The 72,089-nt window shown below is 39.2% G+C and overlaps 3 protein-coding genes and 1 pseudogene across 5 annotated transcripts in view; all 4 read right to left on the bottom strand.

Moving 5' to 3' along the window:
• The window catches only part of LOC110944657 (leucine-rich repeat extensin-like protein 2), a 2,144-nt gene extending 1,754 nt beyond the window's left edge, over positions 1-390 (bottom strand). The window contains exon 1 of the mRNA XM_022186309.1: positions 291-390. Within this exon, the coding sequence (XP_022042001.1) occupies positions 291-390 (100 nt within the window). The remainder of the gene's footprint in view (positions 1-290) is intronic.
• An 18,860-nt stretch (positions 391-19,250) lies between these two features.
• LOC110944656 lies at positions 19,251-29,364 on the bottom strand (annotated as a pseudogene).
• A 6,759-nt stretch (positions 29,365-36,123) lies between these two features.
• Positions 36,124-37,194, bottom strand: LOC110944655. The gene has a single exon (XM_022186308.1). The coding sequence runs from the start codon at positions 37,192-37,194 to the stop codon at positions 36,124-36,126; it is 1,071 nt and encodes a 356-aa protein (XP_022042000.1).
• A 17,324-nt stretch (positions 37,195-54,518) lies between these two features.
• Positions 54,519-60,189, bottom strand: LOC110865304 (phosphoribosylamine--glycine ligase). Of its 3 annotated transcripts, none has more exons than XM_022114551.2 (6): positions 59,857-60,189; positions 58,610-58,843; positions 58,151-58,524; positions 55,368-55,898; positions 54,879-55,291; positions 54,519-54,715 (listed from the first exon to the last, which is right to left on the bottom strand). In XM_022114551.2, the coding sequence occupies exons 2-6, from the start codon at positions 58,818-58,820 to the stop codon at positions 54,697-54,699; spliced, it is 1,548 nt and encodes a 515-aa protein (XP_021970243.1). In that variant the 5' UTR covers positions 58,821-58,843; positions 59,857-60,189; the 3' UTR covers positions 54,519-54,696. The 3 variants fall into 3 exon arrangements, with proteins under 3 accessions (XP_021970243.1, XP_021970242.1, XP_021970244.1); XM_022114550.2 differs by having other exon boundaries at positions 59,977-60,189; XM_022114552.2 differs by having other exon boundaries at positions 58,151-58,521; positions 59,977-60,189.
• Between the last annotated feature and the right edge of the window lie 11,900 nt (positions 60,190-72,089).

Raw genomic sequence — 72,089 nt, 5'->3', positions numbered from 1 at the left:
ACTTTTCTGAGCTAGTTAGGGTCCCCGAACACCCTAACACCCTTTATATTACATTACACACTTAACATACTAACTAAAACCATTTGATTTCAACTAGATCCTAACTTAACCATTACACCCCAACCCTTACCCCCCCCCCTCATTGTCAACGGTCACAAGGGTGGGGCACACCCTTGTGTTTTCCTTGATTATTTTATTGTTTTTGTTGGATATCTAGATAGCATAATACATGATGGTTAAAACAATGAACTTGTATTATAAATAAGTCTTAAGGACTTTCACCTTCTCACTTCCAACATCAACAACTAGCTCCTTCTCTCCCTCCATAACCACCTCACGACTGCCACCCCTCCACCACACTACCACCTCCTTCAAGCTTTGATCAACCATTTCTCATACATCCATAGAAGCAAGGAGTCCTACAAACAAGCCGGGTGCTTTCGAAAGTTCAAGAACCGCTCTAGATTTCTTTTATCCACCACATTTACACCTTGTTTCTTCCCTAGCCTTGTGCTAGTAGTAAGTGCTTCTAATCATCATCTTGATCTTGTTTATGGTGGTTAATAGTTGATTTAATGGTTAAAAATTAAGAAACACTAATGAGCATAACTTAAAGTCTTGAACATAAGATGAATAAGGTGGATAAAGAGAAGATATGTGTGTAAATCATGTAAATCTTGTATAGTTGTGATTATTTGATGTTGTTTGTTACTAAAAGTAGGATGGATCATCATCTAGACATACTAGATCATGTTCAAGAACATGAACTAGTAGGATGATAGTGTTAGAAATAAGAAAGATGATGAAACCATCCACCATGAACTTGAAACTTGAATCAACATAATTTTTCTTGTAAAATGAAGTTATAAACTTGTGGATCTAAAGATCTACAAGTGGTTTTTCGGAAGAACCAAGCGGAAGATACTAGTTTTGTTAAAACCCGGATATTTTATGAACTAGGAGCATTTTTGATAAATAAACAAGTGTGTAAACACTTGTGTAACAAGAAATTTAACAAAGAAGTATTTTTTTTTTTTGTAAAACTTGACTAGAAGTTGTGAAACTTCAAGTTCTTTAAAAATAAAGTTTACAAGAAACTAATCATGTTTTTAAAGTTAACAAGACCCACTAAATATGACGGTAATTTACTACATATTTTTACAAAATTCTCAAGTTAATGAGTTATGGTTTAGTCTTATCTTTGTCAAGTTTGATGAAGAAATATTGTATGTCGTTGATTGGTAAATTGTTTGGTTGATTTTACAAAAAGAAAATGATATGCTAAAAGCATGGACACCTCCATTTACAGAGTAAACTCTGGCGAAATTTTTCCAGAAATATAACACTTAGAAATATTTTTCTAACAAATATTTACAAATATAATTCTTAACTTGTTTTCAAAAATAAACTTCGCCATGATTTTTATTACAAAATACCAAGTACCGGAGATGGATTTTCGTAAATAAAACTTGTTAAATATATATTTAGAATATATATTTTATAGTAAAACGCTTATGTGACTATGTGATTATTTTGTGAAATAGATATATTATTTTTAGGGTAAAAATAATATAACTTGAAATATCATGAAATTACGACTTCCAAAATAATACCAACGCGCTCACAAAATAAGTATTTAAGTTATATAAGTATCGTAATACAACGCGAACTTTAAAAATGTAACTTATGTATTTTTCAGAAAAATACTCCTATTTGTACATTTTTGTGAAAATATTATTTTGGAAAAACTTATGAAATAAAATATAATATTTTTGGGAAAATATATATATTTTGGAGATTAAAAGATTTTAGACAAAGTAATTAAAAATATATTTTTCAAGTGAGACTTAAAAATATATTTTTGGAGTTATAAAACACACATGTATTAATACCCCCATCCTTGGGAAGGAATATACTTATTAAATAATTAAGAAGTGTAAATACGAAATAGTTGTCTAACTATTTCCCAAAAACATTAAACCTTAAGCCAAGGCACGACCATCCGTCTAATAGGAATTAGTACGTGTAGGTCGTCACGCAGCAGGTTGATTTGGGACCGACTATTTCGAGACGTACTTCTGTGAGTTCATGTCCCCCTTTTCTCTTAACGGTTTTCAGTTTCATAACTTCGGGGGTGAAATACATGTTACAATTATTTAGAACATTTTTATACATGGTATGGTTAGCTTAAGGAGGGTTAGGACGTACAGATCATGTGACTGGTGGGTACAACACTTAAAGCCATTAATCCTCGTTGTTAGGACCGAGAGACACAAGAGTGATAGATCTATTTGGGTGTAGCGAGCCCACACCCGTGAGGCCAGGGAGGCCCATAGAGGTGACTCTGTCTTACAGCCGAGGCCCGGTACAAATTTGCTAGGTTTGAGTTTTCCTGCATCACTTCACACATACCAGTGGCTTTGAAACCCAGTGGTAATCTCTTTTCCTTAATTGCTACATACCAGGAACATTTATACTTTGGGACGTACTTTAGCGATTTATAAACATACTCACTTTTACATGAACTCACTCAACTTTTGTTGATTTTTCAAATTACATGTATTTCAGGAAATTAGGGATCTGGCAAGGTATGCTATGTCGTCAAGCTGCGTAGGAGAAATGATGTCATCCGAGTTTAGAGATTGTGACTTTTGCCTGGACGAGTCACAAGTCTTAAACTGTGTTTTTAATTCATGTCTTATGGTTGTGTCGTATGAACAAGATTTTTATTATGTCGTGTTGTAATTTCGTTGCATGTGTCGACTTTTGAAAACAATGTTGTCGTATTTTATTTTTAAAACTTGAATTAATGGATGATCATCTTGGTTTTACTTTCATATAGCTTTGTTGTGATTAAGCTATGGTATTAAGAAGTCACACCAAATAAACCCACGCTTCCGCAAAGCCAGGGTGTGACAGCTTGGTATCAGAGCATTGATCATAGTGAACTAGGATTCTTTCTCGAGTCTAGACTATGATCACTAGGGCTCTCACGAAAACATTTTTACATTGCATAAATTACGTCCAGATCCAGGACACCAAACATTTTTACAAACAAAATGTATGAGCACTTTTTTTCAAAATTTATGGTTCAGTCCCGGAGACTGAGGGATTTCAGCCCTAAAGGCTGGGGAGGTTCAGTCATGTAGACTGAGGGGCCAATCTTTGAGATTGGGGAGGTTTTGGTCTGTGAGGCCAGGGAGTTAGTCTGAGAGACTAGGAGGTTCACTCTGAGAGGCTGGGAGTGTAGTCTAGTGAGACTAGGAAAATTACTTGTTTGCTTATTGGTGACTAACATGTTTATTTGATTATATGTTGATTGTTTATGCATATGTGTGGTTGTGTTACAGACATCATGCCTTCTTCATCAGACACTGGAGTTTCAGACACTTTAGACCCTATGGCGATCGTATCAGATGACAGAGTTTCGTCAGAGCGAGAGGTCTACACTTCTGACACCACCAGTACCGATGATGACGATTTCCAGCCCTTTGCGCTGCCTGACGTCGGAGCTGAGCCTGCTGATGGCCTTCCTGTCGGGGACTTACCGCTTGCGGTGATCCCCGCTCCTATACCGCTTGTTGCTTATCCAGTTGTTGATATGCCCCTCGATGTCGTTTCTGACGACGATGTCGATCTGTTTGAGGAGGACCCACCTGAGGCTGACTTTGAGGGCGGGGCCCCTATCGCTGCTGATGTCATCTTACCCATTACAGATGCTCCTACAGAGGAGGCTCCTGTTGATTCACCTGTCCCAGACTCATTTGAGTCTGTGGCGTCTGCATCTTTGCACACCCAGGGAGTGCAGCATCACTCTCACGACGCCGACCCTGACATGGCGTCATCAGCTGCACCTTCTCCCGCACACGACTTTGAGTTTGATCACGAGGTTGACGATGATTTTGATCCTGTCTTTCCCCCTGGTTCTGATCCTGACCAGGATATCGAGTTCATTCACTTAGACCAGCCCCTAGAGGAGCCTGTAGCCCCTATCGATCCTTTGTTTGATGATCCAGCTGATTTTGAAATGGATTTTGTTGACCCGGAGCCTGCTGTGGCCCCAGAGCCTGTAGCTACTCCTGACCCTGCATTAAAGCATGACTCTGTTCATGATGATGCACCAGCCATGGCACCCTTCGTTGTTGATCATCCCATTGTTGCTCCACCGTTAGTGGATGATCATATTGTTGACGCTTCTGTTGACGCTCCACTCTTGATAGAGGATCCTGTTGTTGCACCATTTCCTGATCCTGTGCCGGTGCTGTTCGACCGTGCACCTTTTGCTACCCATATAGATCCACGTTATGCCAGCACCCGTAACGGGTGGATCGATGACGATGACGATTACCCACCTTTTGTGTGACCTGTTATACCACCAGTAGCCCCCGTTTCAGTACCCGTTTCAGCACCCATTTCTGCACCCACTGATATCCCACTGATTCCCCCACACATCACAGATGCTCGTCGCATAGATCTTCCTATTACATTCCTTCAGGACATTCCGCCGCCGTGTCCTGGAGAGGGGTCATCTAGGCAGCCGCCTGTCCCTATTCCACCCATGCTGTCATTACCTTTTCCATTCACATCACAGTTTCCCCATGTTGCACCACCCACTGCACCGTCCTTCACTCCGTCGAACGAGCCATTTCTATGGACTACGCCCCCTATCATGCCACTGTCTGATCCGTATCACCCATACCATGTTGGGTACTTTACGGAGGACATCCTTACTTCTTTGATGATACAGCAGGAGGCGTTGGCACGTTGTATTCAGGAGCTGGAGAGAGCTCAGCGACCACCTTGCCATTGTCAGACCCCGTGTGCAGCATCACACCCTCCGCGTCCACTTTCACCCGACTCAGACGCCCGTTTCTTGACCTCTGAGCAGTAGATAGCATGTTTGCTGCGTGTCTGTCGCGCTTTAGAGCAGGATTGGTTACATATGCGTCGCCTGTATTACTCTCATTTTCCTCCTCCTCCTCCACCATTGGCATAGGTATTTTGATTCGACGCAGGTAGACTTTTGGTGAGAGGACCGCGATTGTGCAGACTATACAGCTTTTTGAAGACCGCATTTTGATGACATTACTTTTGATATTTAGTTCTAGATTGTTGTTGTAGTTGACTAGACAAATCAGACAAGGGCGATGTGGCCCTTAGTCACTTTTGGTGTATGATACAGTCACAAAACTTGTAAACATTATTGTGGTCTTGATTTATGATAGCGGAATCGCAGTATTCTCATTATATGTGATGTTGGGTTGATTTGTTATATTCTATAACATGTGATGTTATGTGCTTGATTAATTTGTAACATGAGATGTTATGTGCTTGATATTATTGTTGCGTACGTATACCATTTGCTTACTATGACCTGACCAACGTGAAACATCTTTTAGAAGATGCCACCAAGACGTGATCCGCGCATGCCCACTAATGAGGCAGAACTTCAAGGAATCATTGATGCCGCTATCGCGCAGTATGCTGCTTCACATGCAGAAATAAGTGGAAATATCTCTCAAAACCATGGCAATAACAATCCACCTAATGGTAATGTTAAGTCGTTTGAGATATACCATGATACATTTGGATATTCTTAGCATGTTCGCTAATACCATTTGTAAATTCTAACGTATGTGCAGGATGCACTTACAAGCAATTTCTCGATTGCAAGCCCGTGAATTTCGACGGCACAGGAGGTGCTGTTGCATTTGTAAGGTGGGCTGAGAAGACTGAGTCTGTTCTTAGAATGAGCAAGTGTGCTCCCGAGCAACAAGTGACCTACATCTCAGGGCTATTTCTGGATGGAGCCCTATCTTGGTGGAATTTTCAAGTGCAAACTCTTGGTGAAGCTGCTGCTTATGCGATGTCATGGAATGAGCATAAGGAGCTCATGAGAAGGAAGTACTGCTCACATGCTGAAATTCAGAAGCTGGAGACTGAGTTTTGGCATCTAAAAATGGAAGGTCCCAAGATTGCGGAGTATGTTCAGAGATTCCACGATTTGTCCCATGTAGTGCCATACATGGTCACACCGGAGTTCAAACGAATTGGGCGCTTTATCTGGGGATTGGCACCTCAGATCATGAGTAAGGTTACTACTTCGAAGCCTGCGACAATCACAGAAGCCATTGATCTCAGTGTGGCTCTTACTGAGGAAGCTATTTGGTTGAACAAGTTTTCCGTTACTGAGCAGAAGAAGAAGGAGACTCACGTGGAGTCGTCTGGGATAACAAAAGGAAATTCTCGAACTTCAAGCAGGGTACAAGCAACGTGAACAAGAAAGGCGAATCAAGCACACCGGCAAAGGCTGCAACCGGTGTTGAGAATAAAGTAAAGGGTTACATGGGCACCCTGCCCAAGTGTGGGTTATGCCAGTATCATCATGCTGGTCAGTGCAGAAATAGAAAATGTGAAACTTGTGGGAGAATTAGCCACTTGAAGGATACCTGCTGGGTTGGTTCAGGCCAGGGTGGCCGAAGAGGTTTTGGTAACAACAACCGCGGTGGAAATGGAAACCGGCCGCAAGGGAATAATGGAAGAAATGGAAACCGAGGAAACAATGTGAATCAAGCTGGGAATGTGAATCGCAACCAAAACAACGCTCAAGCTGGGAACGGAGGTGGTAGTGGTCATGGACCAGGCTGTTTTACTTGTGGAGAAGTCGGGCACTTTAAGAAGGAATGCCCAAAGCTGAACCAAGCTCGTGGAAGAGTGTTTAACATCGGAGCGAGGGAAGCGCGCCAGGATCCCAACGTTGTCACTGGTACGTTCCCTATAAATCAACGCTTTGCATCTGTTCTGTTTGATACTGGTGCCGACTATAGCTTTGTGTCGTTAGAATTTAAAAGTATGCTTGGGTTAGCTGCTAGTAAATTAGATATTCCGTACTCAATTGAACTGGCTAATGGAAAGCTAGTTGAAGCGAATGAAGTCGTCAGAGGTTGTGTAATCGTGTTGGGAGAGCGTGAGTTCACCTTAGATCTACTACCAGTCGAGTTGGGAAGCTTCGACGTGGTTGTAGGGATGGATTGGTTGTCAAGTAATAAGGCTGAGATTATTTGTCACGAAAAGATCATTCGCATCCCAACAGAAGATGGAGAGACGATCATGGTTCACGGAGAGAAGCGCGATACGCCTCTGAGAATCATCAGCTGTCTGAAAGCTCGAAAGTGTTTACAGAAGGGATGTGTTGCCTTTTTGGCACACATCATGGACAAAGAAGCTTCTGAGCCGAAAATCGAAGACATCCCTGTGGTAAAGGAATATCCTGAAGTCTTTCCAGAAGACTTGCTAGGATTGCCACCTCAAAGGGCAAGTTGAGTTCCATATTGACTTAGTTCTAGGCGCCGCGCCTGTGGCTAAAGCACCTTATCGACTTGTCCCGTCAGAGATGCAGGAATTGTCAACACAACTTCAAGAGTTGCTAGACAAAGGATTTATCAGACCAAGCTTCTCGCCTTGGGGAGCTCCAGTTTTGTTTGTCAAGAAAAAGGATGGTAGTTTTCGTATGTTTATCGACTACCGAGAGTTGAACAAATTGACAATCAAGAATAGATATCCTCTGCCAAGGATTGATGGCCTATTCGATCAGCTACAAGGTTCAAGTTACTACTCGAAGATCGATTGCGATCAGGTTATCATCAGCTGAGAATTCAAGAGGAAAGTATTCCCAAAACTGCTTTTAGAACTCGATATGGATATTACGAGTTCCTGGTTATGCCGTTTGGGTTGACAAACGCGCCAGCTGTCTTTATGGATTTGATGAACAGAGTTTGTAAGTCGTACCTTGACAAGTTTGTAATTGTGTTCATAGACGATATCATGATCTATTCAAAGACGAAGGATGAGCACGAACAGCATTTGAGAGCTATCTTGGAGCTACTGAAAAAGGAAAAGTTGTATGCCAAATTCTCGAAGTGCGAGTTTTGGTTACGCGAAGTCCAATTCCTTGGACATGTGGTGAATGGAGATGGAATCCATGTGGATCCCACAAAGATCAAAGCGATAAAGAATTGGGAGACTCCAAAGACGCCAACCGAGATTCGACAATTCTTAGGTTTGGCTGGTTATTATCGAAGATTCATTGAGGATTTCTCGAAAATCGCTCAACCTTTGACTTTCCTCACGCAGAAGGATAAGAAGTTTGATTGGGGAATCAAACAAGAATAAGCATTTCAGTTATTGAAGGAAAACCTTTGTAATGCACCGATCTTATCACTACCAGAAGGAACAGATGATTTTGTGGTATATTGTGACGCCTCGCGTCAAGGTTTGGGTTGCGTGTTGATGCAACGACAGAAAGTTATAGCTTACGCGTCACGCCAGTTGAAGGTCCATGAGAAGAATTATACCACGCACGATTTGGAGCTAGGCGCAGTGGTATTCGCGTTGAAAATTTGGAGACATTATTTATATGGTACGAAGTGTACAATCTTCACGGATCATAAGAGTCTGCAACACATATTCGACCAGAAGGAGTTAAACATGAGACAACGACGCTGGGTCGAATTGTTGAACGACTACGACTGCGAGATCAAGTATCATCCAGGGAAGGCGAATGTGGTCGCCGATGCCCTAAGTCGTAAGGAAAGTATCAAGCCCATAAGGGTTAGGGCTTTGGAGATGATTATCCAGACAGACCTATCATTGCGCATCCGTGCCGCATAGAAAGAAGCTCTTAAAGAGAGGAACATTGAAGAGGAATATCTCTGTGGGATGGAGAAGCAATTGGTACCAAACGAGGAAGGAACGTTATGTTTCATGAAGCGAGTTTGGGTTCTTCTGTTTGGTGGTTTGAGAAAGGTTATTTTCAATGAAGCTCACAAATCATGGTACTCTATCCACCCAGGAGCGGATAAGATGTACCAAGATCTTAAGGATTATTATTGGTGGCCTAAAATGAAAGGCGATGTAGTAGTTTATGTTAGCAAGTGTTTAACGTGCGCCAAGGTAAAAGCCGAATACCAGAAGCCTTCAGGACTTCTGCAACAACCCGAGATACCCAAATGGAAATGGGAAAAAATTTCAATGGATTTCATAACAAAGTTGCCAAGAACGCCAAAAGGTCACGATACTATTTGGGTAATAGTAGACCGGTTAATGAAATCTGCACATTTCTTGCCAATCAGAGAGAAAGACAACACGAGCAAATTAGCTGAGATATATATGAGAGGGATCGTTGCACGTCATGGAGTACCTCTCTCGATCATCTCTGATAGAGACGAAAGGTTTGTGTCAAGGATCTGGCAGTCCTTTCAGGAAGCATTCGGATCTCAGTTGAACCTGAGTACAGCTTTTCACCCGCAAACAGATGGACAGAGCGAACGAACGATTCAGACTCTGGAAGATATGCTGCGAGCTTGTGTTATGGATTTAGGTGGAAGTTGGGATAATCACCTACCATTGGTCGAATTTTCATACAATAATAGTTATCACGCAAGTATTCAAGCTGCACCGTTCGAAGCTCTTTACGGACGCAAATGTCGATCACCGATTTGTTGGTCTGACGCAGGTGATAGACAGTTAGTTGGTCCAGAAGTGGTCCAGGAAACTACGGACAAGATTGCACAGATCCGAGAGCGCATCAAGGCGGCTCACGATCGTCAAAAGTGTTATGCGGACAGAAGAAGGAAGCCTCTGGAGTTTGAGGTAGGAGAAATGGTATTGTTGAAGGTATCACCCTGGAAGGGTGTGGCACGCTTTGGAAAGCGCGGAAAGTTAAATCCGCGATATATTGGTCCATTCAAGATTCTGGAGAGGATTGGATTAGTAGCATACAAATTGGACTTACCTGCCGAACTTAATGGTGTTCATGATACATTTCATGTGTCGAACTTGAAAAAGAGTCCAACCCAAGAAACCGTTGTCATTCCAGCTGACGAAATTCATATCGACAACACGCTCCACTTTGTTGAAGAACCCGTTGAGGTTACGGATTGGAAGATAAACAAAACACGCAGGAGCAGTGTCAAGCTCGTCAAAGTTCGTTGGAATGCAAGACATGGTCCAGAATACACCTGGGAACGAGAGGATCGAATGAAAGAGAAGTACCCCCATTTATTTCCTAAGACCCCTGCAACTAGAAGCAGAGCCTAAAATTTCGGGACGAAATTTTCTTAACGGGGGGAGAATGTGACAACCTCACAAATCCAGGTATTCGTACAAATTAATTAATATTTAATTAGTGCTTAATTACTGTGCTTGATTATAATTATGAATAAACTGCTTTCTGTTTTCTGATACATACATATTCATGCATCATACTTTATTACTGTCACTCCATTTATTACACACAAACAATAGTGACAAACTTGATGCACAAAGCACAGTTAGCACAGTGAGCGGATAACCCAGTAAACATGCTGACATTGCCAGCGCTAGACAGACATTGTATCCGAGGCCAGTATGAGCCGGGAGTAGATTACTACACTAGTAGGGAGTGTAGGGAGGTGAGGATCATAAAACTGTGTCACTAGGTGATAGTTATAGTGACCAGAAATGCCTAAAATACACTTTAATTACAAAATTCTGCACTACATACAAAAATTCAGCTTTTAACATAACTAGTAAAGTGCAAAAACTTGGTAAAATAGTCCTAGACACTTTCCAAAGTGTCGGGAATTTAATGTGTCACTAAAAATAACATAAAAGACACTTTATAGCTTTACTTAGGTGCTGTTTGTTTTTTCTGTGGGAAAAGGTCTGCAGTCTGCGGACCACATCTGCAGGTATCTGCAGGAGAAGAGGTGGACCAAATGTCTGCAGTCTGCAAGGAGGAGAAGGTTTATTTTTTTTTATACATAAACCTCTTCACACACACAACACACACCAGACTATTCTCTCTGCTTTCACTTCACCGCCGCCACCACTTCACCACCGCCACCACCGCCACCACTTCACCACCGCCACCACTTCACCACCGTCACCACTGCACCACAGCCACCACCGTCACCACTACACCACAGATCGATGATGATGATGATGATGCAGATTGACCACCGCCATCAAAACCCACCACCACCGCCGCCCCCTCTCTCTCTACGATCTCTCTCTCTCTCTCTTCGTTCCAGATGTCGATGATGATGATGATGATGAGGGTTTTCGATTTAGGGTTTTGTTTGCGATCGATGTTGATGATAATGATGAGGGTTTTCGATTTGGGGGTTTTGTTTGTGATGTTGATGATGATGTCGGAGGTGGTGGCGGAGTGGAGGTGGAGCAGAGGTGGTGGCGGAGTGGAGGTGGAGGTGGAGGTGGAGGTGGAGCAGATTTGGGGGTTTTGTTTGTGATGTCGATTTGGGGCTGGACAGCAGAGGTGGTGGCGGAGTGGAGGTGGAGCAGATGGTGTCGGAGGTGGAGATGGTGTCGGAGTGGAGATGGTGGTGGCAGAGGAGGTTGGAGGTGGAGATTGTGGCGGAGGTGGAGGTGGTTGCAGGTGGGGTGTGATGGCAGGTGGGTGTTGGTGACGGTGGTTGTGGCAGGGATGTGGTGGTGGCAGTGGTGGCAGGGATGTGGTGGTGGAGGTGGTAGCGGTGGTGGCAGGGATGTGGTGGTGGAGAGGTTGGCAGGGAAGAAGAGGTCTGCGTGGTAAAGAGGTTCCAAGAAGACATGGGTCATTGTCTGCGTGGTGAAGAGGTCTCGCAGACCTTTTTTAATGAAAGGTCTGCGAGAAAACAAACAATCTGCAGCGTCCAAACGTCTGCCCGCTTCTGCGCGGCGCAGACATAAGTGGCCAGAAGTACTTCTGGCCAAAAAACAAACAGCACCTTAGCACTTTAACGGATCAATATCCAACCGAACAACCGGACTTTACCTGGAACATAAAAATATTGCCAAAAACATAGTTTTCACTTTTCTGAGCTAGTTAGGATCCCCGAACACCCTAACACCCTTTATATTACACTACACACTTAACATGCTAACTAAAACCATTTGATTTCAACTAGATCCTAACTTAACCATTACACCCCAACCCTTACCCCCCCCCCCATTGTCGACGGTCACAAGGGTGGGGCACACCCTTGTGTTTTCCTTGATTATTTTATTGTTTTTGTTGGATATTTAGATAGCATAATACATGATGGTTAAAACAATGAACTTGGATTATAAATAAGTCTTAAGGACTTTCACCTTCTCATTTCCAACATCAACAACTAGCTCCTTCTCTCCCTCCATAACCACCTCATGGCCGCCACCCCTCCACCACACTACCACCACCTTCAAGCTTTGATTAATCATTTCTCATACATCCAAAGAAGCAAGGAGTCCTACAAACAAGCCAGGTGCTTTCGAAAGTTCAAGAGTTTTATCCACCACATTTACACCTTGTTTCTTCCCTAGCCTTATGCTAATAGTAAGTGCTTCTAATCATCATCTTGATCTTGTTTATGGTGGTTAATAATTGATTTAATGGTTAAAAATTAAGAAACACTAATGAGCATAACTTAAAGTCTTGAACATAAGATGAATAAGGTGGATAAAGAGAAGATATGTGTGTAAATCTTGTATAGTTGTGATTATTTGATGTTGTTTGTTACTAAAAGTAGGATGGATCATCATCTAGACATACTAGATCATGTTCAAGAACATGAACTAGTAGGATGATAGTGTTAGAAATAAGAAAGATGATGAAACCATCCACCATGATCTTGAAACTTGAATCAACATAATTTTTCTTGTAAAATGAAGTTGTAAACTTGTGGATCTAATGATCCACAAGTGGTTTTTCGGAAGAACCAAGCGGAAGATACTAGTTTTGTTAAAACCCGGATATTTTATGAACTGGGAGCATTTTTGATAAATAAACAAGTGTGTAAACACTGGGTAGGGTTCCAGCGTGAACAACCTCCCAAGAGTGAACTGTGTGAACAGATATGGACCCTTGATTTCCTTTTTAGTTGTTAAGGGTATGAGTGTAAATATATAAAAAGTTAGATTTAAACCATTATTTTAATAATTGAATTAAGTTACATCTTTCCTAATTTAAATTCATTATCCACATTATGTTTATTTATTAATAAGATAATTATCAAAACAAACAACAAATCACCAGATTTCAATTTTAATTTTTATTTCAGATTTCATCATAAGAATTCAAATTTTGATTTTTATGATCCACGTAACCTTCATATTTCAATGGTATACACATGTGTACTTGGATATAAATAGAACAGTACACATGTGTACTCAACATCGTACATATGTGTACAGTAATTCACAGGTCTACATCAACATTCAATACAAAAAAATTCTGAGATATCACAAAAACAGACGATATACACATGTGTACATCGCATTAAAAAGAGGGCAAAATCAAAATACACATGTGTACATCGTATTTAAACAAATAATTATTTTAATAATTGAATTAAGTTACATATTTCCTAATCCTTGATTTGATTTGTGAGAGATTTATGCAATCAATTTAAGAGGATAATTGATTACTTGATTTGTGAGAGATTTATGCAATTAATTTAAGATTGAAATTACACATATACCCTTTTTGTATTTAATTAAATGATTACCATCATGCCACTCACTTTAATCTCAAGATCATAAAAATCAAGGGCCCAGATCAGTTCACGCAGTTCCCTCTTGGGATTTTGTTCACGTTTGAACCTAATCCTGTAAACACTTGTGTAACAAGAAATTTAACAAAGAAGTATTTTTTTTTTTTTTTGTAAAACTTGACTAGAAGTTGTGAAACTTCAAGTTCTTTAAAAATAAAGTTTACAAGAAACTAATCATCTTTTTAAAGTTAACAAGACCCACTAAATATGATGGTAATTTACTACATATTTTTACAAAACTCTCAAGTTCATGAGTTATGGTTTAGTCTTATCTTTCTCAAGTTTGATGAAGAAATATTGTATGTCGTTGATTGGTAAATTGTTTGGTTGATTTTACAAAAAGAAAATGATATGCTAAAAGCATGGACACCTCCATTTACAGAGGAAACTCTGGCGAAATTTTTCCAGAAATATAACACTTAGAAATATTTTTCTAACAAATATTTACAAATATAATTCTTAACTTGTTTTCAAAAATAAACTTCACCATGATTTTTATTACAAAATACCAAGTACCGGAGGTGGATTTTCGTAAATAAAACTTGTTAAATATATATTTAGAATATATATTTTATAGTAAAACGCTTATGTGACTATGTGATTATTTTGTGAAATAGATATATTATTTTTAGGGTAAAAATAATATAACTTGAAATATCATGAAATTACGACTTCCAAAATAATACCAACGCGCTCACAAAATAAGTATTTAAGTTATATAAGTATCGTAATACAACGCGAACTTTAAAAATGTAACTTATGTATTTTTCAGAAAAATACTCCTATTTATACATTTTTGTGAAAACATTATTTTGGAAAAACTTATGAAATAAAATATAATATTTTTGGGAAAAATATATATATTTTGGAGATTAAAACATTTTAGACAAAGTAATTAAAATATATTTTTCAAGTGAGACTTAAAAATATATTTTCGGAATTATAAAACACACATGTATTAATACCCCCATCCTTGGGAAGGAATATACTTATTAAATAATTAAGAAGTGTAAATACGAAATAGTTGTCTAACTATTTCCCAAAAACGTTAAATCTTAAGCCAAGGCACGGCCATCCGACTAATAGGAATTAGTACGTGTAGGTCGTCACGCAGCAGGTTGATTTGGGACTGACTATTTCGAGACGCACTTCTGTGAATTCATGTCCCCCTTTTCTCTTAATTGTTTTCAGTTTTATAACTTCGGGGGTGAAATACATGTTACAATTATTTAGAACATTTTTATACATGGTATGGTTAGCTTAAGGAGGGTTAGGACATACAGATCATGTGAGTGGTGGGTACAACACTTAAAGCCATTAATCCTCGTTGTTAGGAGCAAGGGACACAAGAGTGATAGATCTATTTGGTTGTAGCGAGCCCACACCCGTGAGGCCGGGGAGGCCCATAGAGGTGACTCTGTCTTACAGCCGAGGCCCGGTACAAATTTGCTAGGTTTGAGTTTTCCTACATCACTTCACACATACCAGTGGCTTTGCAACCCAGTGGTGATCTCTTTTCCTTAATTGCTACATACTAGGAACATTTATACTTTGGGACGTACTTTAACGATTTATAAACATACTCACTTTTACATGAACTCGCTCAACTTTTGTTGATTTTTCAAATTACATGTATTTCAGGAAATTAGGGATCGGGCAAGGTATGCTATGTCGTCAAGTTGCGTAGGAGAAATGATGTCATCCGAGTTTAGGTATTGTGACTTTTGCCTGGACGAGTCACAAGTCTTGAACTGTGTTTTTAATTCATGTCTTATGGTTGTGTCGTATGAACAAGATTTTTATTATGTCGTGTTGTAATTTCGTTGCATGTGTCGACTTTTGAAAACAATGTTGTCGTATTTTATTTTTAAAACTTGAATTAATGGATGATCATCATGGTTTTACTTTCATATAGCTTTGTTGTGATTAAGCTATGGTATTAAGAAGTCACACCAAATAAACCCACGCTTCCGCAAAGCCAGGGTGTGACAATTAGTCCTAACTCCTTTGCCTAAACTCGAAAGTCAAGGAATGTGCAAACTGTGTCATTGAGATTAAACACAAAAGGCTAGTGTTTAATTCACTCAATGTTGGCTCTGATACCAACCTGTCACACCCCGATATTTCCACGTATTACCGGTGGGCCCGGTGGGGAGTATCGTGACGTAGTTGATATCATCATAGTCAATTTATCACAGTTCAATGCACAGCGGAAGTCTAAAAGTAATAATGTTACAAACCGATTCGAAAGTAACATAAAGTATTACACAACATATTTTAAAAGGATCCACAGGCGGATCAAAAATAAAAGAAATATTGTTCAACAGATTTAAGCATCAAAAGCTTGCAAGACTCTTTATTTGATATTAGGAGTAGCCAGCCCATTTCGCTTAGTACCTGCACTTAACCTTTTTGGAAAATACGTCAGTTTACACTGGAAAATACAATTAACTGACTCTTTTTTAAAAGTGTTTATAAAATTGATTTAAATGCACAAGCACAATTCTTTTATAACTTGGGATAATTATTTAAAATAATCTTGTAAAAGAATTATATGTTTGCCATACATTCAGTAGCCCGGGTTAGAAGTACCGGGTTAAAGATTAATAGACACACCACATAATATAAACCCACGGCGAGTTATTCTCAACAAGCGGGTATATCTTTTTACATACGCACCGGCAAGTGTATGCCTACACCCCGTGCTTAAGTCGTGGCCATTTCAATGAATGAGCCGAGGATATCCAGGACATGGTCATTAACCCCCCAAAGGCTTAAAACAAACAAACAGATTGAACGGGTTATCTCAATGATTTAACCATTACTCGATTAAAGATTCAATACCCAACCAAGCGGTATTATTAAATACCGTACCCCAAGCCCGTATAACGGAAAATAAGTTAAAAGTATTTACCTGAGCAAATTATAATTTAATCTCAGTCGTATTACAATCAGCAAGTGTGAATAGCTTTTACTGGGCTCCTAAATCTGGAACGAAGGTTTTAATATAACCTATTAGATTCCTAACGGGTCTTACTTAAGTTTAAACTTAGACCAGTTAGTTTTAATGAAAGGTTTACGGTTCAAAACGCAAGATTAAGTGAAGAACGGATTAGAATGTGATTTAGACCTTACAAGTACGAAGACTTGTATAAAATGGGTAAACTAAATACATTCTGGATTTTGAAGTAAAAATGATAAGGTTTGACCCGTTTCGGTTAATTCATGCAAACTAGTTACGTAAACCGTACCGAAGGCGAAAATGTATAACGGGTATCCAAATAAGTCATGTACAGGTTCCACAACTAAATATGCTTAAAATATGTTATGATATCTGTAGGATACCTTCCATTATGCCCAAAACGGATTTAAAATTAATTTAAGCCCCGAAAGGGTATTTTGGTCATTTTAAAGTTTATAGAAGAGGTTACATAGTAATCTGAGGTTCTGGTCTAAAATAATCAGTAAAAGTATTTATTTTAATAAGTTATATCAGTAAGATATCACATATATGTGAAATTTATCATTTATGGCCAAACTATGCACCGTAGGGACATTTTGGTCATTTCACATTTGTTTTGGAATTATGAGTTCAAAACTTTTACTTACTGTTAAAGTATAAAATTTATTCATAGCATTAGTAGGTAACAAGTCTTAGGTGCTAAATATGATTTTAAACCATACTATGCGCCTAAATCACATAAAAGTCGGTATTTGACGATATTCAGGTTAAATAAAGAAATCTGAGATTTTGATCAGCCTTTACTGTTTTAAATAATTTATTTGATGTATAAAATCAGTAGAAAAAGGTTTGACATGTAAAGGATGTGTAAAACTCATTTTATTAGCAAAAAGGGCATAACCATCAATTACCGAGTTAATGCAAGAACCCTATGTTATGATCAGTTTAAAATTTAACAAAAATTTCTAAAAATCCCTAAATATTATATAATAATAGTGGGTAGAAAGTTTGGTGTCAAAATTTGGATTTAAATGGGTTTTATGCCAAAAATGTCGTTTAATTAATAAAAAGCTTGCATTTTACGATATCGCACATAACTTCTATTTTAGACCATAATCTGATGCCAAACTTTTAGGGCATACTTAAATATCAGTAATAACGGTTTTTGTCCTCTCACATTTTAAAACAAAATCTCGTTTTAATATCAAAAGGGCATAATGGTCAACTTTTGAGCATTTAAGGAAACATGCAATGAACTAGGATTTATATGGAACCAAGTTGTTTAACCTCAGAGGGTTATAATAACCTATAATATGGTCCTAAAGGAACCCTAAGGCATATCTAAACGAAGCTAAATCGGTCAGAATTGAAAGTCAAAGCAAAAGTCTACTTTTGCGACTTTCGGTTCCGAACCGAGCCTAAGCTTAGAATTGTCGGGTTGAACAAGCTTAGACATGTTCTTATATTATTTACTAAGTTATTTAGATGTTAAAACATGTTCCATAACCTCTGCATTGTTAGTTATGAATTTATTTGTAAAAATTGATTATGTTGACTTTTTATAAATAAGTTTGACCCGACAATTGACCAAGTAAAAGTGATAATCAGTAGGTGCCCTTTTAAGGGTTTATTACCTACATAATTACCAACTCATAGCGAATTTTAAAACGGAGAATGGCTGGACCATTAGTGATTAACCACTAAGTCAAAGCTTAATTATGATAGCTTTGACTTTTGGTCATTAAACTAATAAACTTAAACTAGAGAGGCTAAGAACACTTACTAGGGTACTTAGCACGAATTTGGAACTTAAGAAAACTTTCTCTAGCTCTAGAAGGCTTCCAATAGTAAGCTTTGAAGTAAAACTTGAAATGAGCAAATGAACTCATGAACACAAGTCCCTTATATAGCAAATTTGATGCTCCAAGATCACTCCATCTGCACCTAGGAGGTAATTCAGATGTTTACAGGTGTCCCTAGGGCAGTAAAAACCGTTTACAAGCCCCAGGTATTGCTCAGAATGCATGCAAAGGCGGTGGAACTGGCTGAACATGCAGTTGTCCTTGTTTTCTGTCGCTGGCACTCTTACGCGGGCCGCGTAAGACTCTTAAAGAGTCTACGCGGGCCGCGTGGCTCCCCTTGACCGGAAAACACCTTTCAAACTTTGCAGTTTTGGTCCCTGGTCCATATTTAATTTAAATAACTTCTATTTATTGCATTTAGGACCCCCATAGTTAACTTTTAAGGGGCTTGGGTCATATATTAACTCCGTTAAGCTATCGGTTAGTTGTACGATCACCCGAAAGGTATTGTTTTCATCGAAACTCCACAAGATTACTATCCATTATTCTTGAGAGCAAAATATTCAATTATTACAATGTTTTTGGGATCGTTAAAAGGTCACTCAGAGGTAACGTTTAACATGTTGACACTTTTAACCCTTATGATTCGTAAGATCCTTATTTCAAGCACAAACAACTTTCTTTGTTTGATAATTTATTCGTAAAGAATACGAACGTCGTGTGAGGTCAATCAGAGGCACAAGAATGGCATGTTGACACTTTGGATCCTTTTACTTACATATTTACATTGTTTGACAATTTTAGTCCCTCGGAAACAATTCCTTACACGTTTAAAGTCCATGACACGTGTCTTTATTATATTGGACATGATTTTACGAGGTGTTACAGCCAGCATTGGAGGAATTTAAAGAGGCTTTAGGCTTCATCCCTAGCATCCCCAAAAGCACTGTTTTCTACAGCAAGGTTGACCCGGGTGTTATGGATGAGATTAACAATCATTTCAATGTTGGTGACCTCCCAGTTAAGTACCTGGGTGTCCCGCTTATTTCTACCAGACTACACCATAAAGATTTCATTGCTCTTATTGATAAAGTTAAATGCAAGATCCGCCACTGGAAGAACACATCCCTCTCTTTTGCAGGTCGGCTCCAGCTTATCAAATATGTCCTTAATTCTCTACATGTGTCCTGGTCGTCTGTTAGGGACAAATGAGAGGTGTTGCAGGTGGATTGGTAAGCAGTTGTTTTTCTTGCCTTGGAGATATAATCACAAGTCAGTAACGAGCCTTTTACCCGCATCAATCTATATATAGTTGAAGAACTTTAGACGCTTGCGAATGTGTATTCAAAGTTTTACAAGTCTTATAATCGATCAAGAAACTATTTCAGGACTACAAAGACATTGAGGAGGCAAAATAGCAGGTCAAGTTGGCTTGCAACTAACAGTTTATCTGCTTTCTAATAAAAGTTACAATTTTTTGAATAAAAAGCTTTTGGGGGGAATCATGGATAATAAGACTTTTTACCCACCCGTTTGAGGTTTTTCATATCCCAAATCGACCCATTTATAAAAATATGGATCAAATCGCCCTTAATTGGGCTGAAACGGATACTACAATGTACGAAACAAGAAACAAAAAGATTTGTGATGTAAGAATCAAAGACTCTTAAGAAGAGATGTATTACCAGACTGGTGTTTATGTAGAGCCTGGCCAACAAAAACTAAACTATAAAGATGGCATGCTTTGCTGCTTATGGTGTGGACCAAGGGGAAGATCATTGAACACAGGTGCCCATTGTCTTGGGAGCTGGAACTCCAAAAAATGTTGAAGCTCATCAATTGGTGGTTTATCTACAAGAAGCCAAGAACAAATGTTATTAACACCCATAGATAAAATGTGGTTATGCTTCAAACACCACCTGAAAGAGGTTAAATAGTATTTTATTTGAAAACGGTGAGGAGCTGTTTCACGGGACCCACCCCACAAATACCCTGTTAATGAATGGGATCAGGGAAAGATAGGATTGGGTCAAAGTAGTCCAACTCACAGCGTATATAGATATGATGGCATGGCACAAGTATCCGCTTCCAGGGACACCATTAAGTAACAAGGTTATTGGAATGAAGGACATCTTGATTACATCTGGCTCTAATTGCACGTTATGCAACCATTCACTGTGTTTTAGGTTTCTATGATCACTTCCATATCTCCTTTTGCAAATGCACACAAGGTTCTGTGATCAAATGAGATCACAAATTAACACAAGACTACAAGACAATCACAATCACACTACAAAATACTACATTTGCATTAAGGCACCTCCTTAGAAGAATAAGAACTTGATGAACTAGCATCTGCCCTCCTATGTCATACTGAAAAAAAAAAGAATCAGACAAGATTAGAAGATTATCTTTACTGATTGATAATCAACTTTATTGAATGTGTAATGTGTTATCCAAAATTGATTATTTGGCCCCTACCTAATCAGATGATCATAAGTCAATAATTTTATCCAAAATTTTAAAAGTTATTATCAAATTAACCATATAATCGAAACACACGGTAAAAATAACTATGAGCAAGGAGATCAATAAACAAACGAGAATAAAAGAATACCTTGTCATTGAGTGAATGATGTTTAGAAGGGAATCCACATGTCCATCAACATCCAAGAACCTCTTGTCTGCCATCGTTTCTAACCTTTTCTGTACATCAACAGGTTGAAGGGATGATGCATACGACTGCTTTATATAGATAACATCTTTTCCTCCCATATACACACCAACAGTTACATGAGTGCCAAATCTTTCAATAAACCTGTAAAAATATGATATTTGATCACAGAATCAAGAAACATGATTCGTTAAGATAACAATGGCAGAACAGGACCAAGAAAGATATGACACAAGTATATGAATATAACCTTGCGAATAATGCAGGTTCCCATGATGATGGAATAACTTGCTTCAAATGATCACAAAGTAGTATGTGGGATTTTTCAAGTGCGATTGTATACAATGATATGAACATGCCTTCAAAAGCAAGAGTTTTGGTGTCGGAAACATCTTTCTGCCAATTTCCAGAAAACTTAAACATTGAATTGAAATGGCCGGAAGGAATTTTTCCAGTCAATGATAGTTCCTGGTTGAACTGCTCAGACATCTGCAGGGCAAAAATTCCCGAATCGAGTGGATTTAACAAGTTAAACATGGTTACCTAACCTCATAACTTATGTTGCTTTCAAAATCTTAGAAAAAATTGTAAACTACATTTGTTAACCGATTTAATTATCTATTATAGTTGTTATAATTTTATTTATATTATCTTGCATGTATTTAGGTTACACCTCTATATTTAAAGAGGTGAATCATGTTTATCAATATATGAAGAACTCTAAATCTACCATGATATTATAGCACTATTGGTGTTGAAAACCAAAGTATTAAAATTTCTGTTTGAATTCTTTTTCAGTTTACAATTCAGATACTGGCATGGATATACGACACGGACGTAACACAAAATTTGTGGCTTTGGGGTTAGTGCAAATGGGTTATGGTCAGCTTCAAGTCGAACCTACGAACTCGCTTAGTTAAACAGGTCAGATTCGTGGCAATCCGGTGGGTTCACAGGTTGACCTATTTTTATTTTATTTTCTTAATATATGTTTTATGTCATAAATTAAATTCAATGGGTATTTTATGCCAAAATCTAAAACTTAAAAGAAAATGACATAATATTTTATAGTTAAAATATAATTGTTTTATATACAACTGTATTTCTTTTGTTCTAAAATATTTAAATTTAGAGTATTAACATACGGAAAAAATAGAAAATAAAAAAAAATCGGGTTAAATGGGTTGTGTTTGTGTCAACCCGCGAATATTCATGTCAGATTCGTGTTGGGTTAGACCCGCTAACCTACAAACATGTCCCGTTTAGCACCCTTTTCATTTTGTAATTATTTAACTCAATTGTTTAAAAAGACGTTGCAGTTATCACTTATTAACATAGAACGTTATGAAAATAGCATTGAGAAGATGAACATCAAAAACTTAAAAATGAAAAGGTTGGGCGGATGAGCTACCGAATGTTCTATGGGCTCACTGTACGTTACACAAGACTAGCAATGGGGAAACCCCGTTCAGTCTTACGTATGGCACCGAAGCTGTAATACCCGCAGAGATCGGACTCCCAAACCAGAGGTACAAAAACTGGGAGGAAAACGAGCAGGAACTCCGATCCAATCTTGATCTACTAGAAGAGCGTCGGAACATCGCGGCAATTAAAGAAGCCCGATACAAAAAGAAGATCGAGAAATACTATAACGCCCGGGCCAAGCTGTACAAATTCAAGGTCGGAGACTTTGTGCTCCGGAGCAATGATGCCAGCCGCGTCGAAACCCCTGGCAAGCTAACCCCAAAGTGGGAAGGACCGTACCGAGTCAAAGAGGCTAGTGAAAAAGGCTCGTACGTATTGGAAAAAATTGATGGAACCCCTGTACTCAGAACATGGAACGGGGTGCATTTAAAGAAGTGTTTTATGTAAACATTCGGCTACGGCCAATAAAAGATCGCTACTATCTACATTTTTTACTTTCAATTTCCATGTACGACTCGGGGGGGTAATGCCCTGAGCTAATTTCCATTTTCCTTGTAAACCGGGAGGGTTTTCCCCGGAAGCTATGATTGAGTCAATAAATAAAGCGATCTGTGTTTCTACAAGTATAAAGCAGTGTATGTATAAGTTCGAACAATTTTAAAAATGTGCACAAACGGGCCTCGACCCATGCCTCGCGCCGATCGAGAAGGCTTAAATAGTTCCAAAAATAATAAAATCTATTAAGCAAAAGGTTCGTATCTAAGTACGGTCCGACTACAAAAAATCTACTAAGCGAAGGAAGTTCAAAGGAAACTTCTTGCCAAAACTCAGTCACCTAAGATGACCGAGCAAAAACCTGGTCGAACGGTAAAAGTTTGGACGCAAACTAAAAAACTAAGTAGCCAGGATTGAACGTTTTGTTTCCAAAATCATAATCTTATACAAAGCTGCAGAAACATGTCAGTCAAATGCTGTAAACAAAAAGATAAACTGTGCGAATACATGCCAAAAGAAACAGTTTAAATTGTACGATTACATGCCACAATAACAGTATAGTATTGCACGATTATAAAGACTAAACTTCAAGCTTCGTAATCTTCTTTCACGATAGGGAGTTCACTTCTCTGTATAATGACGGACAAGGGTTTGTCAATTAAATCTGCAACCTTGCCAAGAACAGAGATATGAAAACTATCAAAGGCTTTTATTGCGGCATCCAATGCATCCTGTGCTCCTTCATCATATCCGGGAACTTCCTCGGCCGAACGGACTGAGTTCAAAGCATCCTTGAAGCCTTGTTTGATTCCTTCATTCACCCCAACTACGTTTACGCTGTTGACCAAGTCCGCAACAATCTTCTCCATCTCAGGGCTTTTGTAAACCAGCTTAACCACCCAGGCAATCCCATCTGTGAGAAACCATTGCTTGGTAAACATGAGCTCCGATGCCTGGGCATATAGCTCAACCATCTCACCATCAGTACGGGTCAACATGCCTTTCGCTTCGTCGATCGTTGCTTTATGCGATTCGATCGCCCTATCACGAGCCCTCTCCAATTCATCTTTAACTGAAGAAATATAGGATTCGGTAAGTGGAAAAAGAGAGCAATAAAAAACAAATTATGAACTTACCACCAGTCAAACGATTATGATCGGCCAGAAGCTGATCATAAGACGTTTGCATTTCCTTCAACTCAGCCGCATGCCTTTTCTCCGCACTAGATAGCTTCTTCTCCAGATCAGCGAATTTCAACTTGAAAGCTTCTAAGTCTTGAAGGGTTTTGTCTCGAGCTTCATAAGCAGCCGCCGCTGAAGCCTGGGAATATTTATTAACTTCCTTCGCTTCCAAAACCTGCTCCTTCAAACGGTCAACCTAAGAACGGAGAGAAGATAGCTCCTGTTTCGTCTTCGACCGAATATTCCCTTCATTTTTCAAGTTAGCAACCTCACGCTCAAGCTTGCAACGGTTTGATTCTGACTCGATCCAACGCTTATAAGTCTCCAACACCAAAGAATTAGACTGAGCTTGATTCAGCATTAGGGCATTCCCAAGCTCCGGGCCGCTCATCTTCCGGTAATGCGCATGTTCGGCCGGAGTCCCAAGATGAAACAGAGCCATCTTGGCCGACAAGGCATCTACAATTCTATCTTTATTCACCAACGACCACTCGGGTATATATTTCTCCAAAGCTCGAGCCGAATCCATATCCCCAACATCGCCCGAACCTAACTCCCGGGACAAGAAAGCAGCTTCAGTTTTAAACCACAAAGGGGAAGAAGAGGCACTATCCCCACCGTCGAATGGTTGTGGACTTGGCCTTGAAACGTTAGAAGCAACCCCGGTTGTAGGCTTACCCAAAGGAGAAGGCTCGATCTTCTTAAAGGACAGGGGCTCAGGCATGTGAATATCTTCAAAAACCTTGGTATTTGCCCCTCCAAAAGATAACGGGCTCGTCGGAACTTTAACCAGATGATCCCTTGGGGTGCGACCACCATGAAGATGGGCGTCCAGGTTTGCCAACAAACCCCCAGCAGTAGAGAAATCAGTGGCTTGATCTTCCTCATCGTCATCCAATGTAATAGTTTTAAAAGCCATCTTCGTTTTCATCTGTTTAACCTTCGGACTGGACTTGGAAGAAGTAGTCCGTCTTCTCTTCAAACTGACTTGAGGACGTTCTTCATCATCACCCTCTTCAACCCCTTCGGCATGCACTCCTTCGTCTTCAACGGAGACATGAACTCCTTCATCTTAAATAACGAATTTGGAACCAGACCCTTTCGACCCACTTGAACTTGTTTTCTTGCCCTTATCGCTACCAACTACCACCGCAGCTTGAGACGGAACAACATCCACTATCCATGTCACGAGAGCCGAACCTGAATCTCCTTGACCGGCTGAACCTCCTTGATTATCCGGAGCCTCGGGTTCCCGAATCGGATAAAGGTTCTCCTGCACAATGTTCAGATACGGAGGATCACCTTTCGGAGTCTTGGTGGCCCTGATGTCGAGCTCTTTGGAGTCAAAAGACTTCAACCTCAAAGCTTCCTTTAAACCCATAGCTGCACAAAAAAACAAACGATAAATAATATCTATAGCCTGACATGACGAAAAGCATAAAAAACAAGCAAAGTAATCAAACACAAGTTCAAGAAGCACCACATAACTGACCCACTTTATTCCACTTGAGGGTAGGATACCACTCCGGTTCGGCCCAGATCGTGCTGATCCGCCCCATGACAAGGATGTGTTCCGGATACTTCTGTACATGTCTAGCTTCCTTAATCAAGTTCGCATATAAATTTTTGTTAAACTCGAAGTCTTCAGGAAGAGGGAGTGGAAGCCGCGGCTTCTTCAATCTCCACGTCATAAACTCCGGAACGCACCGATCATCAACCAAGAAGAAGTGGTCTTTCCAATCCTTTATACAGGTAGTAATCCACGTATAACAACAAGAAGTTTTGTCCCTAACTTCGAAGGTGTACCAGCTACCGGACCGGTTCAACTTGTAAAAGGCCCGGAACACATCCAAATCTGGGTCAGATCCTAAACCACGACAAGCTAACTCAAAATGACACACCTTGGCAAGGCCGAAAGGGTTCATTTGAGAAAGATGAACCTCGTGAAATAAAAGGACTTCGATCAAAAACTTCGTCAGAGGAAGACGATAATTGCAGTTATCGAAGAGGCGAGTGTAAACCCCTATTTTCCCCGGTACGAAAGGATAAATAGGCGTATTCTTTTCGGGGAGAACGGGGTGTAATGAGGCGGGAATTGTGTAGTTATCTATGTACCACTGTAAACCTTTTTTACTCAAAATATTGAAGCAACCTGATAGATTGCTCTTGTTCGCCATACTAAGAAGAAGGGTACTAACCTGCGTGATGAATAGGTTTCGCCTCAGACAAAGGGATGAAGAAGATAAAGTAAAAAGTGAAAACAAAAAATTACCTTTTCCCTTTTTATAGGGGCAATACACCGCCTCAAAGATAACCAATAAAAGAGTGACACGTCACGATAACTGACGCATATCAAATGTCACGTTAGGGGAAAAGATAAAACGACCACCTGTCGCCCTAGCAAACGTCACCGCCCAGAAATTTAAAATTCAAAAAATCAGTAAACGGCAAATCAAGGGATCAGCCCGCCAAAAGTTACGCCGTTATAGTTCGAAGCTTTTACTTAGAAAACGCTACGAACTAGAGGGACTTGATGAGGATACATCCTTGATCAGACTGAGTCGTCAGCGAACATAGAACCGAACTATAACACACAAAGGTCGGATCGCACCACATGCCATGGACGGAACGACCGAATACACAGGTACGCCATAACGAACTGGGCCCCACGGCCATAACCGCCATGACAGTTATTGGTCCGGCCCTAACTAACTCGCCACGTCAGCATACCCAAAGACTATAAATACCACACTTAGACTTCCAAAAAGGGGTAATCACTACTTTCTCTCCTCTCTCTCTCCCTGACCCTTTCTCTCCTCGCAAATACTTATTCTCACGCCCGAGCTTGGTCACAGAGAGGCCCCCCTCCCTGTGACGAGGCTAACGGTGTTCTTGTTTCCTTGTGATCTTGCAGGTTCTTACTAGGTCATCTGAAGCTAAACTCTAACCAGGTCGGACCAACTGGTTTTTTGAGTCTTCAGGTGGTATAATGAACAATATACCTGCTGGAACGAGAGAACGTCTGAGGAAATCGAGTCCGCTCACCTTTATCACACTTAATTAATTTCGCAAGTGAAGAAACACTAGATAAATGGTCGGAACCGAGATATCTAGGGGGTTTGAATCCGCATAAAAAGGTTAGTTTCCACTCGATCGATTCAGGTCTAACAGACCTTCTTCTCCGATAATTCTGCAAAAAAGAACACTGTTAGCCTCGTCAAGGGGAGAAGTGGGTTCTCTCCTTGACCCAACTCCGGTGTGAGAATAAGTATTGGTAATGAAGAAGAAGGTGTATTTGAGAAGTGTGTGTAACTTGTCTTCATACCTGATTTTTCTCTTAATTATAGCCGGGAGTCGTTAAAAGGGGGGAAAACCCGTTAGTGAAAAGAAGACGGAAGATGCTAACCCCGTAAGCGGTTATGTTTCCTTCCGTTAATGATCCTTGATCCGACGTGATAGCACACGGATCGTGGTTTAGATCAAGGGCTAGGGATTGGCCACGTGTAAAGTGACTAAGTGGAGATTATTCTTTTCTTACATGCATTCGTTGTGAATTTAGGGACGACTGATATAGCGACACGTGTCCAGACGGTTGTAACCGTCTTGGTGGTGCACGATTGTATTATTTCTAGAAGATTACTGCTGTAATCTGGTGTGACACCTTATCATGTGGAAACAGGTGAATAAATCCCAAGTCTGGGCAAATAATATCCAAGTCTGGATTTTAAGCGGAAGTATCTAACTCCGGATTCTTATCCTTTGCCTTGTGTAGGGAAGGCGCAAGGTTTTATGGTTCCCTTTGGGCGCAAGTGTTGACTGTTGTAGGCCTTTTAAGCCTTTCTTTTTGTGAGACCAGTGCGCGGCCGCGCAAGGTGCCAGGCTGAAAGTTAAGTTTGTGGTATGGTCCCAAGCACTTATTATGAGGTTTTTGGGACCTTACCCCTTCAGCAACGTATTAAAAGTCCATCAGGAAGCACAATATCTATAACATCAATAAACGAAGATCTAGAAGCACAATATCTATAACATCAATAAACGAAGATCTAGATACGATGTCGCTGTTGAAAACTGTGTCCATTAATCGTTTATAAGTTGCGCCAGGGTTGCGCAGGCCAAAGGGCATTTTAGTGTAGCAGAAGATGCCTTTATCTGTGCAGAATGCGGTTTTGTCTTCGTCTTCTTCCTTCATCTGGACCTGATGATAACCTTTGTAACAGTCGAGAAAACACTTCCATCTGAATGATGCTAGAGAGTCGACTTTTTTGTCTATCTCCGGAAGCGCGTAACAATCTTTTGGGCATGCTTTATTCAGGTCTTTGAAGTCGACGCACATTCTCCATCCGCCACTATGTTTCTGTACCATTACTGGATTGGCAACCCATGTATGGTATTTTACTTCGCGCAAGATTCCCGCATTGAGTAGCTCTACCACTTGTTCGTCCATGGCTTTCACTTTTTCTGCGCTAAAGCTGCGCCTCCCCTGGGCAACAGGTTCCGCTGATGGTTTAATATTCAGGCAATGTTGCGCTATGTCGCGTGGAACCCCAGTCATGTCTGCTGGGCACCAAGCGAATATATCTTTGTTGTTGGACAACAGTGCTTTCAGTTGTATTCGTGTTGCTGGTGAAATGGCATGTCCTAGTGAGATGGCCTGCTCTGGGTATTCTTCGTTCAGGACCCATTTCTCCGGTTCGTTTGATGCTGAAGGTTTGACTACCTTTGCTGGTGGCTCGTCGTCCACGTACATGACTTCTTTGCTTGAGTACAGAATTGCAACTCCGGTTTCCGTTGGGAACCCACATGCCGCGTGTAGGATATATGTGATCATACTGAACTCTCTTTGTGATCTTCTTCCGAGCAGAACATCATGACGTGATGTTGCCGGCATGACCATGAAATTGACTGTAACTGTTCGTGAATGTTCGCCATCCGACAAAGTCACAGGGAAAGCTATTTGCCCTAATGGGAATACAGCTTCATTGCAGAATCCGGTGAGGGGAAAATCGACCGGTTCTAGACGTGCTTTATCATCTGGGTCGAGTTGTTTAAACCACTTCTCGTATATGATGTCCATCGAGCTACCCGGATCTATAAACATGTAGTCTGTCCGGTAATGACCGAAGATGCCAGTAATAATTACTGGTCGCTCTTCCTGAGGGCCTCCTGGGACGACGGGAAATATGACTTGCTGTTCCCTCCAATGTTGGTCATAACTTCGTTTGTTTATCCTTCGTGATGGACCTCCTTGAATCATGTTTATTTGTTGTGGTTTAACTTTCTAATGGCTGCTATTTCTGAATTGCATTTCAATGTAACGACTAGATTGGATGTCCCCCCGACAGGGTGTTGGTGGGTCCAATACTGTAATGTTGCTTTCTTCACCAGATCTGATGTTCGGGACCTCAGATGTAACACCCCAACCCGAATAGGGCTGACGTGTCACTATTACAGATATCAAAACCAAACAAAATCCATTTAACAAGGAAAAATATGGAATCCAAAAGAAACCAAAAGTCTCGAATCAACCAATAAATCCTAAAGTATTAGTTAATTTAAATACTGAAATAAAGAAAAGTCTTTTATTCTTGAATTGCATTAACTCTCATCAACGCTACTTCCCAACATTCCCCTGATCACCTGTCAACAAATAAGACAACACGACAAAGAAAGATACGGCTGAGCCAAAGGTTGCTCAGTAACGGAAAAATCAATAGCACATGTAAAGACTGATGTACAGGAAGCAGAACTGAATTGACGCAGGCAAAACTCACAAACAGATGCTGAACTAATTCAAAAGCATAGATCTGGTACATGATCGGAACATAATCAGATGTAGTACATAAACATATCAGAGACATATCAAATTCATATACTGAATTACACGACCATAATATAACAATAAAACATGTCATGTAATATAGAAGCACCCAGAGCCAGAAACAGAGGGGTGCATAGCTAGCTAGCCCATGCACCTATGAGATGGTGTGTGTGGCGTTCACACATTATTCCATCCCCCAGAAGTCAGAAGTCAGAAGTCAAAAATCAGAACTAGGATCGATCCATACGCCTCTAAGGGGCCAAGGTGCTACACAAGCACAAGTCAGAGACGCCGTGATTTTGATTACGCACTGTCACGGAAAGTGTTCATGTCGTTGACGCCCAAACGACAAGTCAGAAGCGCTCGGGTGTCAGAGTACAGAAGCTTAAAGCCATGTAACGATAAACCAAATGAAAGTAATTCTAATGGGAACATGCAATAATGATTACAACTACTAAAGTCTATTGCATGCTACAACGAACTTATCAAATAATAAATGTGAAACTAAAACAACTAACGAAAACAGACAAAATCCGTACTGTAAGGTAACGGATTTGAAAAAAATACATTGATGAGAAGACCAAAGAATCCGTACCTTATGTTTAGCAAAGCGACACAAAATAAATCAAGTCGTCCTCAAACAGTCAATAACCTATAATCCCGTTAGGCCGAATTAGTTATATATTAAATTAGTCTTATTTATTAATTCGTTTACTAATAATTTTTCCGACGACCAAGGTTTCCGTTTAAGTTTCTTAAAGTCTTAAAAAAATCAACTTGAAACAAATTAGCTCACGACTGAGCCCCATTAATTGTTAAATCCAATTTCATATTATAGGTTCTCATAATATTATTTTATAAACTATATTAATAGTACAGATCACTAGATTGTAGTTATAGTAATAAAATCATGATTGACCCATAAAACATTAATGTATTATATTATTAGATTTAGTATTTTTTAGTCTCATGCCTAATTCAATTCACACATGAACATACTATATCAGAAAATAAAAAAAAAAAAATCTCATACATGACACACATAATCCATACACTCACACAAAAGTTAAATAATAACCAAACACTCACAACTAATGTACCCACACCACAAATCGTATATATACATAAATAAAGAAAAGAACTAAATTAAATTAAAATAGTAAAGAAAATATAAACCAACAATAACCACAACACATACTATCAGAGGCACACACACATGCATATATCATACTATACTCACACATCATGCATTACCCAGTACCCACGAACAGATACATATATACCTATCTTAGTACCCACATCAAACACATACAATCATATACATATCATAGCTATTATTATCTCATTCAGGGAAAAAAAAAATTCAATGACGGGTCAACCCAATTTGCCAGAGACATAATCTGATCCGAGGATACATATTACAGTTAGTTATTAGCATTTTATTTTTGTTTAGCATCTCATCGCCGGGAAAACAACGTGTTCAACCGCTTATAAGTCATATCTAAAATAACCGTATATAGTCACAATGGTTGCTTGTTTGTTACCTTAAAAGCCAACGGAGTTGACCGGAGACCAACGATTCAACTTCAAAGAAAAAAAAATTCAACGGAACCAATCAAGCAACAGTGATGCTCGCGGACTGCTAAATCGTGAACCAGACGTACTCGAACAGAATGCTAAAGGTACGGCGGTGATTTATGGCGGCGGTCCGACTAGGAGGGTGTGGTAGCGGCTGTGGTTGCACCGGAACGGGTCCGAGAACACGAAGGGCGAATCCAACGGTGGCGGAAAGAAGCGTGGCGTGACAGAATACTCCGGTGAAGAAAAGCCTCACGGTGGAATACGACGGCAGTGCGGTGGTGCAGCTATGATTGTTTGCGAGGTTTTTCTCTTGTAGGGTTTGAATAATGATAGGATTGAATGGGTTAATTAATAGGATTGATTTTCTAATTGGAAGGGGATACAAATTTTGTAGAGATTTACATTGCCTTGTTTGGAATCGTAGAAGAAGGTAAACCGTGTCAATCGAATTTGAAAAGCGAAAGAAAGGCAGAGGATGTTATTGGTTTATTGTTTGACTTCCCAAATAATTCATTATTTCCTTTTCTTTGTTGTCGGTTAACACTACCCAACAGCCAATAGTAAATATCTTCATGCATTTAAATGTTTAGAGAATATGGTTTCGTTTTAATTCAAATGCATATGCATTTAAATGGTTTGACTATTTGAAGGGAAAACATAGTTACAGTACAATTATTATTATTATTATTATTATTATTATTATTATTATTATTATTATTATTATTATTATTATTATTATTGTTATTATTATTATTATTATTAAGAAACTACTTAACATTAAAATCAAATATTACATTCCGACATAATAACTTATCATAAAAATTATAGTATTTATTATATTAGGGTTATAAACGTTTCGCATATTACAATTTTACCACCCTAAAAAAAATTTCGTCCTCGAAATTGCTAAATACGAATAACACACGGAATGCGAACATAGTAGCTCTAAACAAACTTTAAACATCTTATAACCCTAAAAGACATACTAATGCACGTATTTCTGAGATGACATATACTGGATACTGAAACAGATTAAACTTCGGATGCGAACAAAACAAAGTTAACTAACACAAAATAGAACGAGATAAATCAAACTAACTGGAACTACGAAGAGCTAAGACGCGAATAGATTCGGATACTGGGAGCGGATGGTGTCTTCCACTTCCCAAGTGGCTTCACGTTCAGAATGGTTCCTCCACAGAACTTTAACAAAAGGAATAGCCTTCTTGCGCATAACCCGCTCTTGTCTGTCAAGAATAGCTTCGGGTTCCTCTTCGAATGACAAGTCTTCACGAATCTGATGAAGTGGATAATTGACGACATGTAACGGATGATAGTTGTAGCCCCTAAGAAGAGACACGTGAAAGACGTCATGCACATGTGACAACTAAGGCGGTAGTGCCAAACGATAAGAAACTTCTCCGACTTTTTCAAGAATTTCAAACGGACCGATGAATCTAGGACTAAGCTTCCCTTTAATTACAAAACGGCGAACGCCCCTGCAAGGAGAAACTCGCAAGAATACCCGATCACCAACATTAAACTCCAATATTCTACGATGTCGGTCTGCGTAGCTCTTTTGTCGACTCTGAGCTTCCTTTAATTTTTCCCTAGCGATAGCAACTTTCTCACTCGTGATCTGCACTAATTCGGGTCCTTCAATAATTTTCTCGCCGACTTCCTCCCAACAAATAGGAGCTCTACACTTCCGACCATAAAGAAGCTCTAATGGTGCCATACCAATGCTAGCTTGCCAACTATTATTGTAGGCAAACTCAACAAGACAAAGATATTCATCCCAATTTCCAGTCCACTCTAAGGCACATGCCCGAAGCATATCCTCGAGTGTCTGAATGGTACGCTCTGACTGGCCGTCTGTCTGAGGATGAAATGCGGTGCTGAATCTCAACCTGGTGCCCCACGCGGCTTGCAAACCTTTCTAGAAACGAGAAGTGTAACGTGGGTCACGATCAGAAACAATAGAGACTGGAGTACCATGAAGCCTGATAATCTCTTGAGTAAAAATCTCAGATAATCTACTGACTGAGAAACCCTGCTGAATGGGAAGAAAATGAGCAGACTTTGACAAACGGTCAACTATAACCCAGATAGCATCATTCTTTCTAAACGTCTTCGGCAAACCAGTTACAAAATCCATTGAAATGTCATCCCACTTCCACACTGGAATGTCTAGTGGTTGAAGCAAACCACCAGCTCTTTGATGTTCGGTCTTAACTTGCTGGCAAGTGAGACATCTACTAACATACCTAGCGACATCCTCTTTCATAGCGCTCCACCAAAAGTGCTGACGAAGATCCCGATACATCTTTGTAGATCCAGGGTGAATAGAGAATGGTGAACTATGTGCCTCCGCTAACAATGACTCTCGCAGAGTGGAATCATTAGGCACACATAATCGTTTTCCACACCAGACCACTCCATTCTCATCAATTCTGAATTCTGACTGCTTTCCAACCTCCAAATTCTGAATAATTGCCCAAAGTTCTCCATCGTCTTGTTGAGCACTCTTGATTCGCGAGATCAAGTCAGGCTCTATCTGAAATCTGGCTAGATAACCATTGGTGTCACCAAGATAAATACCAATACCCAACTTATCTAGATCTGTGAGAATCTGCGGCTGCAATTGAAGAGAAGAAATAGACCCAGAACTCTTTCGGCTAAGAGCATCAGCCACAACGTTGGCTTTACCCGGGTGATACTGAATGTTGGCATCATAATCCTTTAGCAACTCTAGCCAACGTCGCTGCCTCATGTTCAACTCCTTCTGCGTAAAGATGTACTTCAAGCTCTTGTGGTCAGTGAAAATATCACAAGTCTCTCCGTACAAATAATGTCGCCAAATCTTTAGAGCAAAGATAACGGCGGCAAGCTCAAGATCATGAGTCGGATAATTAACCTCATACGGTTTTAACTGACGTGAGGCATACGCAATGACCTTGTTACACTGCATCAAAACACATCCAAGACCCTTCTTCGAGGCATCACTGTAAATTTGATATCCACCTATACCCGATGGGAGTGTGAGAATCGGGGCAGACACCAACCTTTTCTTCAATTCTTGAAAACTTTTCTCACGGTCCTCGTTCCAAGAATACTTAACCCCTTTTCTCATAAGTTGTGTGAGAGGCAAAGCGATAGTAAAAAATCCTTCAACGAATCTGCGATAATAACCGGCGAGGCCCAGAAAACTGCGAACCTCAGTGACTGAGGTAGGTGTAGGCCATTTAGTGATTGCCTCCACCTTGGCAGGGTCCATAGAGATACCATTAGCAGAAACGACATGACCAAGAAAAGCTACTTGGTCTAACCAGAACTCGCACTTTGAGAATTTTGCATAAAGTTTCTTCTGTCGCAAAATCTCAAGTACAATACGAAGATGGTCCTCATGCTCTTCCTTGCTCTTAGAATAAATTAGAATATCGTCAATGAAGACTATGACGAATTTATCAAGAAACTCGTGAAAGACTCGATTCATTAGGTCCATGAAGACAGCGGGAGCATTGGTTAACCCAAACGGCATAACCAAAAACTCATAATGTCCGTACCGAGTACGAAAAGCTGACTTAGGCACATCAGAATCCTTGATCTTCAATTGATGGTAACCAGACCTCAGATCAATCTTAGAAAAACATTTGGCACCCTGAAGCTGGTCAAACAAATCATCTATGCGGGGAAGCGGATAATGATTTCGTATGGTGATTTTATTTAACTCTCGATAGTCAATACAGAGTCTCATAGAACCATCCTTCTTTTTCACGAACAGGACTGGTGCGCCCCAAGGCGAGACACTAGGTCTGATAAAACCAAGTTCCAACAATTCTTGTAGCTGCTCTTTGAGCTCCTTGAGCTCAAGAGGTGCCATGCGATAAGGTGCCTTAGAAATCGGCTCAGCACCAGGAATAAGATCAATAGTAAACTCCACTTCACGATCTGGTGGGAGTCCAGGCAACTCCTTAGGAAAAACATCAGGAAACTCACAGACAATCGGATAATCAGAGATATTTGGCTCTTCAGAAGACGTAACTTTTACAGAAGCAAGAAATCCGGCATAACCATGCGATAAAAACTTTTGAGCCTTAAGAGCAGAGATAATCTTCATGGACTTACGAGGTTGAGTCCCCTGATAAATAAGTTCAGGACACTGAGGATTTCCAAATAGAACACGACGAGTCTGACATTCAATCGAAACGCTATGCTGCGATAGCCAGTCCATACCGAGAATAACATCAAAATCACTCATGTGAATTGAATACAAGTCTGCTACCCGAATGGTGGACTCAATTCGGATTGGGCAATTTTTATAAACATAGGAGATAACAGAAGAATCTCTCAAAGGTGTAGATATAACTAGAGGACACTCTAAGGCGGTAGGCGTAGACTTCAAATATTTAGCAAATAAAAGTGAAACCACAGAATGTGTAGCACCAGTATCAAAAAGAGCATACAATTCACGTTCACCAAGATGCACATAACCAGAAACCGTACCTGGGGCATTAGCTGCATCATTAGCTGTAAGTGCAAAAACTCGTCTTGCAGGAGGTTTAGCGTTTCCCCCAGTATCAGCCTTAGGGTCACGCTTAGGGCAGTTTCTAATCATGTGCCCTGTCTCTCCACATCTGAAACAAAGACTTGCAGCACGACGACATACCCTCTATGAGATTTCCCACATGTGATACATGGAGGAATAATATCGCGGTTCTGTTGATTCGAAGGTTGGGCTCTCATGGGGGCCTGATTCTGTGCGGGCCTATGGTTCTGATTTCGATTTCCCCCATTTCTTGATTGATTGTTGTGAAACTTGTCAGAACGGTGCCTACGGTCTGGAGGTACCAAAGACTGATCATTTCCAGGATGAGCAGAAGATTGGCCCTGAATATTTTCTTGAGGTCGTTTGCGATTTTCATCAAACGTCTTTTGGCGATGCTTCTTGTCATTATCCAAGTTCTTGACTGCATCAACTATCTCAGTAATGTCATTAAAACGAAGATTTAGGATGAACTTCCTGTCCCGGTCACAGATAGCCCACTTGAAAGTGTTGGTTTGCTGCTCTGGTGTTCCTGCAGCCGGGCCTAGAAAATTAACCAAGCGACAGAAACGGTTCTTAAACTCCATGATGGGCTCATCATTACCCTGCATGATAGTGGCATACTCCCTTAGATACTCACTGCGATCAGCATCAGTGAAATATAGTTGATAGAATAGTGCACGAAACTCATCCCAAGCGAGTGTGGCTGCATAATTATCTCCTCCACGAGCATTCTTCAAAGTCTTCCACCACCTATGAGCATCGTCCTCCAATTTGTAACTAGCAAGCCTGACTTTGAATTCGTCATTCACACCCAACACTTCAAAATTTTTCTCCATATGAGCAATCCAGTTTTCCGCCTCAACGGGAGTAACAGCGGTACTAAACGATTTTGGCTTTAACTTTTGGAAGCGATCAAGCCAATCATGAATGGCAACAGGAGGGTTAGCATTTCCGCCCTGAGGGTCGTTGTTGTTATTGCCCCCTTGTGGTCCGTTGTTGTTATTTTGCTGAAGCTGTTGCAACAAGTTAGGAACCAAACCCGCTATAGCCGTATTGACAGCGTTAGCAATAAGGGTCTCAATAGGGATATCGTTATTCTCATTACGACGGTTGTTCACACTTCTTCTAGGAGGCATCTGAAAAGAAGGTTCACGTGTGAGAAGCGAAAATTTCAAATTACGTGGATAATAAAAGAGAGAAATCCTAACCCGACGTCTACCCATTAACTCACATGTTTAATTATTAATGTTAAAGTTTTCTACAGGAAGGAGCCTGGGCTCTGATACCATAACTGTAACACCCCAACCCGAATAGGGCTGACGTGTCACTATTACAGATATCAAAACCAAACAAAATCCATTTAACAAGGAAAAATATGGAATCCAAAAGAAACCAAAAGTCTCGAATCAACCAAGAAATCCTAAAGTATTAGTTAATTTAAATACTGAAATAAAGAAAAGTCTTTTATTCTTGAATTGCATTAACTCTCATCAACGCTACTTCCCAACATTCCCCTGATCACCTGTCAACAAATAAGACAACACGACAAAGAAAGATACGGCTGAGCCAAAGGTTGCTCAGTAACGGAAAAATCAATAGCACATGTAAAGACTGATGTACAGGAAGCAGAACTGAACTGACGCAGGCAAAACTCACAAACAGATGCTGAACTAATTCAAAAGCATAGATCTGGTACATGATCGGAACATAATCAGATGTAGTACATAAACATATCAGAGACATATCAAATTCATATACTGAATTACATGACCATAATATAACAACAAAACATGTCATGTAATATAGAAGCACCCAGAGCCAGAAACAGAGGGGTGCATAGCTAGCTAGCCCATGCACCTATGAGATGGTGTGTGTGGCGTTCACACATTATTCCATCCCCCAGAAGTCAGAAGTCAGAAGTCAAAAATCAGAACTAGGATCGATCCATACGCCTCTAAGGGGCTAAGGTGCTACACAAGCACAAGTCAGAGACGCCGTGATTTTGATTACGCACTGTCACGGAAAGTGTTCATGTCATTGACGCCCAAACGACAAGTCAGAAGCGCTCGGGTGTCAGAGTACAGAAGCTTAAAGCCATGTAACGATAAACCAAATGAAAGTAATTCTAATGGGAACATGCAATAATGATTACAACTACTAAAGTCTATTGCATGCTACAACGAACTTATCAAATAATAAATGTGAAACTAAAACAACTAACGAAAACAGACAAAATCCGTACTGTAAGGTAACGGATTTGAAAAAAATACTGATGAGAAGACCAAAGAATCCGTACCTTATGTTTAGCAAAGCGACACAAAATAAATCAAGTCATCCTCAAACAGTCAGTAACCTATAATCCCGTTAGGCCAAATTAGTTATATATTAAATTAGTCTTATTTATTAATTCGTTTACTAATAATTTTCCCGACGACCAAGGTTTCCGTTTAAGTTTCTTAAAGTCTTAAAAAATCAACTTGAAACAAATTAGCTCACGACTGAGCCCCATTAATTGTTAAATCCAATTTCATATTATAGGTTCTCATAATATTATTTTATAAACTATATTAACAGTACAGATCACTAGATTGTAGTTATAGTAATAAAATCATGATTGACCCATAACACATTAATGTATTATATTATTAGATTTAGTATTTTTTAGTCTCATGCCTAATTCAATTCACACATGAACATACTATATCAGAAAATAAAAAAAAATCTCACACATGACACACATAATCCATACACTCACACAAAAGTTAAATAATAACCAAACACTCACAACTAATGTACCCACACCACAAATCGTATATATACATAAATAAAGAAAAGAACTAAATTAAATTAAATTAGTAAAGAAAATATAAACCAACAATAACCACAACACATACTATCAGGGGCACACACACATGCATATATCATACTATACTCACACATCATGCATTACCCAGTACCCACGAACAGATACATATATACCTATCTTAGTACCCACATCAAACACATACAATCATATACATATCATAGCTATTATTATCTCATTCAGGGAAAAAAAATTCAATGACGGGTCAACCCAATTTGCCAGAGACATAATCTGATCCGAGGATACATATTACAGTTAGTTATTAGCATTTTTTTTGTTTAGCATGTCACACCCCCAAAATCCACTATGCGGAGTACCACCGCTTGGAGGCGTGACGTGACCAGGATCGAGCCACCAATCATATTGAACAACGTATTTAAGTAAATAAAACCAACCACAATACAATTGGTGACCAAAAGCCGGTTAACCAAGTTTTAAATTTAAACAGCGGAAGCATAATACGTGATACCAAAATATAAGTTCATAGTCCATAAGTTTAAAATCCAAAAACGTAGATTTAATAAGTTCATAAGGATTTAAATATTAAGCACGGAACATCACAGTCCGTAGACCACAACGACTCCTTCCTCGTGCAAGCTCCAAGCATTTAGCGACCTGTAAGGCATGTAACAACGAGTCAACAACAAAGTTGAGTGAGTTCACGTTTGGTTGTTTAGTTTTAAGTTGTTTTCCGAAAACGTGGTTTGTCTTTCGTTGGCGTAATTGCCGTGAGGGTTACCCCGTAGTTTAAAGAAAGTTTAACCAGTTCATTCTTTATTACCCATACCCTGTTCATGATTAGTGGGGGCTTCCCCGTGTGAACTACTAGACCGTATGATATCGACTACTACGCAAGTAAGTTGTGCCCTACATCAGTGTCTATCATCACTGATGGTTTGCCATAGTCCATTAGTACACGCCCGTCCGACTGGCACGGTGTGAGGTTTGTTAAACCTAATAGCGCTATTAACTAATGACTCGCTCGCCATTGGCCTCGGCGATTAAGTCGATATAAAATGAGGGACTTGTGATAGAGTTTTGTCTAGTAAGTTTAAGGTTGTTGTCCTACACAAGGAGGACAACGTACGTAGTTCTCCCAAAGAGAATACGCTGGATTAATACTGGCATCCTACCCGAGGAGGATGGCCGTACATATCCTACCTAAGTAAGATATGTAGATTCCGTTTTAATTCTTTAACCCATTCCCAAACCACCGGGAATCCCATGCCTTAGAAAGTGTGTGAACTCACCTCGGTTTGCTCGGTTAGATTCTCAATATAGCTAACAGTCAAGGTCGGTCAATCACGTCCTAGTATGATTTACCAGTTAGTCATTTAATGGCTTTCAAATAGAACACAAAGTTCCTACACGTATCTATCACATAACATGCATCACTTTAACGGTTTATGCCCTCTAAGTTTCCCATCCATTCCCCACTCAAAATCAAACATACGATAACATAACATATATAACATGTTAGATCATTCACGGATAGCATACTCGACATTTAGACACGCAAGTCACAACTTATCTCAATTCAGCATTTATATTCAAAACCGGCTGTTTTCGGACATTTTAATAAAATAGTTAAATTATTCCAAAAATTCCCATATTTTTACAGGATGTCTTAAACGTTCCATATTTTATTGTGTAAAAATATTGGGGTCCGGTTAATTACCAATATTTTATAAAAATTCATGTTCCGGACTGAACTCAGATTTGTGTATTTCTGACCACAGTCCACGGAACAATTTAATAAAAATTCATCGAGTGTCCGATTTACGAAATTCCAGTGGGGTAATTACATATGCATCGGTTGTCATCTACTGTACAAATTTCATGGTCCGATTCATCACAAAACTCAGGTTATGACTGAAAGTATGACACCCATTTATTGCTGTCAAAATTCAGCTTAAGTTGCTGTTACAAATTAACACTTTAAAAATAGTAAACAGAGTCCAAAAATTACGATTCCGGTGCCATAAAAACCGTATTTCATAATAACATATTTTAGATTCAAAATATCGGTTTTTCGTTAAGTTTATGACCTGTTTACAGCCAACTGAAGTTGGCTGTAAAGTATGGACAGATTGCTGTTTTCAGCTTTTAGCTTTCTAACTCATGTTCGATTAATTCCGTTAACATGTTTAGTGATCACAACAACAACAACATCAAACATCAATATTAACAAGCAAATCATCAGTTAATCAACAACACAATCAAAACAACTTCATTCTAGCATTATTTCATCTTATTTCTTTATCTTTAAGTTTATGTTTCAAGACTTAAGATTCATGTCGTTTAGAGTTCATTTGATTTCATCATAAAACAATCTTTAACCACTTATATAACATGAAAAATGAATGGATCTAAGTTCTTACCACTAGTTCAAGACTAGGGAAGTTCAAGTGAAGAAATGTGGTGGTTAATAGCACTTGCAAGAGGTCCTTCAACTTCCGAGAACACCAAGCTTACTTACACACCTTCTAACACCTTAGAATCACCTTGGAATGCTTGATATTGGACTAGAAATGGAGATGTAGGGTGGAAGGAGTTGAGCCGTGAGTATGGTGGGTGAGGAAGAAGGGTTTGTGTTGGTTGAATGGTTAATGTGTAAAGCCTATGGTCCTTATATATTGCTCTTCCAACATTAGTAAGCATAAAGCATATTATGTTAGAATATTCCCCAACAACATCTAATAAAATATACAAGAAAATCCAAGTGGGACCCACCCTTACAACCGGCCTAACTATGGGGGGGGGGGTATAAAGTGTAATATTCCAAACATTAGTTAGTTAAATCTAGTTTGATTTCAAGTATTAAAGTTAGGTATTTAGGGGTTTTGTGTTCATGAGATGTAATATGATGTTTGGGCTTCATAACTAGCTTAAAATTAATAAAACAATGTTTCTAGTATAATTTTGGTGTTTCAGGTAGTGTCCGGTTGTTTGGTTTGATACTGTTTCGTTAAAGTGTTTAATTTATCCGCAAAGTGTCCTCTATATATATTTTTGTAACATTTTTAATTTCTAACACTTAGGGGAGCATAACAGACTATTTAATGACTTTTTTGTACACTATGAGTATGTTACCATGCATATGTAAGTATAACACAGATATTAGAAAGTAGTTAAATGATTCGGCACAGTCTTCCAGCACCTTAAATTTTCATTAATAAATTGTACGGAATACATGGAATTTTGAGGGTTGTCACATTCTCCCCCTGTTAAGAAAATTTCGTCCCGAAATTTAGCACGTGGTTACTGAGGAAGCTAGTTAAGTTGCGTCGGACGAGAGGTATTCTGGTGTGTTTGAGAATCTTAACGTCTTGATCCGTAATTTCTACTGGTTCCTCAACGAATCGCAACTTGTCGTCAATTGTGAGCTCCTTGAGGGGAACTATGAGGGTCTCATCTGACAGACACTTCTTCAGATTCGACACATGGAATACGTTGTGAACTCCACTGAGTTCTTCAGGTAGGTTCAGCCTGTAAGCGACTTTGCCAATTTTCTCAATGATCTCGAATGGCCCGACGTAACGTGGATTGAGTTTGCCTCGTTTGCCAAAACGAACTACGCCTTTCCAAGGTGAGACTTTGAGTAGCACTCGATCCCCAACCTGGAACTCGAGTGGTTTTCTTCGCTTATCGGCATAGCTTTTCTGACGGTCACGAGCTGCCGCCATTCGCTGTCGTATCTGAGCAATCTTCTCGGTTGTATCTACTACAAGTTCTGGACCAGTGATTTGACTGTCACCAACTTCTGCCCAACAAAGAGGTGATCGGCACTTTCGTCCATACAATGCCTCAAACGGAGCGGCCTCGATGCTGGTGTGGTAACTGTTGTTGTATGAAAACTCCACTAACGGGAGATGCTTTTCCTAGCCGTTACCAAAATCGATTACACATGCCCTAAGCATGTCTTCAAGGGTTTGGATGGTGCGTTCAGATTGCCCAACCCTCTGTGGATGATAAGCGGTGCTCATGTCTAATCGTGAGCCAAAAGACTTATGCATAGCTTGCCACAGTTCAGAGGTGAAACGCGCGTCACGATCAGAAATGATGGAGGTTGGCACTCCGTGCCTTGATACCACTTCTTTTAAGTAGATGTCTGCTAGAGTAGAAAACTTATCCGTTTCTTTGATAGGCAGAAAATGTGCAGACTTGGTCAGTCGATCCACGATCACCCAAATGGTATCATTTCCGCGTTGAGATCTGGGCAGGCCAGTAACGAAATCCATGGATATTTGCTCCCATTTCCATTTAGGTATCTCTGGTTGTTGGAGTGGGCCTGATGGTTTCTGGTATTCGACCTTGACCCTGGCACAAGTCAAGCATTTACTGACGTAGGTTGCTATGCTGGCTTTCATACCAGGCCACCAGTATGTAGTCTGGAGATCATGGTACATCTTGTCCGAACCAGGATGTACTGAGTAACGAGACTTATGCGCTTCATCCATCACAAGCTCGCGCAAGTCTCCATACAGTGGAACCCAGATGCGTCCGTTAACATAGTAGGCGCCGTTTTCCTTTTGTTCTAGTCGTTGCCTCGATCCTCGTAGGGACTCAGCCCTGATGTTCTCTACTTTCAATGCTTCAACCTGAGCATCACGAATCTGAGCTGGAAGGTTGGATTGGATGATTGGATGGTAAGCTGTAACGCACGTACACGCCTAGGTATAGTATCCTTCCGGCTGAGGGCGTCGGCCACAACATTGGCTTTGCCCGGATGATACTTGATTGCGCATTCATAATCGTTCAAGAGCTCGACCCATCGGCGTTGTCGCATATTCAACTCCTTTTGCTTGAAGATATGCTCGAGACTCCTGTGATCTGTGTAAATGGTGCACTTGGTACCGTACAGGTAATGTCTCCATATCTTAAGCGCGAAAACAACTGCTCCCAGTTCCAGATCGTGAGTAGTGTAGTTCCTTTCGTGAACTTTAAGTTGGCGTGATGCGTAGGCAATGGCCTTGTCGTGTTGCATCAACACGCAACCAAGTCCTTGGATGGAAGCATCGCAGTAAACCACAAAATCATATGTGCCTTCAGGCAATGAGAGGATAGGTGCGCTACAAAGTCTCTCCTTTAAGTGCTAAAATGCGGACTCCTGGGCATCACCCCAACGATAGGTGACACCTTTCTGAGTCAGTGAAGTGAGAGGCTGCGCAATCTTGGAGAAATCCCTGATAAACCTTCTGTAATATCCTGCCAAACCTAAGAATTGGCGGATCTCTGTTGGTGTGCGGGGTGCAGGCCAATTCTTGATCGATTCAACCTTAGATGGATCCACATGAATTCCATCCTTGTTTACCACATGGCCCAGAAAATGGACTTCGCGAAGCCAGAAGTCACATTTCGAAAACTTGGCATACAGCTGCTCTTTACGAAGTAGTTCCAGAATAAGCCTCAGGTGTTGCTCGTGTTCCTCCTGACTCTTAGAATAGATCAGGATGTCGTCGATGAAGACTATGACAAATTTATCCAAGTAAGGCTTGCACACTCGATTCATGAGGTCCATGAAGACCGCTGGTGCATTCGTCAGCCCGAATGGCATAACTAGAAACTCGTAATGGCCGTAACGAGTCCTGAATGCTGTTTTGGAGACGTCCTCCTCTCGGACTCTCAGCTGATGGTAGCCTGACCTTAGGTCAATCTTAGAATAGAAGCTCGACCCTTGCAACTGGTCGAACAAGTCATCAATGCGTGGAAGAGGATAACGATTCTTCACGGTCACCTTGTTGAGCTCGCGGTAGTCAATACACATTCTGAAGGTACCGTCTTTCTTCTTCACGAATAGCACTGGAGCTCCCCATGGCGAAGAGCTAGGACGTATGAATCCCTTTTCCAAGAGTTCTTGTAGTTGCGTAGACAGTTCTTCGAGTTCTGATGGAGCAAGTCGATAAGGCGCACGAGCTATTGGTGCTGCTCCAGGGGCTAGCTCGATTTGAAACTCGACTTGTCGATGACGCGGAAGTCCAGGTAATTCCTCAGGAAATACCTCAGGAAAGTCGTGCACAATAGGAATGTCTTCTATCTTCCTTTCTTCCGCGGATGCATCAGTAACGAGGGCTAGGATAGCGGTGTGGCCCCTTTCGTAAACACTTCTGGGCTTTAAGGAAAGAGATGATGCCTACAACAGCACCACTCTTGTCGCCACGAATCACCAGAGGTTTTTCACCAGAACGAGGAATGCGGACGATTTTCTCCTTGCAAACAATCTCCGCTTGATGTCGAGATAACCAATCCATTCAAATGACAACGTCGAAACTACTCAGAACGATAGGAATAAGATCGACGGAGAAGGTCTGACCAGCTAGGACGAGGTCACAGCCCTTAACTATGTGTGTGGCTTCAAGACTTTTACCGTGTGCTTGGTGTTCAAAAGTGTTGGAGTGCGCTTAAGCATTTGGCTAACTTTTACGGACACATAACTAGTATCGGCACCCGAATCAAATAAAACAGTAACAAAGAAGTCGTCCAGAAGAAACTTACCCATCACAACGTGGGGTCGTTCCTTGCTTCTCCCTGACCAATCACGAACACTCGACCTTGGGCGCCATTGCCATTATTGTTACCTCCGTTGTTGCCTCCGTTGTTGTTTCCATTGTGGTTCCCATTCCTTTGGTTGTTATTCGGATTCTGATTCAGCTGGGGGCAGTTCCTCTTAAAGTGGCCTTCAGCGCCACACTGAAAGCATCCTTTATTTCCCTGCTGATGCTGCTGCTGGTGGTTCTGTGGAGCTTGTTGTTGTTGATGATTCTGAGTCGAAGGACGTGGGCTTCTGCAATCTTTGGCTTCATGACCTAGCTTGTGACATCTCTGACAACGACCCTTGTTGCACTGGCCGCTGTGGTGCAGATTACATCGATTGTACTTAGGGTGATTTCCCTTGTACCCACCCTGACCTTGATTTCCAGATGACTGCTGACTGGGGCTCCTGTACTCATCTGTCTTTCGTTGCTGAGATTGAGCTGAAGCAGAACCCTTGCCCAGATTTCCATCCCACTTGCGCTTATTGTCGTTGGGAGCATCAGAAGTAGTGGCGCTAATACGTTTGGGCAGTTTGTTCTGCTCAACTGCCTGATCAGTGAGACGATGAGCCAACTTGACGATTTGTTGTATAGTGCCAAGGTTAGCTGAGGTTACGTGGCTTTGAATTTCTGGCACCAAGCCCTTAAGGTACAGCTCAATGCGTTTGTAGGGAGGGTCCACCATAGTGGGGCATAGGATGGCCAGCTCGTTTGACCTCTTCGTGTATGCCTCGATTTTAGACCCAGTCATCTTCAGATTGAAAAATTCTACCTCCAGCTTATGGATGTCGTCACGACTGCAGTACTCTTCTCTAATCAGTTCTTTGAAACCGTTCCATGGGGTAGCATTAGCAACCGCCAACCCAAGCAATTGAACCTGTGCTTTCCACCAAGTTAATGCAGCTCCTTCGAGTGTTCCAGTAGCATATTTCACCCTTCGATCTTCGGGGCATTCACACATCTCAAAAACAGACTCAAGCTTCTCGAACCAGTGAAGAAGGCCTACAGCACCTTCTGTGCCGCTGAAAGTGCTAGGTCGGCAATCCATGAAGGTTTTGAACGTGCACACAGGAGGCTGAGCATATTGACCTGTGGTGCGCGAATAAAAGACAAGGTTAAGCACGAGGGTTGATTTGCGAAGGTGGGATCTAAACGTCCTAAGATGGGTTGAAGTAGCAGGTTATACCTCCTGCGGGAACAGCTGCGAGTGCCTCAGCAACTCGTTCGTTGATCAAAGCCGTCAACTGGGCTTGAGTGAGGTTGATACGTCCTCCGCGTCCGCTCATGATCTTCATAATGAAGCAAGGTAAGTGAGGAAGTGTCGCGAAAGTGCATAAGTATGGGATGACAGTAGAGAGTAAGCACACAAGGTTCAAATAGCAATTATCACATTATCCAATGCACAGTGTGAGCTATCTAACCGACAATATAACATAAATCACACCACTTATGGTGTCGAGTCTTGCACGTGGAGCAAAGCGTCGTTGTGGATCGTTGAGCACTGTACAAGTTATAGTCTGATTTTATCAAAAAGCTTTTCCCTTTTTAAAACCAAGTTCACTATAACCAATGGCTCTGATACCAATCTGTCACACCCCCAAAATCCACTATGCGGGGTACCACCGCTTGGAGGCGTGACGTGACCAGGATCGAGCCACCAATCATATTGAACAACGTATTTAAGTAAATAAAACCAACCACAATACAATTGGTGACCAAAAGCCGGTTAACCAAGTTTTAAATTTAAACAGCGGAAGCATAATACGTGATACCAAAATATAAGTTCATAGTCCATAAGTTTAAAATCCAAAAACGTAGATTTAATAAGTTCATAAGGATTTAAATATTAAGCACGGAACATCACAGTCCGTAGACCACAACGACTCCTTCCTCGTGCAAGCTCCAAGCATTTAGCGACCTGTAAGGCATGTAACAACGAGTCAACAACAAAGTTGAGTTCACGTTTGGTTGTTTAGTTTTAAGTTGTTTTCCGAAAACGTGGTTTGTCTTTCGTTGGCATAATTGCCGTGGGGGTTACCCCGTAGTTGAAAGAAAGTTTAACCAGTTCATTCTTTATTACCCATACCATGTTCATGATTAGTGGGGGCTTCCCCGTGTGAACTACTAGACCGTATGATATCGACTACTACGCAAGTAAGTTGTGCCCTACATCAGTGTCTATCATCACTGATGGTTTGCCATAGTCCATTAGTACACGTCCGTCCGACTGGTACGGTGTGAGGTTTGTTAAACCTAATGCAATAGTGTCTTTTTCAATGTTTGAAATATGGTAACCGTAACCTACACAACCAAAAACACCTACATTCACTCCTTTTTCCTTAAATATCGGAATTAATGATTCACCTTAATTGTACGTGTAGGAACTTTGTGTTCTATTTGAAAGCCACTAAATGACTAACTGGTAAATCATACTAGGACGTGATTGACCGACCTTGACTGTTAGCTATATTGAGAATCTAACCGAGCAAACCGAGGTGAGTTCACACACTTTCTAAGGCATGGGATTCCCGGTGGTTTGGGAATGGGTTAAAGAATTAAAACGGAATCTACATATCTTACTTAGGTAGGATATGTACGGCCATCCTCCTCGGGTAGGATGCCAGTATTAATCCTGCGTATTCTCTTTGGGAGAACTACGTACGTTCGTAACATGCATCAACGGTTTATGCCCTCTAAGTTTCCCATCCATTCCCCACTCAAAATCAAACATACGATAATGCACATAACATATATAACATGTTAGATCATTCACGGATAGCATACTCGACATTTAGACACGCAAGTCACAACTTATCTCAATTCAGCATTTATATTCAAAACCGGTTGTTTTCGGACATTTTAATAAAATAGTTAAATTATTCCAAAAATTCCCATATTTTTACAGGATGTCTTAAACGTTCCATATTTTATTGTGTAAAAATATCGGGGTCCGGTTAATTACCAATATTTTATAAAAATTCATGTTCCGGACTGAACTCAGATTTGTGTATTTCTGACCACAGTCCACGGAACAATTTATTAAAAATTCATCAAGTGTCCGAATTACGAAATTCCAGTGGGGTAACTACATATGCATCGGTTGTCATCTACTGTACAAATTTCATGGTCCGATTCATCACAAAACTCAGGTTATGACTGAAAGTATGACACCCATTTATTGCTGTCAAAATTCAGCTTAAGTTGCTGTAACAAATTAACACTTTAAAAATAGTAAACGGAGTCCAAAAATTACGATTCCGGTGCCATTAGAACCGTATTTCATAATAACATATTTTAGATTCAAAATATCGGTTTTTCGTTAAGTTTATGACCTGTTTACAGCCAACTGAAGTTGGCTGTAAAGTATGGACAGATTGCTGTTTTCAGCTTTTAGCTTTCTAACTCATGTTCGATTGATTCCGTTAACATGTTTAGTGATCACAACAACATCAAACATCAATATTAACAAGCAAATCATCAGGTAATCAACAACATAATCAAAACAACTTCATTCTAGCATTATTTCATCTTATTTCTTCATCTTTAAGTTTATGTTTCAAGACTTAAGATTCATGTCGTTTAGAGTTCATTTGATTTCATCATAAAACAATCTTTAACCACTTATATAACATGAAAAATGAACGGATCTAAGTTCTTACCACTAGTTCAAGACTAGGGAAGTTCAAGTGAAGAAATGTGGTGGTTAATAGCACTTACAAGAGGTCCTTCAACTTCCAAGAACACCAAGCTTACTTATACACCTTCTAACACCTTAGAATCACCTTGGAATGCTTGATATTGGACTAGAAATGGAGATGTAGGGTGGAAGGAGTTGAGCCGTGAGTATGGTGGGTGAGGAAGAAGGGTTTGTGTTGGTTGAATGGTTAATGTGTAAAGCCTATGGTCCTTATATATTGCTCTTCCAACATTAGTAAGCATAAAGCATATTATGTTAGAATATTCCCCAACAACATCTAATAAAATATACAAGAAAATCCAAGTGGGACCCACCCTTACAACCGGCCTAACTATGGGGGGGGGGTATAAAGTGTAATATTCCAAACATTAGTTAGTTAAATCTAGTTTGATTTCAAGTATTAAAGTTAGGTATTTAGGGGTTTTGTGTTCATGAGATGTAATATGATGTTTGGGCTTCATAACTAGCTTAAAATTAATAAAACAATGTTTCTAGTATAATTTGGTGTTTTAGGTAGTGTCCGGTTGTTTGGTTTGATACTGTTTCGTTAAAGTGTTTAATTTATCCGCAAAGTGTCCTCTATATATATTTTTGTAACATTTTTAATTTCTAACACTTAGGGGAGCATAACAGACTATTTAATGACTTTTCTGTACACTATGAGTATGTTACCATGCATATGTAAGTATAACACAGATATCAGAAAGTAGTTGAATGATTCGGCACAGTCATCCAGCACCTTAAATTTTCATTAATAAATTGTACGGAATACATGGAATTTTGAGGGTTATCACATAGCATCTCATCGCCGGGAAAACAACGTGTTCAACCGCTTATAAGTCATATCTAAAATAACCGTATATAGTCACAATGGTTGCTTGTTTGTTACCTTAAACGCCAACTGAGTTGACCGGAGACCAACGATTCAACTTCAAAGAAAAAAAAATTCAACGGAACCAATCAAGCAACAGTGATGCTCGCGGACTGCTAAATCGTGAACCAGACGTACTCGAACAGAATGCTAAAGGTACGGCGGTGATTTATGGCGGCGGTCCAACTAGGAGGGTGTGGTAGCGGCTGTGGTTGCACCGGAACGGGTCCGAGAACACGAAGGGCGAATCCGACGGTGGCGGAAAGAAGCGTGGCACAACAGAATACTACGGTGAAGAAAAGCCTCACGGTGGAATACGACGGCAGTGCGGTGGTGCAGCTATGATTGTTTGCGAGGTTTTTCTCTTGTAGGGTTTGAATAATGATAGGATTGAATGGGTTAATTAATAGGATTGATTTTCTAATTGGAAGGGGATACAAATTTTGTAGAGATTTACATTGCCTTGTTTGGAATCGTAGAAGAAGGTAAACCGTGTCAATCGAATTTGAAAAGCGAAAGAAAGGCAGAGGATGTTATTGGTTTATTGTTTGACTTCCCAAATAATTCATTATTTCCTTTTCTTTGTTGTCGGTTAACACTACCCAACAACCAATAGTAAATATCTTCATGCATTTAAATGTTTAGAGAATATGGTTTCGTTTTAATTCAAATGCATATGCATTTAAATAGTTTGACTATTTGATGGGAAAACATAGTTACAATACAATTATTATTATTATTATTAATGTTATTATTATTATTATTATTATTATTATTATTATTATTATTATTATTATTAAGAAACTACTTAACATTAAAATCAAATATTACATTCCGACATAATAACTTATCATAAAACTTATAGTATTTATTATATTAGGGTTATAAATGTTTCGCATATTACATCAGATCTGGCGATTTGTGTAACGATTGTGTTTAAAGCAGCTTGACATCTGCTGAACCAATGTGATGAGGATTTTTTCATGATTAGATCTGAGAAATTCTCCCTATCTGAATGACCGTTGTTTTGAGTGTTTTGGGTTGTAGAACCTTCACACTCGGATCGGGGATCTGATGAGTGGAATAATGAATCCTCTGCCATGTGCAAAACAGAGGATGAAAAGAACTAAATCGAAACGAGATGAAAACTGGAAAAAACAGAGGAAACGGTGGGCGCCAATGAAGAAACACTAGATAAATGGCCGGAACCGAGATATCTAGGGAGTTTGAATCCGCATAAAAAGGTTAGTTTCCACTCGATCGATTCAGGTCTAACAGACCTTCTTCTCCGATAATTCTGCAAAAAAGAACACTGTTAGCCTCGTCAAGGGGAGAAATGGGTTCTCTCCTTGACCCGACTCCGGTGTGAGAATAAGTATTGGTAATGAAGAAGAAGGTGTATTTGAGAAGTGTGTGTAACTTGTCTTCATACCTGATTTTTCTCTTATTTATAGCCGGGAGTCGTTAAAAGGCGGGAAAACCCGTTAGTGAAAAGAAGACGGAAGATGCTAACCCCGTAAGCGGTTATGTTTCCTTCCGTTAATGCTCCTTGATCCGACGTGATAGCACACGGATCGTGGTTTAGATCAAGGGCTAGGGATTGGCCACGTGTAAAGTGACTAAGTGGAGATTATTCTTTTCTTACATGCATTCGTTGTGAATTTAGGGACGACTGATATAGCGACACGTGTCCAGACGGTTGTAACCGTCTTGGTGGTGCACGATTGTATTATTTCTAGAAGATTACTGTTGTAATCTGGTGTGACACCTTATCATGTGGAAACAGGTGAATAAATCCCAAGTCTGGGCAAATAATATTCAAGTCTGGATTTTAAGCGGAAGTATCTAACTCCGGATTCTTATCCTTTGCCTTGTGTAGGGAAGGCGCAAGATTTTATGGTTCCCTTTGGGCGCAAGTGTTGACTGTTGTAGGCCTTTTAAGCCTTTCTTTTTGTGAGACCAATGCGCGGGCGCGCAAGGTGCCAGGCTGAAAGTTAAGTTTGTGGTATGGTCCCAAGCACTTATTATGAGGTTTTTGGGACCTCAACAAGGTATTAAAAGTCCATCAGGAAGCACAATATCTATAACATCAATAAACGAAGATCTAGATAGGATATGGCCGGAGAAAGAGTAAATTGACAAAATCATCCCTGAGGTTTGGGTATGTTTGTCATTTTCATCCAAAACATTTTTTTGTACCATATAGTCCTTCACTTTTAGGATATTTTGTCATTTTCATCCAAACGTCTACCTTTTTTTTTTGCCAAAACCGTCCCAGAGATTTGGGATTTTTTGCTTTCATTCAAATGTTTGATAGAAAAAATAAAGCAAATTAGATGTTTAGATGAAAATGGTAAAAATGTCCAAACCTCAGGGACTATATTGTATAAACAAGTTGCTTTGAATGAAAATGACAAACATGTCTAAATCTCAGGAACGATTTTGACAATATACTCCGGGAGAAAAGTGAAGTTTTATGTGCCAGGAGATGCATGAGATTGAGTTCAGTTGACGAGGATGATTTGACTTTTGGTATGATTAACAAGTGAAAATCACAATTGAATTTTTCAAAGATTTTATTTATGAGAACTTGCAAACCACCTTCTCATCATAGAATCCACGTAGTTTGGGCAGCGCGGAGCTACCCTTCAGCTCTGTCTCCGTACCGTTTCGTAGTGTAAAAAAATAAAAATTCTGATTTTATACAAATGATACACCTGATCCAAAACAAAATAAATTGGGATGCCTCTGAACTTTAGGGCTAGCTCCGCCACTGAGTTTGGGTCCGGTTCTTAAGTTTTGATAATATATTTATTTGGGTTCAATGGTTAACTACGGTTTTTTAAAACAACTGAGTCAGCCTTATACCGGGTTGGAGTTAACGGCTCCGTTTTAACGGTTTAGCAGTTTGAACCAAATTTTAATTTTTATATTTGAATTTCAAAAGCATGAGTTTGTATTATTACTTTTAAAATGAGAAAGATTGTTAATAAATATAATACATATACATACCTACATGCACCAAAAATGAAAAAATTAGTATATATAAATAACAAATGATTAACAGTCGTTTCGGTTTGGATTACACAACGTGTTCCACGTTTCAAACCACATGGCGAACCATAAAAGCATTTTTCTGGGATCTCAAGTCGGCCAACTTGTTTCATTTTATATGTCCTGTTTCAACAATCTCTGTCTATAAAATCCCTAATATTTGTAATATAATTTAGGAGAAAATCATCTAACAACCTATAAAATTTTTATTTGTACCTTTACATGTATGATGAGTTATATATCACATCACGATATCGAGCTGATGGAGGCTCAGGTGTGGAAGATCAAACCATCGTATTTCTGGAGGCCCATGATCAAGCTATCAAGAGTGATACATGAAAATAACCGTGACTTTGGCTACAGGTCTCCGTTTTAGGCGTTCTACCAGTCAAATCAAAGCTTGAAACGAAGAGCATGCCGTGACAAGGACCCAAAAGGGGCATTTCCCAAGCTTGAGTGCAAAAAACGCGTTCTAGTGGGAGTTACGAACACTTTTATGTTTTTCTTCATGTTTTATGTATTTTGTTTTTTGGCTTAAGATGCACCTTAAATCCCTTGTTTATGATTCTCACTGTCATGATTTGCACTCTAGTTGTAGTTGAAAGAAATTTCTGGTGTTTATGATATATGGATGTGGGATCAGACCATGACCACTTCCTTTATGTGACCCAAGAGCACTAGGCCATTATTACTTGTTAGGAGGCATATGGACCAGTTTAGAATACTTATTAGTTTTTAGGGTGGATGGAATGTATATTTGCCATCGCCCCAATGCACATTCTATAATTTTGATATCTTAATAAGATATATGTTTGTTGTACCAGAAAGAAGTTAGTTTGAGCCGGTTGCCCACCTGTTTTGAAATCATCACCTCGCTAGATTACATTACAAAAATTAAATAATGTATCTTATTGGAACATTCGGATCTTTTAACACTAGGGCTTACAAATCTGTTTTTTGTATTCAAGTGTCACGGGATTCTAATTTCTTAGGCTCATGTAGGTTCGGCAAAATGGAGAGGTTGAGTTAGATAACGAGCCAGCTATATTTAGAAACAAAATGGTTTGGGTCACAACCGTTTGTGACCGAAATATGTTAGGATCAGAACTGGTAAATCTCGACAAAAGTATCAAATGGCTAAATTATTAAAGATATAACAAAGATCATATCCTAATCATCAACACCTCATTTAGCAGCATCAAATTGAGGAATTCTGACTCAAAAATGTTCATGTTTATTTTGGGGACACGTTATATGTTGACCTGGCTGTTAATGGAGTCGTGTTCACAGGTTGACAAGTTAAACATGATACGAACCCGGACACAACTCGCGTAATTCACAAGTCGACTCAAAGATGTGCGATTTATCCCAAAAGAATGTTTTATTATTTTGGGTATATTAGTTCCCTAAACATGCAAATAAACTAAAAACATAAATGTCTATAAAACAATTACGCTTAAGCTACAGAACCGTAATTTTAGACAAGGAATATCCCCTAAATAATTTAAAGAAATATAGGAGTCAACCCTCACCCGCAAGTTGACCCGAACTCGGCCATTTATAAATGTGTTCACATGATCAACCCAAAACTTACCCTATAGATTGCGTCTTAGTTCCGTGTCATGTTGAAATTTCACACCTACATGTATTGGAAATTTGCTCAATAATTAAGAAAACCAATAAGGCAATAATGAGTCAACTGCTCTTCAGAATACATCACCAACATCTTTCATGGTCTGGTTAACTTTTATGAACCCATAAATATACCAAAACCCCTTGTACACGAAAATTGAAAATCTCACCATTTCGAGGATGTTTGCTTCAAGGGAAGCGCTCTCCAACCAATATCGGTTCTGTTAAAGCCTCCTTCCCATTTGATCTCTTCGACAGCTCTGTATGCGCGGTCTCTTGCTTCTTCAAGATCTTTGCCCTTCGCAGTAACGCCCAAAACCCGCCCGCCCGTTGCAATGTAATTGCCATCTGCATCAACCGCTGTCCCAGCATGAAATATTTTAACACCAGGAGCTGCTACCTCTGCTTCTTCAAGGTTTTGAATCTTGGTTCCTTTTACATAGCTTCCAGGGTAGCCGTTGCTAGCCATCACCACCACCATGGCTGAACCAGGGGCCCATTCCAGAGTCACTGAGTTCAATTCACCTTTACACGCAGCAAGCAGGACTTGCGCTAGATCAGATTCCAGGCGAACCATCAACACCTGTTTCACATAAAAACTTAGGGGGGCGTGTTTGGATGTGTGTTTTAAAAGTGACTGGAAGTAAAACCTAGCTTACCTGGCATTCTGGATCTCCGAACCGGACGTTGTACTCGATTAGTTTCGGCAAACCCGATTTCTTCTCAATCATAAGTCCAGCATACAAAACTCCCACAAACTTGCAGCCCTCTTTCGACATCCCTTTTACAGTAGGAAGAATTATGGAACTCATAACCTGTGACTGAAGTTCTTGGGTCAAAACAGGTGCAGGACAGTACGCACCCATTCCACCCGTGTTTGGACCCGTATCCCCATCATTGACCCGTTTATGGTCCTGTGCAGATTCTAAGGCTAAGGCGTTTTCACCATCAACAAGTGCAAAAAATGATGCTTCTTCACCTTCCAAAAACTCCTCTACAATTATAGAAGAGCCTGCCTTCCCAAATGACCCGTTTACAAGAATCGTATCCACAGCTTCAAATGCTTCTTGCAGTGTCGTAGCAACAATCACACCTTTTCCTGCAGCCAGCCCGTCTGCTTTAACAACAATGGGAGCCCCTTGTTCCTTGATATACTTCTTTGCAGCTAATGGGTCCGTAAACGTTTCATACTGCAATAAAATTGTTTATGATAATGAAAGAATTCAACATCATGTTTTATTGCAACAAAAGCAAAATGAAATAATCAGAAGGTGATAGTGTGCATTTATTTAATCAGAACCGGATAAGCATCTGAAATAAAACAGGTGTTTGGTATGAGTGAGCAAAAAACCGATTAACGAACAGAAACCGTATAAAATACAGTTCAGTTCTGTTATACCACGTTCCAAAACCAGCCACACTAAACCAAACCAAACCATACCTAAAAAAAACCGCACCGACCTTGTTTGAATGTTTGTTATTGGATTTATAACCCAAATTCATTATTTTGAATCAAAAGTTTCAGGCCCAAATTCATTAATAAGCTGTTAACAAAAATTTTAGGTCAAAAGTTCATGGCCAAATTCATTATTTTGAGTCAACTTTTTTCAGTCCAAAAACATACATTTAAAGCCCAAATGTAAAACTGAAACCAGACCCGTATATAAAACCGGAACCAATCGGTTTCGTAAAAGCAAAAAAAAAACGTTTCGGTTTTGGTTCGCTTTGAACCCAGGACCGACCCATGCACACCGTTAGTGTTTGGATGGGTTTACTGTTGTGTTAGGCAAATTCTGATTATTTAAAACATTAACATATATAATGACAAAATCCATTGATAATTAGATTTATTGCAGCTAGTGTGAAGATGATTGATGCAGGGCAACGGTGACAACGAGATTGGGAACCGTGACCCACAGGATTTTGAGATCAAACGACTCAAGCGAAGAGTTTTAGATCTCGAGTTGCAACAGGAGATCAAACGGCTCCGACAAAGGATCTGGCACCTCGAGTTGCAACAAGATACGTGCAAGACGAAAACCGAGTCGAGCACCATCGTCGGGGATGAAGGTGGCGACGGAGAGCAGCAACTGTTTAGCCGTCATCCACACCGGTTCTATAACAAGAGAATTTGTCGGAGGAAGAACCCGGATTCGATGAAGACGGGATTAAACCTGATGAGGAAGAATGCTCGTTTGTGCGGAAGGTTCTTAACAGAAGTATTGTTCACTTTGATGAACAAGTGACAAAAAAAGTTGATACTGATCGTGATGATTGGTTTGAAAAGCGGAATTATCCGACGATGTCTTCAGTTTCTGCTATGGAGGTTCGCATCAGCAGGATGCCAAACTTGGAGGAGGTAGTTTCACAAAGATTGGGATCTCCTAAGAATTTTGAAATTCAACCGATAATGAAGGGAAATGTGTATAAACATTATGAAGATACACATTATGGAAATCTGTCCACCAAAACAAGGTAATCACAGTGGGCCTATTTTGGATTTTATAAAATGTGATGTTGGATTACAGAGATAATTTAGAAACATAGAAGTCTCAAATATCCTCAGGCTGCCCAACCTCTTAACGTACGAAGCTAACAACGATAGACATGCTCCATTCGCCCCAGGTGGTACATGTTCAGAAATGGGCAAGATGACCCGTGAAGTTAAGTTGCTTAGGCGGGTTGATACGAACCCAGTAATGGGTCAGGCCCATAATCTGTTGGGTGATTTATTTGACAAATTGACGCCAAAATAAGAATCAAATTAGGAAGTAACTGCTGCAAATTTTCGTTTTATAGACTTTGGTGTTTCAGATTTTAGGGTGTCTTGTTATTTGTTTATCTGAGTTTTAGCGTCATTTGGAGATTAACCCATCTCGAATTGGGTCACTATCCGTAATTTTTTGATGTGTTATCCAATAAGAATTTTAGACTCTATCACGGGTCGTGATTATAATAATAAATGAGCATCGTGTTGATGTTCCCTTTGACCCAAGTGGGTTTGGTCTGAAAGCTAAACTCGTAGACGAGTTTGGTCTGATGCAGGGCAGCTTTGCAAGAAATAAACATCTTTAGATTTTAATTTTAATTTTAGTTATCTTTTATTTAGTATATATTTTATTTTATGTTTATCCGTTATTTAGTTAGTTATTATCTCTACGAATTAGAAATCCTATAAGTATTGGGTTTGTGTGTTGTTTAAGGAGGTTTTTTATTTGATTATTATAAATAGAACTTTGTTCTTGGAACTTTAGGTTCATTTTATCGTCCTTAATTAACTAATCATCCTTGATCCATTTGATCGCATACAAAACTGCATCACTGATCATCAATCCCTAAATAATCAGACTATCAGGAGTATAACATGCTAAGTTAGTTTAAAAACGCAAACCCAAACACCCCTTTATTTCAACATCCGAAGTGATTCGAGTATAGCACGAACCTTAGCAGTTGGAATTCCGTATTTATCACATATACTCTTCATGAAGTTCTTGGAACCTTCCAAAGCAGCAGCTTCTGACGAAGGACCAAAAGCACGTATGCCAGCTTTCAAAAGATCGTTCGTAAGACCCGCAACAAGGGGAGCTTCCGGACCCACCACAACAAGTCCAACTCCCCATTTACAACAGAAATCTATCACCGCTGAGCTGTCAAATATATCAAGATCTTCGATACAGGTAGCATCACCCGCGTTAGATATGCCAGCATTTCCCGGAGCACAGAAGACAGCGTCGCAGGAATGAGACCGCTTCAACGCGTAACAAAGTGAATGTTCTCTTCCTCCACCACCAATCACCAATACAGAAACTCTTTCTTCTGATATACAATAAAATGAAAATTAGAAAACAATGAAAATCAGAAGAGATAGCATACATAGTTATTGTGTTTGTTTGTTTCTCACCGGAGACGCCATTTACGGAAGAAACGCTGTTGAAAATTCGATGACGATTTGAACGGCTATAATACTGAGAATCACAAAATTTTGATGATCTAAAGTTCCTGGGCTGCTGGAAGAAGAGTTGAGAGAACTTGTTTGGAAACTGCCTCTGACTCGCTACAGGCAACCGGCCAATTTTCATGGAAGCTCCAAAATTATGTGAAATGCAGGCCATTTTTAAGTATTTTCAAGGAGAATCTATGCAAAGGGAGGCAGAATATTAGGGTTGTACATAACACGGATGAACAGCAAAAAAGATAAACAAAATTACAAAAGTAGGAATAACAAGAATAAACAAATAGTAAACATCTAAGAGTTGGTTTCCTAATGAGATCAAGAGCTCTAACTTCATCTTGCTATAATGAGATAATTAAGTTACCCAATGATTCTCAAAGAACAGATATTTATATTCATGAATCATAGACCTGGCAAAACAAGCGGGTCCAGTCAGGTAACCGCGTAACCAGCCGATTTAAAAAAAAAAAAAAAAGTTCAATTCAGGTCGGGTCAGAACGATCCATTCATAATAGATTCATATCAAAACGGGTCGATTTAGCAAAAAGATATTGGATGACTAAGAACATATCCCAATCATTAACACCACATTAAGCTGCATCAAGAAGAGAAATTTAGACACAACCGAATCATGATACATACAAGTAGAAACTTAATATAACTGATGGGCAGATGGCCACAAATCTTTCATTTATGCTAAAGAGAAAGATATATACTTCCAATATTGGGCATCAAGATAGCTAATTTCCAACTTCATAAATGATATAGATTTTAAATTAAAAAACACACAAAAATACTTAAATACATACTTTGAGGAAAATTCAAAAGCACCCAATTGAAACTAACCTAAAAAATCTAGATTAAACACTTTAATTAGGATAACTTTTGAAGATGAATGCATGCACATAGTTAAACAATCACATTAAATCTGCATATCCATATGCATGAATTAAACCAGACATGTGAGGACACAAATTGTTTAACAACAAACGTATGTTAAGATTCATCAAGCACATGACTTAACCATAAAAAAACCCAAATCAAAAGGAGGTACAAACAGCATACTCCACTCCAAAAAAAACCCATGTTTTCATTCAGGCAAATCATCAAACACTTGGCATGCAACATGTTTTCATTAAACACCTGACATGCAACATGAAACAATGGCAACCCAAACCAAAAGGCTATGTTCTTACATTATTAGCAGCAAGATTCTTCAAAATGGTTGAGAATTTTGTTGCATTCAAAGGAAACAAAAAAAAAAAGGCTGTAATATGGATGAATTCTTGAACCTCGAGAAAAGTTACTGTGTATACCTATGGGCGCCCCCACGGAGGGATGATACCACGTCCTAGTCGCCCTCACCGAGGTTATTTCTTAATTGTACGTTGGGCATAAACTGTAGTACTACAGCAGGACGTTCGATTGTATAGGTTTTTGGGGAGAGAACGTTTTGACTACTTTGCAAATGAAAAAGCCTCTAAAATGCTTAGGTTAGGCTAGGAAGGGAAGATTTTAGGTTCAACTTATGTTCAACTTATGTTCAACTCCGTAATCGATATTAGGGCTGTAAATGAACCGAACGTTCAACGAACTGTTCGTGAACCGTTCGGCGGGAAGTTCGTTTATGTTCGTTCGATAAGCTTAACGAACGAACACGAACAAAAAATTTCGTTCGATAAGCTTAATGAACGAACACGAACAAAGGTCTCGTCCGTTCGACTGCGTTCGTGAACGTTCGGTAATATGTTCGTTTATGTTCGCTCGTGTTCGTTCGTTTATGTCCGTTCGTGTTCGGTTTTTTTATGTTTATTTTTCTAAAAGTTTTTAATGTTTTATTAATTTTTTTTTTACTTTCCCCATATGTATTATTTCCCTCTCTGTGGCCCTCTGGCCCTCTCACTCTTTTGATATCACGCTCCTTCATTTAGCTTATCTCCAATCGATTGAACCCAATATTATCCATCCATTCAATCTTTAAATGGTTATATTTAACTAATTTCGTTGTGTACAATGTTTAAGATTAATGGTGCCTTTTTTAATTTTCAAAATTAAAGTTCATTTGTGTTCGTGGTTAGTGTTCACGAACTGTTCGCGAACAACCAAATTTCTTAACGAACGAACACGAACACAAACTTCTGTTCGTCATATGTTCGCGATCAGTTCACGAACATCCAAATTTCCTTAACGAACGAACACGAACATAGCCTTGTTCGTGTTCGTTCGGTTCGTTTACAGCCCTAATCGATATGATATTAAAGAAATGGGATTTTTACATATTTCCCCCTCCTAACCTGTCTTATTACGTATTTCCCCAAACCATAAAATCAATTACATATATCCTTTTTTTTTAGAAATTACCCAATTACCCTCAAAATAACACATCGCTGCTTCATCAGGTATGTTAATCGAATCTTGTTCATCTTCATTCACAATCACGGCGCACATCACTACTATCACATCTGCTTGTTCGTGTTCGTCATTCGTAGTATAATCACTGTATCACATCTGCTTGTTCATCTTCTTTATTTAAATTTACTATAGATAAATTGTGGGGGTGGCTGGAATGGATTATTAAACTTGTGGGAGTAAAAATGGGTGGATTTGGGGCGGTCGGAATTGAATTCTGGCGGCCAGCGGAATGGAATTAACATAAGTACGATTATGAGGAGTAGAATGATACTACACATGTGAAATGGATGGATTTTGGGTAGTAGGAATTCGGGTAGCCAGGTGGAATGGAATTAACGTAAGCATTATCATTAAGATTAGAATGAATATTGTGGGCATGGGTGAATGGAATTGAATGATTATCAAGAAGAAAAACAAAGGGGACATTGTGGGTGCTGTTGGAAATTTTTGTTAATAATTTTTGTTAAATCTTTATAAACACTTCTTACTTAGAAACAAAGTAATTTTTGTTAAATTTTTATAAATATGTAATTGATTTTGCATATTAGAATAGGGAAATACGTAAATATACATTTAATAGTTCAATAAGGGTAAATAGTCATAAATAAGAATCATTTAAATGAAAAGGGGAAATATGTAATATATATGAGTTAGGAAGGGGAAATATGTAATTGATTTTATGGTTTGGGAAATACGTAATAAGACAGGTTAGGAGGGGGAAATATGTAAAAATCCCTAAAGAAATTAACCGTTCAAAAAAAAACTTATATCGTATCAACTATACTAGTCTTAAAATGGATTTTAACATTGAAATTAAAGAAATATTTTCTTTTCTCTAATTTCTTTTTAATACTTAATCAATAATATATAGTTACAAAATATTAAACAAAAAAAAAACTTATATCGTATCAACTACACTAGTCTTAAAATGGGTTCTAACATTGAAATTAAAGAAATATTTTCTTTTCTCTAATTTCTTTTTCATCTACTTAATCATAATATATAGTTACAAAATATTAAAAATTCATGTATTTACTGTAATAGAGTAATTATGTGTAATTACTCTAAAATGATTACAAAATTACTCTATTTATGTAAATACATGATTTTTTTTCTCTTTATAGATTCTGTAACTAGAATAGGTGTTTGACTAACTGAGAAAAAAAAAATCATTCATTCACTTCTCATATTAGTATCTTAACCCTATTTGTATAATAATTTTACTATGCTTTTCAAATTCTTAAACATTTATTTAATAAAATGCAACCTTTTAAATGTTAATTATTTATGTAATAGTGTTTTTGGTGTACATAAGTAGGGTTGTGCGTGCTCGTTTGGTAAGAAGACACATGTGTTTACGAAAAGTTCATGAACACTTATAGAATAAGATTTTATATTCATATGCATTCATTAAGGAAATGAAATTGATCGTGTTCGTGTCCGTTTTTGTTCGTTCATTAATTTTAGGTACCGAACACAAACGAACGTTTTGAATGCACACGAACACAAGTAAACGTTTATGAACACAAACAAGCGTTCATGAACAGAAACAAACGCTAATAAAAATAAACGAACATATATTAAATTTAGAAGAAAAGCGGCTTCACATACATTAAATAGATCCACCCACAAACGAACATATATAGATAAAAACTAAAAACCACACACACAAACGAGTACAAATGTAAACTCTAAAAACAGGATCCGGCAAGTTTGACGGAGATTTGGTCCAATAACGATGTGTTCGGTGATATTAAACAATAAGAAATGAGTAGAAGATAGAATAGAACACCGAGCATCACTTATAATCTGGTCTCTTATTGATAATTAAACGTTACAGCACCACGAGACCAGTTGGATAGCATTTCCCCTCAGGGACCAAAAAGCTTGTCCAACTCAAGACCCAGGCCTCATATATATAGAGGTCATGGCTTCGTACGAACCCACATGGGTGCCTTCGTACGAAGTTGCTTGGTCTTGAGACACCAGTTACGAACCCACTAATCAGTCCAATAACAATTGATTTCCATAAATTTAGTGTTTTTCATAAATTAGCTCGTAATCATAATATTATTTTGAAAAGTTTTGTGGAGATCTAATTTAGAACATGAGGTATATCTTAACCCTTCTTAATTCCGTATAAGTGTCACATCACCCGTTTTTTTCCCTTTTTACTCTACTTTATCCTAAAAATGGTTTAACCTTTGTTAACTCTACCTCACCTACCATTTTTAAATTATTCTAATATTAAATATTGAAATTAAATACAAAATAAATAATAATAATAATAATAATAATAATAATACCATTTCATTAACTTTGTTAGAATTGATGTGCAACACCAATTTTGATGGTTAAAAATCAAAAAAACTTGAGTTGGTTCTTCACAACCATACTCCCACACACACACAACACGATTAGTTTTGATTTGGTAATAGTCAAAATGAGAGAACTGAACCTTTTAAGATTAGCTCAATCTGTGTTTTTGTGATCATTTAGCATTGTCTATCTTTAGACCCTTAACCTTGTAGTATTGAATTTTAACTCCAAAGTTTATATTTACGTTTTAAGACCAAAACTCGACAAATTTAGACATTTTCGTTTAGCTTTAAGGTTGATTTAATTAGACTTATGTCAGTACACTACTATTTAGCATTTTTAATATTATATGTTCTTCTCTATAAAACGCCCAGCTTGCGGTGTGCACATAGCGGTGTGCACATATAATGTATATATGTGTGGGCCCTCGGAAGGTAAAAGTAAAATTGCACAAATTTTAACGTTATTTTACTAATTTCGTCAAAAAAATAACGCTAAAAGCAGCGGACAGTTAATCACGCATCATATGGTGGCATTGATAGCCGAAAGACAAAAGGGTACATGCATTAATCGTCCTTTGTCCCGATTGTTGAGTGTTATGTGCCTTATGTCCAAGGCTTGATGCAAAACTATTATCGAGCCGGGGGTCTCACTGGAAGCAACCTCTCTATTCCTCAGACCCTACCTTAGCTTTGCTATTGGTGGGATATGGTCTTCTCTATAACTACAGATCACTTGTGTGATCTATTAACAATTTAGTTTCAGTTTTTTCAAATAAAAAGATTGTGCATACTCGTGTTTTTATTCCACATAATAACATATGTGAGATTTTTGGTTCACCACTACACATGGTTGTTCCAAGAAACCATAGTTGAATTATAAACAATAAGAAACGAGTAGAAGATAGAATAGAACGCCGAGCATCACTTATAATCTGGTCTCTTATTGATAATCAAACGTTACAGTATCACGAGACCAGTTGGACAGCATTTCCCCTCAGGGACCAAAAAGCTTGTCCAACTCAAGACCAGGCCTCATATATATATAGAGGTCATGGCTTCGTACGAACCCACATGGATGCCTTCATACGAAGTTGCTTGGACTTGAGACACTAGTTACCAACCCACTAATCAGTCCAATAACTATTGATTTCCATAAATTTAGTGTTTTTCATAAATTAGCTTATAATCATAATATTATTTTGAAAAGTTTTGTGGAGATCTAACTTAGAACATGAGGTTTACCGTGACCCTTCTTAATTCCGTATAAGTGTCACATCACCCGTTTTTTTCCCTTTTTACTCCACTTTATCCTAAAAAATAGTTTAACCTTTGTTAACACTACCTCACCTACCATTTTTCAAATTATTCTAATATTAAATATTGAAATTAAATACAAAATAAATAATAATAATAATACCAGTTCATTAACTTTCTTAGAATTGATGTGCAACACCAATTTTGATGGTTAAAAATCAAAAAACTTGAGTTGGTTCTTCACAACCATACTCCCACACACACACAACACACTTAGTTTTGACTTGGTAATAGTCAAAATGAGAGAACTGAACCTTTTAAGATTAGCTCAATCTGTGTTTTTGTGATCATTTAGCATTGTCTATCTTTAAACCCTTAACCTCGTAGTATTGAGTTTTAACTCTAAAGTTTATATTTACATTTTAAGACCAAAACTCGACAAACTTGGACATTTTCGTTTAGCTTTAAGGTTGATTTAATTAGACTTATGTCAGTACACTACTATTTAGCATTTTTAATATTATATGTTCTTCTCTATAAAACGTCCAGCTTGCGATGTGCACATATAATGTATATATGTGTGGGCCCTCGGAAGGGAAAAGTAAAATTGCACTAATTATAACGTTATTTTACTAATTTCGTGAAAATAACGCTTAAAGCGGCGGACAGTTAATCATGCATCATATGGTGGCATTGATAGCCGAAAGACAAAAGGGTACATGCACTAACCGTCCTTTGTCCCGATTGTTGAGTGTTATTTGCCTTATGTCCAAGGCTTGATGCAAAACTATTATCGAGCCGGGGGTCTCACTGGAAGCAGCCTCTCTATTCCTATGGGCAGAGGTAAGGCTGTCTACATCTTACCCTCTTTAGAGCCTACCTTAGCTTTGCTATTGGTGGGATATGGCCTTCTCTATAACTACAGATCACTTGTGTGATCTATTAACAATTTAGTTTCAGTTTTTTCAAATAAAAAGATTGTGCATACTCGTGTTTTTATTCCACATAATAACACATGTGAGATTTTTGGTTCACCACTACACATGGTTGTTCCAAGAAACCATAGTTGAATTATAAACAATAAGAAATGAGTAGAAGATAGAATAGAACACCGAGCATCACTTATAATATGGTCTCTTATTGATAATCAAACGTTACCGTACCACGAGACCAGTTGGACAGCATTTCCCCTCAAGGACCAAAAAGCTTGTCCAACTCAAGACCCAGGCCTCATATATATAGAGGTCATGGCTTCGTACGAACCCACATGGGTGCCTTCGTACGAAGTTGCTTGGTCTTAATACACTAGTTACCAACCCACTAATCAGTCCAATACTGATTTCCATAAATTCAGTGTTTTTCATAAATTAGCTCATAATCATAATATTATTTTGAAAAGTTTTGTGGAGATCTAACTTAGAACATGAGATATAACTTAACCCTTCTTAATTCCGTATAAGTGTCACATCAACCGTTTTTTTCCTTTTTACTCCACTTTATCCTAAAAAATGGTTTAACCTTTGTTAACTCTACCTCACCTACCATTTTTTAAATTATTCTAATATTAAATATTGAAATTAAAAACAAAATAAATAAATAATAATAATAATAATACCATTTCATTAACTTTGTTAGAATTGATGTGCAACACCAATTTTGATGGTTAAAAATAAAAAAACTTGAGTTGGTTCTTCACAACCATACTCCCCCACACACACAACACACTTAGTTTTGACTTGGTAATAGTCAAAATGAGAGAACTGAACATTTTAAGATTAGCTCAATCTGTGTTTTTGTGATCATTTAGCATTGTCTATCTTTAGACCCTCAACCTCGTAGTATTGAGTTTTAACTCCAAAGTTTATATTTACATTTTAAGACCAAAACTCGACAAATTTAGACATTTTCGTTTAGCTTTAAGGTTGATTTAATTAGACTTATGTCAGTACACTACTATTTAGCATTTTTAATATTATATGTTCTTCTCTATAAAACGCTCAGCTTGCGGTGTGCACATATAATGTATATATGTGTGGGCCCTCGGAAGGTAAAAGTAAGGGGCTGTTTGGTAGCCTCTTAATGACCATTCAGATGCTACCTCTTAATGGTTTAAAACCTCTGAATCAATAAGAGGTAACCTCAAGTCTGAATGGTTAAGAGGTAACCTCTGAATGGTAAATCATCACATGTCACATTCTTCTACCTTCTCATTGGTAAAATTCTTAATGGTTCTATTAAGAGGTAGCCTCTTAATGACCATTCAGAGGCTACCAAACAGACCCTAAAATTGCACAAATTTTAACGTTATTTTACTAATATCGTCAAAAAAATAACGCTAAAAGCAGCGGACAGTTAATCACGCATCATATGGTGGCATTGATGGCCGAAAGACAAAAGGGTACATGCATTAATCGTCCTTTGTCCCGATTGTTGAGTGTTATGTGCCTTATGTCCAAAGCTTGATGCAATACTATTATCGAGCCGGGGGTCTCACTGGAAGCAGCCTCTCTATTCCTATAGGTAGAGGTAAGGCTGTCAACATCTTACCATCCTCAGACCCTACCTTAGCTTTGCTATTGGTGGGATATGGTCTTCTCTATAACTACAGATCACTTGTGTGATCTATTAACAATTTAGTTTCAGTTTTTTCAAATAAAAAGATTGTGCATACTCGTGTTTTTATTCCACATAATAACATATGTGAGATTTTTGGTTCACCGCTACACATGGTTGTTCCAAGAAACCATAGTTGAATTATAAACAATAAGAAACGAGTAGAAGATAGAATAGAACGCCGAGCATCACTTATAATCTGGTCTCTTATTGATAATCAAACGTTACAGTACCACGAGACCAGTTGGACAGCATTTCCCCTCAGGGACCAAAAAGCTTGTCCAACTCAAGACCAGGACTCATATATATTGTAACACCTCGAAAAAATCTCGTCCAATAATGTCTTGACACGTGTCATAAGGTTCCAGTATGTGAAAACAAACTTTAGAGGGACTAAAAGTGACAAACAGTGAAAACTATGGAACGTAAGGGTCCAAAGTGTCAACAATGGATAAATAGACTCTATGATGACCCTACATAAAGTTCATAACCTTAAACGGATGGTTCATGGATCATACGAAGCAGAAAATGCCCAAAAGTGAGGAGTTACAAACTATAGGGGCCAAAAGTGTCAACATGTTGAATTTATACCTCTGAGTGAACTTTTGGCAGACCCGAAGCTTTATAATGCTAAAATATACTCACTAGAATATGTGGTAAAAATTTCGTGAAGTTTCGATAACGTATGAGAAAGTTATGGCCAAAACCGTACTTGAAGGGTTAAAAGCGTCAACGTCGAATTTCATGGCTTTTCGGTTGAGCGCAAAGTTATCCGAGGACATTACCATGTTGGTAAACGTCCCAAGGTTCTTAAAAACCAAGTTTGGGGGTTTACGAGTCAAGAAAAGTAGCCGAAACATCGCGTGCAAGGACAGGGACCAAAGCTGCCAAGTTTGAAAGTTGTTTGGCTGATCAGCAGGTCAGGCGACCCGCCTGGACAGACCCAAGCGGGCCGCGTGGGACTACCAGTAACAGCATTCCGCGAATTTTGCATTTTTGGTCCGAATTTGAAGTATGTAACAGCTGTGGCCACCTCCTTTTGCACCAATTAAACCCCATGCATGCCTATGGTAACAGTGGCCTCTCTATAACCTCTGATTTCCTCTTTAAATCAGATCAAAACTCATTCTCTTTGGCATTTCCTTCGTGATCAAGAACTCCCAAATTGCAAGAACAGCTCTCAAGACTTTCTGGAGCATTTCTGGACATCAAGGCCGACTCCAAGTGTTTGCTAGGCTTCATTAGGACCTTGGTAATCTTTTATATCATCCTCAAATTCGTTCTAGCATAGATTAATTGCTAAAAGTCAAACTGTTGCTCTTATACTTTGACTTTCTGATTAAACGAGTTTTACTCAGTCATTTCTCAAATTGAAACCACGAATATGTTGGTATTTATGTGGGAAACAAACCCTCAAAAGGGTATTCTCTGATTCCCACTATATGCATGCTGATTGTCGAGTCAAACTTGTTTCTAAAAAGTCAACAGAAGTTGTTTTTGCAAAAATAAGCTTAAATGATAATGTAAAGGACATGCAATCTGTTTGATCATCATAAACAACTTATAATACATGTAAGAATATGTTTTATCATAATAAACTCGACAAATCTTTAGTATAGATACGAATAGGAACCGAAAGTCTTGTAAAACGACTATTTCGTAGACTATCGGTTCGGATTCGTACATGCATGTTTGAGATCTGTATTGGAGAGCATTTTTGACCATTTTTATTTTGGTAAAACTCTCTGGATTTTTGTTGCTTGAGTCTATACTTAGCCGATTCATTTGCATGTTTCCGATTATGCTTAAAGTTGACTATTTTGCCCTTTTTGATATAAAACGTGATTTTTGGAAAAGTGAAAGAGTAGAAATCTTTATTTCTAATATATAAACTTGCACCGAAAATTCGAGACCAGTTGGTGGTCCAGATTGTGAATTATGGCCGATAGCGTAAAACTATGTTCTTCTGTTTAATAAACGGCGTATTTCGCGTATAACCCGTTTCTGGCCACGTTTTGATACAAAACTTTTTACCCACTGATGTTATATAATATTTTGGGATTTTTGATGATTTTTATTTAATTTTTGGCTGGTCGTATCTTAGATCGCTTAGTTATTTCGGTTTATGTCGGTTTTGACCGTTTAGGCCATAAAATGAGTTTTATGCATTCTTTTGACCCGAAACCTTTTCCTACTGATTTTATATGTTAAATAAATTATTTTAAGTATTCCGGAAATATAAGAATCCCAGATTTATTTTGAAAACCCGGAAACGGCGTTAAATCGCATTTTAAGCATTTTTAGCGCATAGTAAGCGTTATACTCATTTTAAACATATAAGACTTATACCTACTGATGTAATTAGCATATTTTCATATAATAACAGTAAGTATAAGTATATGAACTCAGATTTCCAGTTTTGGCATTTTTAGCCCTTGTGAATTTACTAAAATACCCCTACGGTGCATAGTTTGGTTTTAAATGTTAAGATTGGTATATAGGTCATACCCTACTGTCATAATATGTTAAATGAAGTATATTTACTGTATAAACCAGACCAGAAACTCAGATTTCTAATTTGACTCATTTATAATCTTTTAAATGACCAAAATGCCCTTATAAGGCATAAATTGAGTTTAAAATTAATCCGGGCAATATAGAACATAACTTACTGATGTTATATCATATCTAAAGCATATTATCTCAGGGAACTTGCAGTTGACTCTTTTGGCTACCCGTAACGCCCTTTTAGCGTTCGGTTCGGTTTACGTAACTAGTTTGCGTAAATTGACCGAAACGGGTCAAACATTATCATTTTTAACTCAAAATCCAGAATGTATTTAGTATACCCATATTATACAAGTATTCAAACTTGTCGGGTCTAAATCACATTCTATCCGGTCTTTCGCTTAATCGTGCGCTTGTACCGTATCGTCCTTAAAACTAACCGGTCAAAGCTAAGGCTTAAATAAAAGACCCGTTAGAAATCTAATAGGTTATTATAAACCTTTGTTCCAGATTAGGAGGCCCAGTAAAAGCTACCTACACTTATTGTTTGTGATTCATACTTGCTCAGGTAAATACATTTTGACTTATTTTCCCTATACGGGCTTGGGGTACGGTATTTAAAATACCGCTTGATCGGGCGCACAAATCCTGCACCTTATGGGTGTACAGTCTTGAATAGCTTGTGCGACTCGTTTAAATAGTCTTGTCTTACTTTAGGCTTTGGGGGGTTATTGACCGTGTCCCGGATATCCTTGGCATTATCTTACGAGATGGCCACGACCAGAGCACGGGGTGTAGGCGTACACTCGGCGTGTATAACTCTTTAATGTGGTGTGTCATTTAACCTTTCGCCCGGACAGCAGATCCCGGGCCACTATAAGTACGGGTACATGTAAATCGTTCACAAGTTTATATTGCATAAATATCCCAAGTTAATAAAAATATTTATGCCTTGTGCATTTAAATCAATTTTCAATCATTTTCAAAATGAGTCAGTCGATTTGTATTTACCAGTGTAAACTGACGTATTTTTCCCAAAAGGTTAAGTGCAGGTACTATATGAACTAGGCTGGCTGTTTCCTAAGAGCGTCCACTATAGTCTCGCAAGCTCGGACGACAAATAACTGTTGAACAATTTATTCTTATTTTTATTTGATCCGCCTGTGGATCCGTTTCAACTACTTATGATGTTTATTATGTCATTTTAATTAAAGTTGAAATGTATCTATTCTGCTTCCGCTGTGCATTATTATATTGTGTTGATTGTCTATGACGATGCCAACTACGTCACTGTACCCCACACCGGGCCCACCGGTGACACGTGGAAATCGGGGTGTGACAGGTTGGTATCAGAGCCAACGCTGAGTGAATTAAACACTAGTCCTTTGTGTTTATTCTCAGTTACACAATTGCACAATCCTCGATTTTCGAGTCTAGACAAAGAACTTAGGAAATGTTCGACATTTCGTTTATTTTATCTTTATTTTTATTATTCGCTTTGTCTTATATATTTTGTTGTGCAACTTGTTTAATTTTTGACAGGATCATCATGCCGCCACGTATGCGAGGACGAGGAGGATTCGCCACATCACATGACCACGAGGCAGGACCCTCACACAGGCGAGCCCCATCAGCTTCGCACAACACTGCAGCCCATGATCTTTGGAGATCATTCGCCGAGCCAGCCAGGCACTCGGTATCTTTGAGCACCTCGCCATCCCTACCCCACTCATTTGGGCCCCACTCTGAAAATGGGCCCCATGACTCCCATGGATCTTTCATACCCCTACACCAGTCACCTCACCACTACCCAGCACCAGCTTATCAGGGCCTATACAACCCTGATGCTTACTTGGATGAACCAGTGGGTCACAACCCACTAGGACCTGAAGACCACTTCTCTGGTGGTAACGAGATGGAGGTCGACGAGGACACTGACCCTTCCCTGCCACCGTCCGGCACGCCTAACCATCCCATTGAGATATCGGATGGGTCACCATACAGGGGATCACCATTCAATGGTGTTGACAGCTACGAGGAGAGGTTTAAACAGCATGATTGGTTTTACACCCCCAGCCATCACAACTCTCCCATGCACCAGTCTTACCTCGGTTTTCCCGTGCATTCGCAGCACCACTCTCAGCAGCAGCAGCTTCAGCAGCCGCCTTTGCAGCAGGACCCATCTGAGGCCTTTTGGCGCGACGTGATTACTCCGTCGCCACCACCACCACCGGTTTTGCCTCCTCCGCCTCAGAGGCCAAGGAGGAACGCGCGTATGTCTACGCGAGGAGGGATTCGCATTGCCACCCCTCGACATTCAG

This window comes from Helianthus annuus, chromosome 6, assembly GCF_002127325.2.
Source record: "Helianthus annuus cultivar XRQ/B chromosome 6, HanXRQr2.0-SUNRISE, whole genome shotgun sequence".
Taxonomy (NCBI): domain Eukaryota; kingdom Viridiplantae; phylum Streptophyta; class Magnoliopsida; order Asterales; family Asteraceae; genus Helianthus; species Helianthus annuus.
This window is presented reverse-complemented; position numbering and strand designations above follow the sequence as displayed.

Excerpts from the sequence above, each read along its gene's own strand:
- LOC110865304 (XM_022114551.2), bottom strand. The coding sequence starts at position 58,820 with ATGGCCTGCATTTCACATAATTTTGGAGCTTCCATGAAAATTGGCCGG. Across the intron at positions 58,525-58,609 it reads TTCCGTAAATGGCGTCTCCG|AAGAAAGAGTTTCTGTATTG; the intron begins GTGAGAAACAAA and ends ATTGTATATCAG. Across the intron at positions 55,292-55,367 it reads TCGGAGATCCAGAATGCCAG|GTGTTGATGGTTCGCCTGGA; the intron begins GTAAGCTAGGTT and ends TATGTGAAACAG.
- LOC110944655 (XM_022186308.1), bottom strand. The coding sequence starts at position 37,194 with ATGCCTCCTAGAAGAAGTGTGAACAACCGTCGTAATGAGAATAACGAT.